This window comes from Strongylocentrotus purpuratus, unplaced genomic scaffold (genome assembly GCF_000002235.5).
Source record: "Strongylocentrotus purpuratus isolate Spur 01 unplaced genomic scaffold, Spur_5.0 spur5_contig_813, whole genome shotgun sequence".
Lineage (NCBI taxonomy): Eukaryota > Metazoa > Echinodermata > Echinoidea > Camarodonta > Strongylocentrotidae > Strongylocentrotus > Strongylocentrotus purpuratus.
In genome coordinates this window covers 319,062-390,757 of record NW_022145517.1, presented here as the reverse complement: position 1 = coordinate 390,757, position 71,696 = coordinate 319,062, and the positions used below count along the sequence as shown (strand labels likewise).

The following is a 71,696-nucleotide window of genomic DNA, read 5'->3' as shown; positions in this document are numbered from 1 at the left end:
GCGCAATGACACAAGAAAATAAACATAGGAAAAGTGGTCTCAATCTCCCATATTTTACCCCCCCCCCCACTTATTTAGGGTACGCGCATGCCTGTTCCCTCCCGTTGTAGGCACCCCCTATCTCAGGGCTGCCAACATTTCTGAACCCCCCTTCCGCGGGATTTTCCTGCGTTGGAGTTGCCCCCCCCCCCTCCCCTCTGAATGAAATAGCTATGATCCAATAAGCGGGACTTTGCGAACTTCTTGGCAAGGTGTTTTTACCTGCGATGCTGTCAGATTTATAGCCAGAGCCACTGCAAGAGAGGGTACGGAGTGCGTAGACGGAGGCCTGTTTAGCAACACCATATGTATTACCTGCAACAGTGCCGGCACAGTGGGTTCCATGTCCATTGCAATCTTGCCCCTAGAATAGAAGAATCATGGTGGCGATATGTTTATCTCAATTTATTAGATTATCTTATAAGCAATCGAGGCATAGGCGCCGGAAGCGAGGGGTGCAGGGGGGGGGGGACAACCCTCCCTCCTCAAAAAAAAACCGCGCCCCCACCCCTTCGAAAAAAATCAGGAGAAAAGGAGTAAAAAAGGTTTGTATTTTTTAACCAAAAAAAAACAACAAATAATAAAGCATGAATTGAATCACATAAAAAGTAATTCCATTCAAAGAAAAGGAGAGTAAACAGGAATTAAAACATTCCTCATGCCCCTATATTTATGAATGGAGGATTTTATGCGATACGCGCATATCGTGGATATATTGTGAGAGGATGGGAAAGCGTGTGTGTTTTTTTAATTGTAGGGGTGAGAATACATGAGCCCTTGAACACTGGCGTACTGATGGGGGGGGGGCAGTTGCCCTCCAAATAAATTTCAAACGTGGTTTAATTCTAATTCGGTATCGGTGATTTACAAATGTTACTGAAATGACATGATTTTCCGGTATTTTTTCTCAATTTCTTTTGTAAAATATTATTTGTTATGCGTTCGTTGGAAAATTACAAATTCTCAAATTTACAGTCAGGCAAAAATATGCTTTTTAAGAAGCCTTAATCATGTCAGGGCCTGCAGAACGGCGGGGCTCGGGGGCTCGAGCCCCCTCATTTTTTGAAAAAGTATGTTTAAGAGAAAAAGAAAGGAAGAGAAAAAGAATTGAGGTATCAGAAGATGCTTCTCTGACCGTTATTTAATGCTTAAAACCCTTGAGCTTACGGGGGCTCCGCCCCCTGTACACCACCAAGGACCCTAAAGCGGAACACTGGATGCTCATCTGACCGAAATCAAATCAGTACTCTTTGTGCAAAACAGCTCGAGCCCTGACTATGGCCCTGACTACATAAGACTACTACTGCCACTACGACGATGACGACGAATACTACTACTATGTCTACTCCTTCTATTCCTATACAATTAAAACAAATACTGTGAACAGCATTAGGTTAAGATTAAAAAGGAATAGATAGGCCAACAGCAAAACAGTAAAAAGAAAGAAATGAAAGAAATAACATGACCGTCGTCTACTAACATCTCCACCTATGAAGTCTGCAGCAACACTAGCACGGCTACCAAAGTCTTCATGGTCTGTATAGATACCAGAGTCGATTACGTAAACATGAGCTCCAGCACCAGTGCCTGCAAACAAGGTAAATAAAATTATATTTTTCTATCAAATTAAAATTGTCCCTGAAATAGTCAGTTATCATGATAAGATATTTTTGGGACATAAATATAAGAAAATCATGAACAAGCTAAAAACAAAACCCGATGAATGAAGCAAAATGAAAGATATCAATATACGTGAATTATACATCTTCATTACCATGCAAAATATAACAAAGATGGATAAAATAATACTTTGTATTCACATTGTTTTACATATTCATTTATGAACATGATTTTTATGCAAATAAATTGCATGTGGTGGAGGGCGGAGGAGGAAGAAGAAGTAGAAGAAGAAGAAGAAGAAGAAGAAGAAGAAGAAGAAGAAGAAGAAGAATACATATTATATTATATTTGACTAACCAGCGATGTTCATTTCCCCGTTGAGAGGGAGATCTCTCTGGTCGATGCGATCGAGACCCCATTCGACAGCGTCAGCTGTGATGATCTCATCTTCCTCTACATAGGCAACACCAGGCAGGGAACGCAACTGAAAGGTGACCATAATATTGTTCCTCAAAATCATGAACAGTCAATCCTGTCTATTAAGGCCACCCAATGGAGACAGAAATAGTGGCCAGTGTAGACTGTACTTGGTTCTGATGTTCCTATTTTCATTAAATGAATAAAACTTTATCATCATGATACAGTCAGAGGAACTAGAATATTACATTTTGGCATTTGGCAACAAAAAACATGTTAAAGTGCAATCGATGCAACATAAGCACACTTACTACTAACTTATGGAAACTAGCTAAAATATTAACGCTGTGATTATCTTAATCAAAAGAAAAGGAAGGAAAAGATGAAAAGAAGAAAAAGAGGAACAACAAACAGGAAGAAGGATAAGGAGGAGGAGGAGGGGGGAGGAGGAGGAGGAGGAGGAGGAGGGGAGGAGAAGAACAAGGAGGGGAATAAGAACGAGAAGAAAGAGAGAACCATAAAAAATAGTAGAAGAAAGGGGAATATAAGAAGAAAGTAAAAAGGAAAGAAGGGGGTAGAGGCGGAAAAGAAATAGATAAAGACATAAATAATGACGAAGATGATGAAGAAGAGAAGTAGTAAAAAAACAAAAACAAAAACCAAAGGTAATTCTTACAATATCAAGGCCTCCTTCGGGAACAACGGATACGAAGGCATTGATGAGAGATATTTTCGATTTGATAGAAGCGAAGAGACCAGATGTAGCTACACGGGTCATTAAACGCTCTAAAGTTGCGTCGATATCTACACCATCCTGTGAAATGAATGGAATTTTCATGAATAAAAAGGATAAATAAGTGTTATCCATATAAATCTTTGCACATACATTGATCAGAAATATGTCAAAACGCTAATAAATTGAGTAGAGTAACTAAATGACAATGGAAATCGATACAATCTCAGTTTCACAAAAAAACACAAACGTTTTCACCAATTACACGATAAAGAAATGCTATTTATTCAGTTGCAGCCTCATTTAATAGGGTTAGTAAAAACATTCATTTTTTCAGTGAGAGGAAGAATTATGTTATACGAAACAATATTGCCCGACGGGAGGATGGGAGGGGAAAGACAATTATTATGAGCAATAATAGCTAGCAACTGAATTTGAGCTGCCATAACATAGCAGCATTTGTGCCAACTATATGTTGGAATCCTTTGGAAACTTGTGCTGTGTCGTTTACTTTGATGTGTTCTTTGCTTATCTAGGCGTATGAAGGTAATGTTCTGCAACTGTATTTATCGGCTTTGTATTCCTATCGCTTACGCATATTTGGGCTCCCTTTTTACTTACTCTGTAATAATTGTGTTTGAGAGTTAATCTTTTAGATAAAATATGTAAATCTAAATTCAACTGACTCATTAAAAGTAGCTTCTTTTATTTTCTACTGCATCTTTTATAATTCAACACACCACAAAACCGCTTGAAAACTTGACATCAAAATTGTGAAGAATGTAGATAATATTGTTACCTGCAGAACGACGATGTAACGTCCATTTACGCCGTTTTCACCAGCGTCGTAGAACGGGGCTTGAGCAGCGTAAGCGGCCACGGCCAGGGTAAGCAGCAATAGGAATTTCATCTTGTATGGTCAGTCTATAATTAATTAAGGACAAAGAATGAACAAGCCAACGGAAGTGGCGGATCAAGGGACTGCATGGGGGCACGTGCCCCATTAAGACTAAGTCTGGCAAACCAAAAAGTCTGGTACCCCAAAAATGTGCCACCTTTCATGCAGAATCCTGGATCCGCCCCGCAAATCTGAACGGATATTTAATTTTCAAATTGTTGAATCGTTTATAATCATCATTATTGACTATATAATAATTATTACAATTTTGAGTAGAATATTTTTTTAGATGTTCTCTGTCATATTTAAAGGTTTTACACGGTGTTTTTGTATCAACAATTGATTTTTTTTCTTCGATAAATCATATTATTATTATTATTATTGTTAGCATTATCTTCTTCTTCTTTTTTTTTTTGGGGGGGGGGGGATGAGCCTTTGGTATATTATTATTCCGTCAACGTGAACCAATTTGTGATGAAGCGTTTAGAGGAATAGAGAAGAGGATTACTATTTTAAATCGAGGTTGAAACCGTTTGTGAGCATATGCATATTGCGGGCGCTCTAGGGAGAAAGGGGTTAACACGTCTCTCGCACATAATTATATCAACTTTTAGTTTCTACACAGTGATAATGCATATCATTGACATCCACTGTCGGTGGATTTTCTATCCATGTCTTTTTCATATAGATATCGTCCTTGTTCTACTAAATAAGAATCCAAAATAATATATATATTTTAAATACATGTTTTTAGCTCGTGCCAAAATGCCCCTTAAAATGGGTAGGGGTTTCGAGGCTTGAACGGCACACCCCGTCCAAACCAAAGGGGATTTAAGTAATATTTTAGTCTTAATTCTTCTTTGATAATAATAATATTCAGCTTTTATATAGCGCAAATTACAATAAATCTCTAAGCGCTTCCAAACTTGGATATTATTACCCCGGCTTTAGCTGTGCTGCCATTATAGCGCTCTAGCATTTCAAGGAATAAATTCCTACCAGGTACCCATTTACTTCACCTGGGTGGAGTGTGGCAAATGTAGATCAATATCTTGCCAAAGGACATTAGTGAAGCGGCGGGACTCGAACCGCGGACCTTGTGATCGACAGTCCGGCGACGTATCCACTCGACCACAACACCTGCAAATCGTTTATCCTATGACATTTTTTCTGACATAGGGCGTCCAAAATGAGCTCCATCCATTGTAAATGAATCAATGTACACTGAATGAGGAGGAAGCCAGGATTACGTCAATATAATTTTATTGAGAAATATTTGAGCTTGTGGTAACATGAACAAGATTGCTTATCTAATGCACAAAACAGATTTAAAAACAAATTAAAGCTAGGTTATTGTTGTCAGAAGACATGTCACAAACATAATTGGCTTTTGACACAATCATAATTATCTTCCTTCAGCCCAAACTTTGTACAAGCGGATTTTGATATAGAAGATAATTATTCTTTATCATGAAAACCCCCACTCAAGGTAACACAAGACACTCTTTCGTGAGGAGCTACCAAAGCTGAGGGTGTTTTTCTCATGATGCGCACTTTAAAGCTGCTCTAATAATTGTCTAAAGTGATCTATTTCACTGAACATTATTCAATCGAAGAATGAACAAGTAAGAAGAAAAGCGTCGTCTAGGACTTACCTTCCTTCCAAACAGCCAAGCGATGATGAGAATGATGATGGCTCTTCCTTTCATCCAATTAATAAGGGGTCCCACCAAGTTCATTTTAAATGTTGGGAACCCACCAGATGATTCAATATCGAGAAAACAAATAAGATGAATTTTAAAATAGATTTTTGATCTGATAGTAGAACTATTATGATATTAAAATTGGGATGACGCATGTCTCTTGATATCTTTTTTAGGAGGATGGGCCTGGGAGAGGTCACATCCTTCGACCAATGACTGGACTAATAAATGAATAGTTAAACCCTCACATCCATGAAGAGGAGGAGGGGGAGGAGAAGGAGGAGGAAGAGGAGGAGGAGGGGGAGGAGGGGAGGAGGGGAGGAGGGGGGGGGGCTGGGAGAAGTCACATACCTTCGACCAATGACTGAGGTGGCCTTGGAGAATTAATAATAATAATAATAATACTAATACTAATAATAATAATAATTATAGTAATATAAATAATGATTATAATACTACCACCACCACTATAATAAACCTATAATAACAATAATAATAATACTATTACTAATAATTTTGTTTACCTGGGGAGACCTCATTACATCAGTGCTGGACTAAGATCTGAAGGTGACACGACATTTGCTCCTGCGACAATTGCTCCGGGCTTTATTTCGTATAAGATGTAGGGTTAGGGTTAGGGTTTCAATAGGGTTTTATGTTAGGTTTAGGGTTAGGTTTAGGGTAGGGTATAGTGTTGAATCCAGGGTTGAAGTTAGCCATTCGATTAGTGTATGAAATTTACAGCGGAGCAATTGTCGCCGGAGCAAATGTCATGGAATCGATCTGAACCCTCAGCCCTAATAAAGGATGAGAGTCAAGTGAATGAACTAGACCGCGACACCTCCACCAATTACTGTACCAACCAATCAATGAATGATTATAGCTTTTACCTCACTGAGGAGGAGGATATGGTAGAGTCTGTTGACATCCAGAAGTTCGTTGATCCTGAGTCACAGATAATAATGGTTTTCTAGCTCTTAACAGACGATGTTGTCACGTAATCCGCGGCCTATATCGTGATAACTCAGTATCATTATCAATGTCATTTTCTTTATACATACAGTGTGTATCAACAACAAAGAGCATATCCACATTTATTTTGATAGCTCCTATGTTTACGTTTTGTTCCCGGCGGCCACGGCAATCACGTTTTCGGCCACCGTGGACAAAACGGGATGGACGTGAGACAACGCGGGGGAAGGAATGCATAGGCAAACGTGACAGGCGTGATTGCCGTGGATGCCGGGCCAGATTTTTAAACTGTAAACAAAAAGGACCACGGCAGTCACGGTGCGGATGAGAAACCTAGTAGGTCGTAGTAAAACGAAGTGAACGCAACAAAACGTGACAGTACGTAATGAAAAAACTTGGCAAGACGTAACAAAATTTGACTACATAGCAAAATGGCAAAAATCCCAAGGCGCACTATACGCTTCGTGGTCCGCTGTCGTGGCCACCGGGAACACAACGTAAACCTAGCATTATGAAATGTTGATAAACTATGTGCCCTTGAAAGTTGTTTACATGGTAAAGAGTACCTTTATTCTCTCTAATGACACCTTATTCATTACTTTGTTTCCACAGGTGTTTTAGCAACTAACTTTTCAAAAAGTCTTGAAACAATTCGTTTGTACCAATCTTGGGCTGAAAAAAAAAATGGGTGTCGAAAACCATTTTGCATGCTTTACAGACTGAAAATCAATTTAGCTTAGAGAGTTTTTTTCTTCTTTCTTTTTGTAATGTTTGTAATATTAATTTGTGCACTCAAGTATTGGAAAAGTTAATGTTAATTTCAACTCCTTATAATGTTCAATAATGGAAGAATTGAGGCTAACATTCTCCGCGTTAAAATAACATCATACATAGCTTCCTTCTATTAAATTATTGAATTTAACCCTTTTCAAAGCCTTTCCTCATATTTACTTGTGATTATTTTGTATAGCTTAAATCATCGATTTCATATGCTATTCGGGTAACGATAACTTACGCGAGAGATGGCGAAATTCACAAATTATCAAAGCAGACGAACGTCTTGCAACTGTGTCAGATAATTAAAGAAGACAAGAAGTTTGCAGCCTGGTCAGAGAAAATTCAGATTACCATATGAATTTAATATCAAGAGTTTTTTTGATACGCTTTTGTACACCATATGCAATTAAAGCTTATCTTATCGCGGCTTAATCTAGTTTCACTATCTATTTTCATATTCTTTAAACAAGCAACAACATAGATACAGGCCTCCAGCTGAAGCTTTTCACATGAACTTATTGATAAGATTGGAAAGTTCAGAGACTGCATGACAGTGCATATCTAGACCTTGGCTGGGGGAGGGGGCATCCAAGCCAACGGTGACCCAAGAAGAACATGTTTTCCCTAGCCCGAACTTTCCTGTGCGAAGACGAGTGCTTTTTAAATATATCTCTTCATAACTTGTAAATTATTACTTTTATTTACGTTCATTGTGTCATCAGTTTTGTGGAGATATGAGTGTGTGAGGGTAATGTGAATGAATATTGTAAGGGCGTGTTCACTGATCACACAACATAACTCTCTTTTTAATTTAACTACGAGGAAACAAGATTGCACTGGCAATAAAATGCATGATAAAAAGTATTCCCTTTTCGTTATTCTATTGGGTACTGACAAGGGTGTCGATTTGTATCCGTGGTTGGGGGGGGGGGGGGATGATTGGTGCCAAAATATTTTCGGCAATGGATCAAAGCAACTAAGAGGTAGAAGCGTGTGGCAGGTTGCACCCCCTCCCCAAGCGTAGCCAGGATTTCATTTTAAGGGGGCGGGGTAGAAAGCATCATTTTGCCCCCGACATTAAAACTATAATTAAAAAAATATGTTTTCCTTTTTTTCCTTCTTTTTTTTTTGGCCACCCAAGATCCGCCCCTGCTAGTGTTAGTGTTAGTGAATATGACATAATGTACATAAAATATTAACACCAGCCACAAAGGTCGGTTCAGCAGACGACAATTTTGCAAAATCGATAACACTAGCTAACCGGAAGTTGACGATATTCAGCGGTCAAAGCCGTAACACCAGCTGATTTCCATTTCGATGTTTAGGGCTGATGTTAGTGTTTATTTAACACTAACACCAGCCCTAAACAACCAACTTGAAATCACTCAATGAGTATATCTCTCAGATTAGAATAGGGGCAATTATCAAAGGTGAAGGGCGCAATTATCTGAAGTAAAAAGGAGTAACTTCTCGTACCTGAAAAGGGTCATTTTTCAGAGATAAAAAGAGGCATTTATGAGAAGGGGAAGGGACTTTTTTTCTAATGGGGGCACTTATAATTAGGAAAAGGAGCACATGTAAAAATATAAGGTGCGCTTATCTAAGATAGAGAGGGTAGTTACTAAAATGGAAAGGGGCACTTGTCAAAGTAAAATTTGAATAAGGAAATTATCAGAGGTGACGGGGCATCTTGTCGTATCTGAAATGAGGCACTAAATAGAGATTAAAAGGGTTCTTATATGAATGGAAAATGGATTCTTATTGCGAAGGAAAATGTGAGCTTGTCGAAGGAATAGGGGCATTTGTCAAAATAAAAGGGGCACTTGTCAATGTTAAATGGGCATTTTTCCTATATAAAAAAGGGGCACTATGGCGGTACTTGAAAAGGTGAGGCACTATGCCCCCTGCCCCCCCCCCCCGGGGGCGGGGGCGGCCCTGACAATGAGTATCTAGACCTTGGCGGGGGGGGGGGGGTGCAATCTGAGCCAACGCAGAAGAAAATGTCTTCCAAGCCTTAATTTTCCTGTGGGACGATGAGTGCTTCTTTAATATATCTATTCATAATGATGCTTATAAGTATCGACTTGCATGGTGATCGGATATACAGTAGGTTTACGGTTCCTCCCCTCTCACATGGTGTAACCATAAACCTACTGTATATCTCTTCATAACTTGTAAATTATCATTTTGATTTACTTTTATTTCTGTTCGTTGTGTCATCAGCAACAACACAATAAATTTGTGAGACAGATTTGATCATTGTTTTCTCGGGTGATGCTTTTTTCTTCCAACAACTTGAATTGTTTTCTTTGCAATCCATACATGCACTTCTTTGTCCCACACCTATCATTCTACTGGATTTGAATAATATGTTTTTAAGATTAATCGCCTTGATCTCATCCCCTCCCTTTCTCCCCCCCCCCCCTCTCTCTCTCTCTATCTCTCTCTCTCTCCTTCTCTCTCTCTCTCTCTTTCTCTCTCTCTCTTTCTCTCTTTCTCTCTCCATCTCTCTCTCTCTCTCTCTCTCCTTCTCTCTCTCTCTTTCTCTCTCTCTCTCTTTCTCTCTCCATCTCTCTCTCTCTATCTCTCACCCACTCACCAAGTCTTCAAAATTAATAACTTTCAAAATTTCTCTTTCACTTCAGATATTCACCACCCCCCCCCCCCTCCTTTACCACTCTGGCTATGTAACCCTTACAATGCTATCATGATGATTTTGATGTTGATAATAAACTTGCGGTTGATGTTGTTTTGTGGAGGTTGATTTTTTTTCTTCTTCATTTTATTTCGGTTTATTGAATCAAAATTTCATGTTAAAACAGCCGGAAGACTGATACAAACAAATATTACAAAGTTCAAAGATATGAAGAAAAATTACAAATACATCAATATGGAAAATAATCAAAAATAGTTCAAGGAAAAAATAACAATACTAATAATAATGGAAACTTTAATATATTGCAAATCACACATAAAATAAATCGAATTTACATACATGGATGAGTGGCGAAAAAAGAAAACAAAACAAAAGAAGAAAAACAAAAATGTAAGAGAGAATGGACAAAACATTTAATTCCTTTTCTCGTAACATTTAGATTTTGAGCATTTACATTTTAAACACAATTAACAAAAATTGATAGATAAAACGTGATGATGATAATATCGGATAAACATGTACTAAAAAAAACAGATCTACTAGCAAATATGAAGCAAGTTGGAAAGTAAGAAATAAAATGAACATCTGAAGAAGATCTAAAGAAACAAGCGTGTGTAAATGTGTAAAAATGTGTAAAAAATGACAAAATCAAATGCAGTGTCTCATTCTGGCATTATTGTACTATATATATATATATATATATATATATACAATGTGAGTCCAAAAAAAAGTTTACACCTAGAAAACTGTTAACTATTTCACAAATCATCGATGAACAGCAAATCACCATACATCCCACGAAAGAGCGTCCCATCCCGAATCACGCTTGGATGAACAGGAGGCACTGTTTGCGAGAGTATAAAAATCGACTTGCGCCAAAGTTGCTTATGTGATGATGTGGTGATGATGATGATGATGATAACGATTTTGTTGATTTTTATAAGTTGATGTTGATGCTGACGTTATGTTCAGTTGAGCCTTTCACCAGTATCCAGAAGACCTTTACTGAGATTTTTTTGTTCATACTGCCTCTGTTTTATATTCATCAAATGTATGCCATTTTGTCAGAAGGCTTTATCGCTTAGGCGAGTAGGTGATGGTGGGATAGTGTAGTAGGTCCATGGTTAAAGGTACATCCCCCTTCAATCCTAAAGGGGGAAAACAGAGAAGAAACAAAGCAAAAAGAGTAAGGGAAGGCAAGGTGTTTAGAAATGATACAACTATCTCAACACTCTTCCCCTCACCCGATGACCTTAATCTCGTACATGTCATCTACCTAGTAAGTCTGTTCCTATTCCCACTCCATGACATCAGCGCCTATAGATCTAGATCTTACTAGACACACGCTTCGCTACTGGTCTTGGAAACGGGTAAACTAGTGACGTGTTTTGACTATAAAACCCTTTTTTCCTGCGTTCCTCTCTTTCTCCTCTCTCCCTCTCCCTCCCTCCCCCTCTCTCTCTCTCTCTCTATCTCTCTCTCTCTCTCTCTCTCTCTCCCTCTCTTCGTCTCTCTTTCCATTTATGGTAACTCACAACGTAACAGTGACAGTGTTCAGTTTTTCCTTGCTATTGTGTTTTCTTTATTGATTATAGAATGCTGCAATGGTAATTGTTTTACATCATATTTCACCTTTGATATCAGAGCCATTACAGTGAACGTACTTATCCAGTGAAATAAAAATTATGCCCATTGACCGTGGATTTAATTTTTGTTAATACCATTTACCTCACCTGGGTGGAGTGTGGCAAATGAAGATTAATATCTTGCCAATGAACATTAGTGCTGCGACACGGATTTGAACCCTGTACCTTGGTTGTCGGCAGTCCGGAGACCTATCAACTGGACCACAACATCTCCACCTCTATAATCTCACGACTTTAATCGCTGATATGAAAGGGAGTGCACCAGAGTGATATAATATCATCGGTTGAAAACAACCTCTAAAACCCACGACAGTTTGATTTTGTGTTAAAGAGAGATAGAGAAGAAGAAAAAATACACATCTAGCATTTTCCTGTCAGGATTTTCCATCATCGATATGTTATGACAATTGTTCTAAGTAAGGATGAAGGATTTTCTAAACTTTCTGAACTTCAGAAGGAATCAAATTGTCTGGACCAGACCACAATGTCCACCCATTTTAATACAGCTGATTGGAGTAATAGTTATGTGATTATCCCTAAGATGCATTAAGATGTTCAAAATTAATTCCCAAATACCATAACATTGATCCTTTCTGTGTGTATGAGCTTCAATATAGCCCTACCAACTGGGATAAATGCTTAGGTTTAAATTCACTATATTCAAAATATTTGTTTGATAGGTTTTCGCTGAAAGAAGATCTCGTTTCTTGGAACTCCTTTTTAATCGAGGTAAGCCAGGAGGTTGGGTGAGCCAGTCTCAGGGTCTTCAACCTTGCCCGAGGAAGCGTTACTAATGATAGCAGCGTACACTTTCTCAGAATCACTCTCTGAAGCAGACATTACCGCAGCAATACCTGGGGAGAAGATAACAGTGTAGCATGAGGAATTTACGTTTATTGTCAGAACTATTTCACAATTTTTTTCATTAATCACCCAATTCTAAGACCTACCTGAACATAATTAGAAGAGTACGTCTGCGAAAATAGCTACATGATAGCTGGTAGTAAAATACACTATTGACTATTGACAAGGGGTTTTATTAACAGTTGATTCAATTTCGAATTTTATTTCATTGAATGAACATAATATATAATAATCTCGATTTATATAGCACTTAATATGGAATAATATATATGGTTTTATTAACAGTTGATTCAATTTCGAATTTTATTTCATTGAATGAACATAATATATAATAATCTTGATTTATATAGCACTTAATATGGAATACCATACAGACCCTTTGTACCCTCACCATCAACATAATCTCCTCTCTCCTTTATTGTTCCATGATGGTATTACTCTTACTCCCAATGTTAACAGAAGCACATGAAAACGATATTATGGGTTTTAAAGCTTGCGTTTTCCTCAGGTCAGATTCTGTCATGTCATGATCGCATGGCAAGCCGTTTAAACATTAAATCCTATTTCGTGATATAAAAAAATAAATAATGCTTGATACCAATAACTTATTTTTTGATATCGAGAATTTAATTCTCGATAACGGGTGATAATGGTGATCCAATAATATTCAAGGTTTATTAATTCAAAAATATGAATCGCAGCCAGGGGGGGGGGGGGGGGGGGCTTAATTTTCCAATAATTTTACAAAAGTATTAACATGATTTAAAAACCATATACACTGTCGCTCATAAAGGTGGAATATTTTTTTTTTTATTCCAATTAATGGAATTATTTTAAAAACAATTAAAAAATAATGGATCTAGATAATAGTATACATTCTCAGATTTTATTGAATAATAATTTGCCAATGTGTGTTTTGCGTGACTGATAAAGCATGTGTATGCTACTATGCTTATCAACTAGGGGACCTATGCCCTTAAGTCATAAATGACAGTAATGAGGATTAATGCCCACAAAAGGGCACTAATATAGCACATCGACACGGTTTTGATCCTGGGGCCTCACAGTTACGAGGCCATTGCTTTGTCACTGAACCATGACTGTACGCAGCGGGGGCTGGGGTAGGGGGCTGTTTCCATAAATTAAAAAAAACAACAGAAAATTCAATAAATTTTTAATAATTTATTGCATTTAACCCCGGTGCCTAACATTAAAAAAAATTATGTGTGCCTTTGCCTTGAGCCATGATAATGCAAAGCCGTCCAGAGGATTTTTTTATGTTGGGGACCGGGGTAAAATGCAATAAATTATTGAAAATTTATTGCATTTTCTGTTTTTTTTTTTTATTATACTATTATCTATATCTATTATTTTTAAATATTTTTTTAAATAATTCCATAAATTGGGGTAAAACTAAAATATTCCACCTTTATGAGCGACAGTGTAGAATCATAACGATACAAGTAAACAATATGCAATTGTAAATTATTCATAAGTGTAATACCAAGGAGCGCATGTGAGGCTACCATAAAGCGAGTAGTACATTTTTAGCTGTATAGGTGGAGGTTCAAAGTAGTATAGTGTAATGTAAGCGAAGACCGCAAGCTTTGCAAGCTCCATGCTTTGAAAAGACAGTTGAAAGGGAGAGAGTGAAAGAGAATGTCATATTACGCACCTAACCAGAGTCAATATCTGTATATTATATACCTCTCTTTAGAAATCTAGCCATCTGATTGGTCAAAATTTGAGTCGTGAGTTAAGCCATGCCCGCCTACCGGTCAATAGTCTTTTAAGAGATGCCCGCATGCCCCGGTTAACGTGCCGCATAAATAAATTTTGGTGAGATCCCCATTGGTTCACGTGTAAAAGTTCCTTTGTGTGAGCGCGGATACAAAGAGTGCAGTGCGGGTGCGATTCCCGAACGATTGTAACATTCAGGCAACTTTCCAGCGAAGATTTACAGACAGTGTCTCAGATTTGTTGTGATGTTTTAACAAGTCAAGTAACTCAAGTAAGAATAAGGTAAGAATTTTTTGTAGATTTTTTTTGTGAATTCGGTATATACAAGATGATGGACTGCTTTAATATTCGAAGCATATATTTATACTGGCTCTCGGGGACGTTACATCGTGATTTGACCCGAGGCGCGCCGGGGCCTATAGAAACAGCGATCATAGCAGTCAACATATCTATATCATAAAATGATGAAGCGGATCCTAATCAAATGATTGGTTGAGACCGTACACGTGACCAAGCATTTATTTTGCCTAACACGTAATTTTACCAATGACCGGTCGTTAGTAAAATCATGTTATAAAACATCATTTTATGAAACAAATAAAATATCCTCTTATAAAACAAATAATATACATCATTTTGTTCGGGCATTACTAAAATTACCCACATACACTCAGTACCTTCGAAACGGTCCAAAGGTACCTCGTGTGGGTAATTCTTACTATAATGCTCTCAAGGCAGTGTATATTTGTATACTATAATACTCTCATTGCTGTGTTTATTTTGTATACTATTTTCTAATATACCACTCTCTGCTTTTTCATCGCGGAGTAGCCTCAATGAAACAATGTTTATGAATATATTACATAATTTATCGTTACCTGCAACATGAGGGCATGACATGCTGGTTCCGCTCTTTGTGCTTGTGGAATATTTGGAGCTAATACCGCAACTTTTGATGGATGAACCAGGAGCAAAGATATCAACACATGTGCCCCAGTTCGAGAAGTAAGATCTTTTGTCAGAACTGTCAGTGGCACCCACGGTGATAGCCTACATACACACAAGTCATAATCATTATTCAAACTCATACACATGAACATGCAGAAGTAAACCTTTAAAACCAAGGTCCATATGGCACACTGTAAATACAACAGAATACAAGACATACAAAGGCGTGGAACATTATAACTGTATAAAGCACGTCAAACATTTTACACCAAATAATATAGAGAAGAAAACACGTATCCAGACACATACCCCCTGGACATCCACCCGGCCGGATAACCACCCCAGTCAACTACAACCTAGAACAACATTACTACCCCCTATAGGGCAACCACCCTCTAAGAGGACTACCCCCAGGGACACTTACCCCCGGACAACTACCCCGAGACAACTACCCCCAGGATAGTTGTCCGGGGAGTAGTTGTCCTAGAGGATGGTTGTCATAGGGGGCAGTTGTCCGGGGGGTAGTCGTCATAGAGGGTGTTTTCCCTTGGAGGTAGTTGTCCTCAGGCGCGGATCCAGGATTTCTCAGGGGAGGGGCCCAATTTTTTTTTTTTTGCTCCGGAAAATTTGAAAATCGCGCCGGCCGAAAAGTCGCTCAGTGGGGGGGGGGGGGGGGGGGGGGGGGGGGGGGGGGGGGTAGTGAGCACATTATTTTTTTTTTGGCCCTCGAAAATTTGAAAATTTGTACCCCCCCCCCCCTAAAAAAAGCTAAAAATCACGTGTCACCAAGGGAATTGGATATTCTGGTTTTCTCAGTTGGATCATTCAACTGTTTGGATTACAAACGTTTATATCAGGTATTATCAAGATAATAATGCAGATATTTATTTATTCATTTCGCATCCTTGTACAGAGTATCATATACCGCTAAACAGGAGTCTGTTTAAAAACGACATAGTATGTCCTGCCTTTTTTCCATTCTATTCTCCTATCAGCTCACTTCCGCCTCTGATATCAAACGAAAAAATATATGAGAATAATACTGAATCACAATGTACTAAATAAGAAGAGATGGAAGAGAGAGTGAGAGAGGGAGGAGGTATAATAGAACAGATCTGTTTTGTTTGAAAATAAGAGCAGATCTGATGCCCCCTACTATATAATTATAGAGAGTGGAAAAAACATGAAAACCTTGAGCACCCTCGGGATGGATATGTTGCTTATTATTAATGTCTGCATTATTATCGTTTAGGAATACAAGGGAGGCTGTGCCCCCGCCCCCATTTTAATACTCGTGGGAAAGATTTCGAGAATCCCCCATCTCCCCCTCCCCCCATTCTGAGAGAGCCTAGAAAGGGGCGACGAAATTCTCATTACTATGACCTCTTGGGAAATTCAATGTCATTATCTCACCCCCCCCCCCCCCCCCCGTTTCCCCCTCTCCCCCTGTCACACCTGAATTGGATTCCCAACCCCTGAATAATCAAGTCATTTACCTCTGGTGCAGAAGCGGGTGACTTGTCGCAAGCATCACCATCGTCATTGCCGGCTGAAACAACTACAACATAGCCGGCATTTCGACAATTCTTGACAGCTGTATTTTGTGAAGTCGACACGGAGCCACCGAGGGACATCGAAACAACACCAGGCTTTTGCCCATTATCGCGTACCCAATTAAGGGCTAAAAAAATAAGATAAATTTTATGAAAATCATCATAATTATATCAACAACAACAACCATAATGATATAGTATTAATAGTGATAATAATGATAATGATAATGATAATAACAATAATAATTATAATAGAAATGAAAATGATAATACTACTACCTAATAATAGTGATAATAATGATAATGATAATGATAATAACAATAATAATTATAATAGAAATGAAAATGATAATACTACTACCTAATAATAGTGATAATAATGATAAGAACAATGATAATAGAAATTATAATGATTATAATAGTAATAATGATAATAATTATAATAAAAATATCAATTACAGTTATAATAATAATAATAATGATAATAATAACAACCAAATTATTATTATTATTATAATTATTACAATAATAATAACAATAATAATGATATCTCGCATGAATTCAAAGGATCAAAATTGACGATACTGTCTTCAATGCTCTTTTAATACTCTTTGGGGTCCAGGAAGCTCAAGGTCTCGGCTCGGACCTCCGTTATTTATTCTGTACTATTATCCAAAAGAATTCCCTGGAACGACTATACGCAGATGACAAACGGATTTCTTTTTCTTTCAGGCCTGCATGTACTTGCTCAATATAAAATCATCTCAACCATAAAAGCAGGTGTTGATTATACTCGTGGATGGAATCTTCAAAACAGATTCCAAACTAAATAGATGGGGTATCTGTCAGAAGTCCTGTCATAAAGCCATCACTCAGTGCTAGAAATCTAGAAGTACTTTTTGACGAACGTTTGAATATGCCAACATTACAAACATAATGTAAATCAATTACATACCACATTATAATATAACCAGCGCTTTGTAACTGCAAGGAAAAGGCGCTATATCAAATATCTATGGATTGGATTGGATTCGGAAGAGTTTTGATCAGGACAGTATAAAAACAATTGTTCATGCTTGCATTATTATTTTAAGTTTTTCATTAAAAAGAGTCTGGCTCTTAGGGTAATGGGAGTCACTAAATCCCAGAAAAAGATAGGCTTATATACATTAACAATTCTTTTTACAATTTAAACTCTTGTCTGCATAAGGAGCGACCATTCATTTAAATGCAGTAAGGGAAATTATTTTAGTCTCTGTTTCCTTCCTTTTGTTCTTTTCTTCCCCCTTCCCACTGTCCTCCCCTTTCCAATTCATTTCCACCTCTTTCTTCTTCAGAATTAACGTTAACTCTCTTTCTCTCTCTATCTCTCTCTCTCTCTTTTCTGTTTGTTTGTGGGGGGGGGGGGAGGGGATTTGGAGAGGGCTTCCGCCACTCAGCGCAATGACACAAGAAAATAAACATAGGAAAAGTGGTCTCAATCTCCCATATTTTACCCCCCCCCCCCCCCCCCCCCCACTTATTTAGGGTACGCGCATGCCTGTTCCCTCCCGTTGTAGGCACCCCCTATCTCAGGGCTGCCAACATTTCTGAACCCCCCTTCCGCGGGATTTTCCTGCGTTGGAGACCCCCCCCCCCCTGAATGAAATCCAATAAGCGGGACTTTCCGAACTTTTGGCAAGGTCTTTTTACCTGAGATGCTGTCAGATTTATAGCCAGAGCCACTGCAAGAGAGGGTACGGAGTGCGTAGACGGAGGCCTTTTTAGCAACACCATATGTATTACCTACAGCAGTACCGGCACAGTGGGTTCCATGTCCATTGCAATCTTGCCCCTAGAATAGAAGAATCATGGTGGCGATATGTTTATCTCAATTTATTAGATTATCTAATAAGCAATCGAGGCATAGGCGCCGGAAGCGAGGGGCGCAAAAAAAAACCGCGCCCCCACCCCTTCGGAAAAAATCAGGAGAAAAGGAGTAAAAAATGTTTGTATTTTTTAACCAAAAAAACAAAAACAAATAATAAAGCATGAATTGAATCACATAAAAATGAATTCCATTCAAAGAAAAGGAAAGTAAACAGGTATTAAAACATTCCTCATGCCCCTATATTTATGAACGGAGGATTTTATGCGATACGCGCATATCGTGGATATATTGTGAGAGGATGGGAAAGCGTGTGTGTTTTTTTAATTATAGGGGTGAGAATACATGAGCCACTGAACACTGGCGTACTGATGGGGGGGGGGGGGTTGCCCTCCAAATAAATTTCAAACGTGTTTTAATTCTAATTCGGTATCGGTGATTTACAAATGTTACTGAAATGACATGATTTTCCGGTATGTTTTCTCAATTTCTTTTGTAAAATATTATTTTTTATGCGTTCGTTGGAAAATTACAAATTCCCAAATTTACAGTCAGGCAAAAATATGCTTTTTAAGAAGCCTTAATCATGTCAGGGCCTGCAGAACGGCGGGGCTTGGGGCTCGAGCCCCCTCATTTTTTGAAAAAGTATGTTAAAGAGAAAAAGAAAGAAAGAGAGAAAGAATTGAGGTATCAGAATATGCTTCTCTGACCGTTATTTAATGCTTAAAACCCTTGAGCTTACGGGGGCTCCGCCCCCTGTACACCACCAAGGACCCTAAAGCGGACCACTGGATGCTCATCTGACCGTAATCAAATCATTACTCTTTGTGCAAAATAGCTCGAGCCCTGACTATGGCCCTGACTACATAAGACTACTACTGCCACTACGACGATGACGACAAATACTACTACTATGTCTACTCCTTCTTTCCCTATACAATTAAAACAAATACTGTGAACAGCATTAGGTTAAGATTAAAAAGGAACAGATAGGCCCACAACAAAACAGTAAAATGAAAGAAATGAATGAAATAAAATGACCGTCGTCTACTAACATCTCCACCTATGAAGTCTGCAGCAACACTAGCACGGCCACCAAAGTCGTTATGGTCTGTATAGATACCAGAGTCGATTACGTAAACATGAGCTCCAGCACCAGTGCCTGCAAACAAGGTTAACAAATTATATTTTTTTATCAAATTAACATTGTCCCTGAAATAGTCAGTTATCATGATAAGATATTTTGGGGGCATGAATATAAGAAAATCATAAATAAGCTAAAAACAAAACCCTATGAATGAAGCAGAATGAAAGATATCAATATACGTTACCAGGGGCGTACGCAGGATTTTTTCAAGGGGGGGGGGGGGTTTGCTCCCGAAAATTTGAAAATCGCGCCGGCCGTAAAGTCGCTCAGTGGGGGGGGGGGGGGGGGGGGGCAAGCGGACACTTTTTTTTTTTTGGTCTCGAAATTTCAAAATTTGACATTTTTCTTCGTTGGGGGGGGGGGGTAAGGTCACCTTTTTTAGGTTAACCGTGGGTATAATTTTTTTTTTTTTTTTTTTTTTTTTTTTTTAATAATTAAAAAAAAAAAAAAAAAAAAAAAAAATCCAAAGGGGGGGGGGGGGGGGGGGGGGGGGGGGGGGGAGGGGGGGGGGGGTTTTAGGGGGGTTTACACACATAAAAATACCAAAGGGGGGGTTTGAACCCCCAACCCCCCCCCTGCGTACGCCCCTGTACGTTACAATGGATTATACACAATATATGAATTCATTACCATGCAGAATATAACACAGATGGATAAAATAATACTTTGTATTCACATTGTTTTACATATTCATTTATGAACATGATTTTTATGCAAATAAATTGCATTTGGTAGAGGGCGGAGGAGGAAGAAGATGAATATATATATATTATATGTATATATTTGACTAACCATCGACGTCCATTTTCCCGTCGAGAGGGAGATTTCTCTGGTCGATGCGATCAAGACCCCATTCGACAGCGTCAGCTTTGATGATCTCATCTTCCTCTACATAGGCAACACCAGGCAGGGAACGCAACTGAAAGGTGACCATAATATTGTTCCTCAAAATCATGAACAGTCAATCCTGTCTATTAAGGCCACCCAATGGAGACAGAAATAGTGGCCACTGTAGACAGGTGGTCTTACTAGACAGTTTCTACAACACACATTTCTTTCCTGAGCATGGCCATTATATAGAGAGATGTCCTTAATAGAGAGGTGGTCACCAAGACAGGTTTGACTGTACTTGGTTCTGACGTTCCTATTTTCATTAAATGAATAATAATTTATCATCATGATACAGTCAGAGGAACTAGAATATTACATTTTGGCATTTGGCAACAAAAAACATGTTAAAGTGCAATCGATGCAACATAAGCACACTTTTATGGAAACTAGCTAAAATATTAAAGCTGTGATTATCTTAATCAAAAGAAAAGGAAGGAAAAGAAGAAAAGGAGAAAAAGAGGAACAACAAACAGGAAGAAGGATAAGGAGGAGGAGGAGGAGGGGAGGAGAAGAACAAGGAGGGGAATAAGAACGAGAAGAAAGAGAGAACCATAAAAAATAGTAGAAGAAAGGGGAATATAAGAAGAAAGTAAAAAGGAAAGGAGGGGGTAGAGGCGGAAAAGAAATAGATAAAGACATAAATAATGACGAAGATGATGAAGAAAAGAAGTAGTAAAAAACAAAAACAAAAACCAAAGGTAATTCTTACAATATCAAGGCCTCCTTCGGGAACAACGGATACGAAAGCATTGATGAGAGATATTTTCGATTTGATAGAAGCGAAGAGACCAGATGTAGCTACACGGGTCATTAAACGCTCTAAAGTTGCGTCGATATCTACACCATCCTGTGAAATGAATGGAATTTTCATGAATAAAAAGGATAAATAAGTGTTATCCATATAAATCTTTGCACATACATTGATCAGAAATATGTCAAAACGCTGTCGTTAAATAAATTGAGTAGAGTAAGTAAATGACAATGGAAACCGATACAATCTGTTCACAAAACAAAAACAAAAAACGTTTTCATCATTCACAGATAAAGAAATGCTATATATTCAGTTGCAGTCTAACTTAATAGTAATAATAAAAATATTCATTTTTTCAGTAAGAGGAAGAATTACGTTACACGAAAAGCTTGCTCAAGAGTAAATGCACGATGGGAGGGGAAAGACAATTATTATCAGCAATAATAACTAGCAATTGAATATGAGCTGCCATATACATAGCAGCATTTGTGCCATCTATATGTTGGAATCCTTTGGAAACTTTTACTGTGTCGTTTACTTTGAGGTTCCTTATATAGGCGTATGACAGTAATGTTCTGCAACTGTGTCTGACGGATTTGTATTCCCATCGCTTACGCATATTTGGGCTCCCTTTTTACTTACTCTGTAATAATGTGTTTGAGAGTTAAACTTTGAGATAAGATATTTAACTCTAAATTCAACTGACTTATCAAAAGTAGCTTCTTTTATTTTCTACTGCATCTTTTAAAATTCAACACACCACAAAACCGCTTGAAAACTTGACATCAAAATTGTGAAGAATGTAGATAATATTGTTACCTGCAGAACGACGATGTAACGTCCCTTTACGCCGTTTTCACCAGCGTCGTAGAACGGGGCTTGAGCAGCGTAAGCGGCCACGGCAAGGGTAAGCAGCAATAGGAATTTCATCTTGTATGGTCAGTCTATAATTAATTAATGACAAGGAATGAACAAGCCAACGGAAGTGGCGGATCAAGGGACTGCATGGGGGGCACGTGCCCCTTTAAGACTAAGTCTGGCAAACCAAAAAATCTGGTACCCCAAAAATGTGCCACCTTTCATGCAGAATCCTGGATCCGCCCCGCAAATCTGAACGGATATTTAATTGTCAAATTGTTGAATCGTTTATAATCATCATTATTGACTATATAATAATTATTACAATTTTGAGTAGAATATTTTTTAGATGTTCTCCGTCATATTTAAAGGTTATACACGGTGTTTTTGTATCAACAATTATTAATATTATTATCATTATTATTGTTCGTATTATCTTCTTTTTTTTGGGGGGGGGGTGAGCCTTTGGTATATTATTATTCCGTCAACGTGAACCAATTTGTGATGAAGCGTTTAGAGGAATAAAGAAGAGGATTACTATTTTAAATCGAGGTTGAAACCGTTTGTAAGCATATGCATATTGCGGGCGCTCTAGGGATAAAGGGGTTAACACGTCTCTTGCACATATCAACTTTTAGTTTCTACACAGTGATAATGCATATCATTGACATCCACTGTCGGTGGATTTTCTATCCATGTCTTTTTCATATAGCTATCGTCCTTGTTCTACTAAATAAGAATCCAAACTAAAAAGAGGCCACCGCACTGCCAGTGACGTTTGTCCGAATGTTTTTTTTTTTCTCTCTGAGACACACACTCTCGCTTCCCAAGCCTTCACGCGCGTCACACAGGTTTTGAAGAGTGTATAGTTTTGAAAAAGAAATTATGGTATTTATCTGTAAAGAGACAGGGGTGTCTAGACAGAAGTGCCGAGTACCCCCCCCCCCAAAAAAAAAAAAAAAATGTTGGTGATAACAACCGTCAATTTTCGACTTTATACTCATATTGTAGACCCATCTTATAAAACAAATAATACATGTGTTTAGCTCGTGCATTAGTGATATGCACTGCATTTGGTAAAGTCACAATGAGACAGACAATGAACTCGACAAGTCTCACTCATTATCCTACTTTTATATTTAACATGCGTGCATTGCATATTTACCAATGCACTCGCAAAAACGTATTATTTGTATACTAAAGTGTAACTCGTATTCTCTCCAATGATACACGTACATAATTATTATGATAGATCCTGCAGCATGCATGGATGAACAAAAAGGTTGTAAAACTTTCAAAACAAGTTTGGTCTGATGAAACGAATGTGGCTAATATCCCTTTTAATTTTGTATCTCAGCTTTCACAGGGCCTTGATTCAAGCCCGGGGGGGGGGGGGGTGGTACTCTAATGAGTCCCATTTTTAAACAAAAATATGGGTCCGTTTCCTAAAATAAAAAATGGGTCTATATTTCGAGAAAAATCCCTAAAGTGGGTACCCTTTTCTGCCAAAATACCCCTTAAAATGGGTATGGGTGTCGAGGCTTGAGCGGCACACCCGTCCTAACCAAATCTAAGCCCCCCCCCCTCCCGGGGGGGGGGATTAAAGTAATATTTTAGTCTTAATTCTTCTTTGATAAGCCTGCAAATCGTTTATCCTATGACATTGTTCTGACATAGGGCGTCCAAAATGAGCTCCATTCATTGAAACTGAATCAATGTACACTGAATGAGGAGGAAGCCAGGATTACGTCAATATAATTTTTATTTAGAAATATTTGAGCTTGGGGTAACATGAATAAGATTGCTTATCTAATGCACAAAACAGATTTAAAAACAAATTAAAGCTAGGTTATTGTTGTCAGAAGACATGTCACAAACATAATTGGCTTTTGACACAATCATATACGCTTCCTTCAGACCAAACTTTGTACAAGTGGATTTTGATATAGAAGATAATTATTCTCTATCATGAAAAACCACACTCAAGGTAACACAAGACACTCTTTCGCGAGGAGCTACCAAAGCTGAGGGTGTTTTTCTCATGATGCGCACTTTAAAGCTGCTCTAATAATTGTCTAAAGTGATCTATTTCACTGAACATTATTCAATCGAAGAATGATCAAGTAAGAAGAAAAGCGTCGTCTAGGACTTACCTTCCTTCCAAACAGTCAAGCGATGATGAGAATGATGATGGCTCTTTCTTTCATCCAATTAATAAGGGATCTCATCAAGTTCATTTTAAATGTTGGGAACCCACCAGATGATTCAATATCGAGAAAACAAATAAGATGAATTTTAAAATAGATTTTTGATCTGATAGTAGAACTATTATGATATGAAAATTGGGATGACGCATGTCTCTTGATATCTGTTTTTGTTTCTACAGTGTCCCATACACACATAACAAAGGTTTCTCTTGTTTCTTGTTGTTTTGTCTATGAAATATACGTATAAGGGTCAGCGAACCCTTACATCCATGAGGAGGAGGGGCCTGGGAGAGGTCACATCCTTCGACCAATGACTGAACTAATCAATGAATAGTTAAACCCTCACATCCATGAGGAGGAGGAGGAGGGGAACGGGAAGGAGGAGAAGGAGGAGGAGGAGGAGGAGGGGGAGGAGGAGGGGGAGGAGGGGGGGGGGGGGCTGGAAGAAGTCACATCCTTTGATCGATGACTGAACCAATCAATGAATAGTTAAACCCTCACATCCATGAGGAGGAGGAGAAGGGGGAGGAGGGGGAGGAGGAGGAGGGACCTAGGAGAGGTCTCATCCTTCGACCAATGACTGAACTAATCAATGAATAGTCATCACATACATGAGGAGGAGGAGAAGGAGGAGGAGGGGGAGGGGCCTGGGAGAGGTCACATCCTCCGACCAATGACTGAGCTAATCAATGAATAGTTAAACCCTCACATCCATGAGGAGGAGGAGGAGGAGGAGGAGGAGGAGGAGGAGGAGGAGGAGGGGAGGGGAGGGGGGGGGGGGGCTGGGAGAGGTCACATCCTTCGACCAATGACGGAACTAATCAATAAATAGTTAAACCTTATATCCATGAGGAGGAGGAGAAGGAGGAGGAGGAGAAGAAAGAGGAGGGGGGCCTGGGAGAGGTCACATCCTCCGACCAATGACTGAACTAATCAATGAATAGTTAAACCCTCACATCCATGAGGAGGAGGGGGAGGAAGAGGAGGAGGGGGAGGAGGGGGAGGAGGGGGGGGGGGCTGGAAGAAGTCACATCCTTCGACCAATGACTGAACTAATCAATGAATATAGTTAAACCCTCACATCCATGAGGAGGAGGAGGAGGAGGAGGAGGAGGAGGAGGAGGAGGAGGGGAGGAGGGGGGGGGGGGGGGGCTGGGAGAAGTCACATCCTTCGACCAATACTGAGGTGGCCTTGGAGAATTAATAATAATAATGATAATAATACTAATTCAAGATTCAAGATTCAAGATTCAAGATTTTATTGTCCATAATATAATACAGAAATTTGTTTTCCATTGGTATAACATGTAATACATAAAACATAAGACAAAAACATGGTGTCGTGTGCTGAAAGCCAGAAGGGCGTCAAGACTATATAAGAAAAAGTCTACGAGCAAAGTCCTCTGGCTTTCAGCACAAAACATGACAAGACAGTTATATGACTTATACATAGCAAGAATTTTAAATACAATTCTGAAACACATCATGAATAAATTCAGGTATGAATATAAATGTGAATATGAAAGTAGAACAGGAGCAGCATCACAATCGAAATACGAGCAGAAAGAGAAAGGAAAAGAGAGCTCAAGCTCGAAGGACTGATAAAAGAGAGAAATATAGGGAGAGTTGGTAAGGGTCCAAAGGGAAAGGGGAGAGATAGAGAAGGAGAGATGGCATAATTTCCAATCAGATTATAATGCATGACAGAAAAATACAACAAAATCAGCAGCAGAGCTAAACAACGGATGTTTTGACCCACAAAGGTGATAAGGTGGAAAACTTTCCAACCCAATCCCTACAAGTTTATTTACTGGGTGGGTAGAGAAAAAGTTAACAAATAATCATAATCGCTATTATTTCGCTTAAAGCTGAGAATTTCGTGATACTTGTGCGTTATTGATGTGCATGGAATTTGGAATAAAAGAATTTCTGTATCTGGCTCTACGGGTAATTGGTACACGCATGCGGATTCCTGAGCGGTTAAACGTAAAACAAGAAAATAGTGGATGTGATGGGTCTTTCATAATAGAAGTTATTTTAGTCAATAAGTGATCTTCAAACAAAACTGATAGGGGTGGTAATTCAATGCCGATAATACGTTGAGCAATTTTCCTAGGACGTTCGAGTTTAGTTTTGTCTGCTTGTGTGAGATTTCCATAAAAACAAATGAGATTGAATAGAAGAACACTTTGAATGATAATAATAATAATTATAGTAATATTAATGATTATAATACGTACCACTACCACTACCTATGATAACAATAATAATAATACTAAGATTGTAAGATTGTAAGATTTTATTGACTCTATCGACCCCCTCTCGGGGTATGAGAGTACAAACATATTTACAACATAGTATCAATATAACAATAGTATAACAATGATAAACATGTGATAACATGAAAATTGATAAACATAATAAGATAGTATAAACAAAGACAAACATGTGATAATATGAACAATGATAAACATTTGATAATATGAACAATAATAAACATGTGATAATATGAACAATGATAAACATGTGATAATATGAACAAATAAACATATTTACAAATCAAGGCGAACTGGGCAATTCACCCTCCTACCGCTACGAGTGTGCCTAACAACATTGCTTATTTGTGAGCTATCATTTGCAGTATTACCATTTACCCTTGAATCTTTTGAAAAATATGACATAATGATTCTAACAAATTTTGCTAATTTCTTTAGCTGGCAAGCGTGAGCTGTATTAAAAACCTTATCCATGTGCAACGCACTTGGTCTTAAGCTACTACCACACAAGTTATTTGGTATATACATTTTTCTTTCATTTTGAAAGAATGGACATACAAAAATATACTATTACTATTACTATTGTTTACCTGGGGAGACCTCATTAGCATCAGTGCTGGACTAAGATCTGAACCCTCAACCCTAATAAAGGATGAGAGTCAAGTGAATGAACTAGACCGCGACACCTCCACCAATTACTGTACCAACCAATCAATGAATGATTATAGCTTTTACCCCACTGAGGAGAAGGATATGGCAGAGTCTGTTAACATCCAGAAGTTCGTTGATCCTGAGTCACAGATAATAATGGCTTTCTAGCTCTTAGCAGACGATGTTGTCACGTAAACCGCGGCCTATATATCCTGATAACTCAGTATCATTATCATTTTCACTTTCTTTATACATACAGTGTGTATCAACAACAAAGAGTATATGCACATTTATTTTAATAGCTCCTATAATGATAGGTTTACGTTTTGTTCCGGCGGCCACGGCAATCACGTTTCCGGCCACCGTGGACAAAACGGGATGGACGTGAGACAACGCGGGGGAAGGAATGCATAGGCAAACGTGACAGGCGTGATTGCCGTGGATGCCGGGCCAGATTTTTAAACTGTAAACAAAAAGGACCACGGCAGTCACGGTGCGGATGAGAAACCTAGTAGGTCGTAGTAAAACGAAGTGAACGCAACAAAACGTGACAGTACGTAATGAAAAAACTTGGCAAGACGTAACAAAATTTGACTACATAGAAAAATAGCAAAAATCCCAAGGCGCACTACGTTTCGGGTCGTGGTCCGGTGTCGTGGCCACCGGGAACACAACGTAAACCTAGCATTATGAAATGTTGATAAACTATGTGCCCTTGAAAATTGTTTTCATGGTAAAGAGTACCTTTATTCTCTCTAATGACACCTTATTCATTACTTTGTTTCCACAGTTGTTTTAGCAACTAACTTTTCCAAAAGTCTTGAAACAATTCGTTTGTTCCAAGCTTGGGCTAAAAAAAAAACGGGTGTCGAAAACCATTTTGCATGCTTTACAGACTGAAAATCAATTTAGCTTACAGTTTTTTCTTCTTTCTTTATGTAATGCTTGTAATATTAATTTGTGCACTCAAGTATTGGAAAAGTTAATGTTGATTTCAACTCCTTATAATGTTCAACAATGGAAGAATTGAGGCTAACATTCTCCGCGTTAAAATAACATCATACATCGATTCCTTCTATTAAATTATTGAATTTAATCCTTTTCAAAGCCTTTCCTCATAATTTACTCTTGATTATTTTGTATAGCTTAAATCATCGATTTCATATGCTATTCGGATAACGATAACTTACGCGAGAGATGGCGAAATTCACAAATTATCAAAGCAGACGAACTTCTTGCAACTGTGTCAGATAATTAAATGAGACAAGAAGTTTGCAGCCTGTTCAGAGAAAATTCAGATTACCATATGAATTTAATATCAAGAGTTTTTTTTGTACACCATATGCAATTAAAGCTTATCTTATCACGTGCGGCTTAATCTAGTTTCACTATTTATTTTCATATTCTTTAAACAAGCAACAACATAGATACAGGCCTCCAGCTGAAGCTTTTCACATGAACTTATTGATAAGATTGGAAAGTTCGGAGACTGCATGACAATGCAAATCTAGACCTTGGCTGGGGGAGGGGGCATCCAAGCCAACGGTGACCCAAGAAGAACATGTTTCCCCTAGCCCGAACTTTCCTGTGCGAAGACGAGTGCTTTTTAAATATATCTCTTTATAACTTGTAAATTATTACTTTTATTTACGTTCATTGTGTCATCAGTTTTGTGGAGATATGAGTGTGTGTGGGTAATGTGAATGAATATTGTAAAGGCGTGTTCACTGATCACACAACATAACTCTCTGTTTAATTTAACTACGAGGAAATAAGATTGCACTGGCAATAAAATACATGATAAAAAGTATTCCCTTTTCGTTATTTTATTGGGTACTGACAAGGGTGTCGATTTGTAATTGTATCCGTGGTTCGGGGGGGGGGGGGATGATTGGTGTCAAAATATTTTCGGCAATGGATCAAAGCAACCAAGAGGTAGAAGCGTGTGGCAGGTTGCACCCCCTCCCAAAGCGCGTAGCCAGGATTTCATTTTAAGGGGGGGGGGGGGGGCGGTAGTGAGCTCGCGAATAGCTTATAGAGGGCGCTCCCTAGGAGGTTGGGTGCAGGGAGGGGGCAGTTTCCCCCCTCCCCGAGAAGCGCGGAAGCTTTGACGTTTTATTAAATTATTAGAGAAAGAAGAGACGATTCGTTGGACCATTGTTTGAGTCAAGTTCCCCTTCCTCCGCGCGTAGCGCGAAAGCTCTGACGTTTCATTAGATTATTAAAGAAAGAAGACGATTCGATGTACCATTCTCGACTCTTAATCCTCGTCTGAATTCAGTCCCCCCCCCCCCCCCCCCCCGCGTGGAAGCTTTCACGTTTCATTTAATTAATAGGGAAAAAAGACGATTCGTTGTCACGAGTCCTTGTCTGAATTCAGTTTCCCCGCGCGGAAGCTTTGCATTTCAATAAATTATTACTCTTAATCCTTGTCAAAATTCAGTTTCCCCCTACCACGCGAAGCGCGAAAGCTTTGACGGTTCAATACATTATTACTCTTAATCCTTGTCTGTATTCATTTTCGCCCATCCCGCGCGAAGCTTTACCGTTTCATTAAATTATTAGAGAAGGAAGACGATTCAATGTATCGTGTCCTTGTCTGATTTCAGTTCAACCCGCTCGGGAGCTTTGACGTTTCATTTAATTATTAGGTGGTCTGTCAACGACAGATCACCTATTGTTTTCGTCAGAATTTTCTTTCTTTATTATTATTTATTTTTATTTCCTACACTTTTTTGTGCCATAGATAACTCAAGATCAGTTTAGTCAATTTCGTTCAATTTTGGCACAGTCATAGGTCATTGTCATAACACGTGACAGTAACCTTTTCAAGGTCATCAGGTTATCATGACGTCATCCAGGCGCCATTTTGTGAAATCACATTATCCATCATATCTTTATGATGCATAAACAAAGTTCATTCATATTCATATCACATATACTTCAGGTCAAGGGTCAACAAGTCATGTCATCAAAGGTCACATAAAGGTCATGACGCGCACGTACGCGCGCGTCAAAATTTTAAATTGCTCAAAATCACTTAACTATTTAACGAGAGTACGAATCAGGTCATTTTAAGCATTTCAAAAATTTCCGTCCGTACTTGTCCCCGCGCGCGGTGCGCGCGCTCACAACGCGCGGAAAAGGTCAAATTCATTTTTTTTTACATGATTTAGATTCCTCTTACCGTAAATAATAATTTACATTAATTTCAGTCACTCTTGACCTTTCATAAGGCCGTGAGCGCGCGTCAAATTTCAAATTCCGCGCGTGCTGCTATGGGCAATATAATGTAAATTTGATCAAAAACATGCTACTTTATAAATCGAAATAGCTCTACAGATAGTCCGTCGACCCCCAATTTTTATATCATGGTTGGAAAGAGCATGAGTTGGAGATATGATTTCATACCACCCTGACTCGTACAAAGTGAAACAAAATCTTCATATTTGCATCTAAACTAGAGAAAATGTATTTTGTTGATGACGTCATTTTTGTCTTTGTTTAATTGAGATTATCTCACTTATCGGTGATCGATTTTCTTCCAGATTTTGATATCTTGTAGCTGAGATAATTCTCTATCATAAATATGTCATTTATTTTTCATTTGGATGACGTCATCATAGTTAAATATTCGATTAAAGGCGACAATACAATTTTGTCATATTTGCGTGTTATGTCTATGGGAGGTCACTTTTTTCAAAACATGAATCTCCATGACAAGGTGTTTTGACCAGTATCTCGGTTGTTATTCAACAGTTTTCTCCCAAATTTTAGTATGTTGTAGCTGAGACTATTTGCTATCTAAATATTTCCTCATTTTTTTCAATCAGATGTCAGGATCATGCCCATGCTCATCATTATCATTAACATTATCGTTTTTATCATATAACATTATCATTATCATCATCATCATCACCTTTACTATCATGATCATCATCATGTTCATCATGATCATCATTGTTTACATGTCTATATAACTTCTCCCATTCTCAAATCTATCATAAGACTTAGACAGACCACCTTATTCGTCCTCGTGACGAATTAAATTCTAGTTACTCTTAATCCACGTTTGAAATCATTTTCGCCCATCCCGCGCGTAGCGCGGAATATTTCATGTTTCCTTAAATTATTAGAAAAAGAAGACAATTCGTTGTATCGTGTACTTTGACGTTTTAATTAATTATAACTCTTAAAGCTTATCTGCCGCAGTTTATAGGAGGGATTAGACTGCCCTGCAAGGTCACCGGACAGGTGGTTATCTCATCAACTCAGCTCTCAGTTAACATAAGAAAAAGAGGATCATGGGGGAGCAATGGTCACCGATTAGGCATTGTTTGTTATATAGGGCGCAAGTAGCTGCAAGTAGTGCAGTGGGCCTTGAATCCTAGCTTTGCAGTTTCACTAAATTAGAGAAAGAGGACGATCCGTTGTACTGTTCTCTATATTAATCCTTGTCTGAATTCAGTTTCCCCACTTGATGCACGTATGGAACGTTCGTTCGCAAATGTTTGCATGCACAGCCCGAGTGGTGGGTATCATGTTATCTCCCGGTAGAGCTTGTCGCAATAGCTTCTGGAAAGGAATTGTATATCACTGTTAGTGTTATCGGCCACTAATTAGGCCCATTAGCGACTATACAAAATATATGCTCTTCCTGGCTGTTTGGGAATGTGTCAGTTTGCAACAGAAATGGAGAAACGCGAATTTTGTTGAAAATCATGTGATATATTTGGGGGGCTAGCGCCCCCAAGCCCCCCCCCCCACCAGTACACCAGTGACATAGGCCTACATCAGCTTTTCAATAAAACAAAAATAAGATGTGACATTGTAATTTTTTTTTCAAAAATGAAAAATGTTTTATGAAATATCAGGAAATTGAAAAAAATAAAAATAAAGATACAATGCCGTGAATTTTAAAAAGGGTGAACGGAAACAACATAGCAACTAGTGAACTTTCTTATAAGTCATACTAAATCTTTCTCCTTGTCTCCGATCTAATCACGAATTCGTCACAGAGTTCATCTATGTTTACACTGTCCAGAATAATTGTTTGATGTAGATTGCTACTTTTGCGCTGATGTTGCAGACAAAACACTTACAAAGTGTAGTCATGCAAGTGAATAAATGATTCGGAATGAGAATCATTTAAATGAGGATCGTGGATATTGCACGGAGTTTAAATGGTCATGTAATGAATGAGAACGAACATTAATAAATTGAATGCGATGAATGAATAGAGCTTACGACAATGGTAAAAATGACGTCGAAAGTCCATGCATGAAGATGATGACGGATGAAACGAAGAAAGGGGCTCACGCGATGATTGTGCGGAGGCTTGATGATGGAAACGCGACTTTGTTGACGTGGCTGAAGAGCCGAGAAGAACGCGATGTTGATGCCGACACTCGTGATGATGATGAATGTAGCGCTCGGGCAAGAAGAGAAGATACGAAATGTGGCGCTCGACGACGAGGCAGTGAGTCGCTCGATGTCGGAGGCCCAGGTTGAAATGTAGACATCAAAGCCGGTGGTGGTGATCGTGAAGAGCAGTGAGTCGCTCGATGCTGGATCGATGAGCCGGACTTTGAAGTGAAATCATCAGAGTTGCAGTGAGACGGACTCGTTGATGGAAGTTCAGACGAGCTACAGTGAATCGAGCTCGTGTGTGAAAAGAGCTACCGGAACGAAGAAACTGGCAGCTCCCAGCGCAGAATCAGGTGCCATGTCGGGTCCTGATTTAAACGTTCCACTGCAAGACTGCCCGTCCTTTGAAGACGGCAAAGAAAGAGTTGATGTGCCATACAAGAGGTGATAGGCACGGAAGAGAATTCTCCAAATGAAATGAAGGAGGTTAGAAGTGAAAAAGGATTTGCTCCTGGTGTATGCATGAAGCAAATTGTGGTGGTAGAGGTGACATTCTCAAAAATGACGTGTTGCTTCGATGAAGAACTTTGAAAAGTGTAGTAGTGAAGAGAGTTAGAGAGAAGATGTTGTTTTCATCCTTCTTGGGAGGCAGGATAAAACAAAGAGAGTTCTATACCAAATTTTGAGAAGTTAGGGCTAGTCACTGGTGATAACTGCAGTGTCTAGGGCCATTACAAGCTGACACTTGTTGACACATATAGGGTGGCAGTGCCTGGCATAATGTCAGAGGGCAATGTCCTCCCAAATTGGGTTTGCAAAGTAACAAATGAAATTGGGAAATGAAGAAAGATGAAATGAGAAAAATACTACAGTTTCTTTGCAATCAATACATGCACTTCTCTGTCCAACACCTAGCATTCTACTTAATTTAAATAATCTGTTTGAAGTTCAATCACTTTAATTCTTATTCCCCCCCCCTTCCTTCTCTCTCTCTCTCTCTCTCTCTCTCTCTCTCTCTCTCGTTCTTACCAGGCGTTCAAAATTAATAACCTTCTCTTTCACTTCAGATATTCACCCCCCTTTCTTCACTTTGGCTCTTCAACTATTACAACACTACCATTGAAATCAATTCAGTCCTAAATTATCCAAATTTTGCAATTCCATTTGATGGTAATCATTTAGAGCAAATTCAATAAATATGCTACAAATCCATATATACAATAAATGAATTTATTATAACAATATGCAACAGTGTTTTATATGAAACTATACAATCATGTATGAACAAAATCATCCACAATGGAGGATAACCAATAGCATCTCAAATACACTGATCGAAATTGACTGCAGAGAATAAATCACATAACAGATTGTTTCTTAAATTTACCCACACACAAAAAGAAAAGGCATGTAATTTCACATGATTGCTTCCATTCTCTCCCTATATCATATCATCATGCCCCTTTGTACATCACAAAAATAGATCACCGACCGTGAAAGTTTAAATGAATTTCCAGTAAACTTTCATTAGTTTGATTTATTAGTGACCAATGAAAATTGAGGTGGACATTTTTCAAAAGCAGCATACTGCTAGAAATTGATGAAGATGATATGTGTATAAAGGTTAGGGTATTTTACCAGTCTGAGACTGAGGAGCAGGTGGAAAGACAGTGTCTTATCTCAAAGCAAACATTGGGAGGATGGCAGTACTAGGTGCGTGCCATACGTGCAGGCTTACATGGTGCATGAGCAGTTTAGAAATGAATTGCAATCCTTATCTGATGTATATTTTGCTGAACTGATGTCACACATCACATGCACAATGAATAATTGCGTAAAGTCCTGTGAACTCCTTCAGGTGATGTTAAGTTCTCAAATAAAAATGAAACTGGAAGGGGAAAAAATGCTAGCTAAAATACCAAATTTTAAACGAACATTGATAAATTCAGAGTGAGGTATATTTTCAATCAATGTGAATCTTTGTTCCTTTTTTTTTAATACTAGTCAAAGTAGTCATGCAATCTTCTTTCTACGTTACTCCAAAGAGAATGAGAGAAACTGTATGCTTGTCAAATTTCTGAAATTATGTTATTCTTTTCGAATTTACATCTCAAAATGTACACCGCTGTAACCTTTAAAAAAAAAAGGTAAATTCATAGTTTCTGTGCATCAAACTGAATGGTAAATAGAAACCCTGAATTTAACCAATAAAAATTGCTTCTAAATCAAGTTTTAACATTTTAGTGTATAGATTTAAGACACACATTGACTTTTCTGTCATCTATATTAATCAATTTTAAAATCATGATATTATGTACTTGTATAAGTCCATGCTTTAAGGCACTCCAAAATGTTACACTGGCTTCAGCTTCAGCAAGGCTGGCAATATCGGAGTTCAAAGCATTCAAATACTTTCTCCCTAACAGGTACCCAAATACTAAACCTGGGTGGAGAGCAACAAAAGTGAATAAATGTCTTACTAAGTGCCATGCCAGGGTTTATAACTCATGAACTTTGCAAATCCATTCAAGAGTATACAACACTCAACTACAATACTTCTGGAGGATGAATCACTATTATTCATTAACTCCTTCATGTCAAGTTACAATGTTTTTTCTATATTCTTGATGTTCAATACCCTAGTTTTTCATTCAGCGAGGTGCGTCCATCTCCTTTTTGATCTGGGGGGAAAGATGGGGACAAAGAAAAGAAAGCAGAGATATATGGAAATGTTCATAATCACATACATCAAACCAAAAAATTATCAATTTATTCCTTAAACACATACATATCTAAAGAATTTTATCTAGCAATAATCCCATTGTAAAACATAATAACAAATTAAAGAAGCTTTATACTTGACTGCCTAGTGATGGTCTACTACATTCACACAAATAAAAAGAAAGTCCAATTATACATTCTCAGAGGAGGTTGTTCATTTGGTGAATTGCTGTTTGGTCTACAACCAGTTCGTCTACTCCCAAATATAGTCTTTTCCCATATGGTCTACACACTCAGTCCATCTACTATTCACATGGTCTAATAATATTTTTGTCTACTTATCATGTGGTCTATTGACCATTTAGGCTAATAGTCATTTGGTCCAAATTCGATATGGTCTAACCATGTGGATAGTAGACAGCCTGGGTGTAGACCACATGGGAATAGACCAACTGGGAAGTAGACAAATCGGTTGCAGACCAAACGGCTATAAACCATTCATTTCTAATAAGCCTAAATGTTTGTGTAAAGTACCCTACTTGATGATTCTGTTTCTACAAAAGACAAATTGTTCACTGTTTGAAAATCCTTGCAGAAATGTGTCTGTGACATTCTCTTTTACATTATGATACAATTTAAGTGAAATTTTGCCATCAAATTTTTCGAGCTCCCAACACTTTAGAGGGGCTTTATTCCCTTCACCCAATTCACTCATAATAAACTTTTTGACAGATTAGTATGAAAACACTTGAATGCTGTAATAAACTTATTACTACTTTCAATTGGATGGTATTACTTCCATTTTCATCCACAAGGAAACATGTTAAGATTTGTTTGTTGAAAGTTGAATCCGAGGTAGGATGATCTTAATCTACGTACCTGTAGGAGGCTGCCAATCCGTGTAATCCTCACTCTCTTCCATCTTCTCTCCTTCATTATCCCTTAATGATGCCAGCATACCTCCTACAGACTGGTGACTTGATCCGTCTCCTTTGACCCCTGCCTTGCTTGGCCCTCGAGAGGGACCTTTTACCAGTCTCTTTCCTACAAATGGGAATGGAAATTGTTCAATCTTTATTTAACACTTTGCGTGGACTATGCGTACACAAGAATTTTAAAGACAATTCAGAAACATTAAATAAATCATAAACACATTACAAAAATGCATATATGGCTGGCTGGCCCAGATCTGACATATTTATTTCATGAACAGATAAAGCTTTACATAGGAAAACTATATGAATCAATCAAATGTAATCAATGAATTTATACTTTTTTCTAACCAAGTTCATAATTTCTGTTTTGGCAAAGTACTTTCATGTGCAGTAATATATTACAAAAAGCTTTTAAACTTTAAACATTTCCTGCTATTCATCAAATAATTCAGGGCACTAATATGCTTCTGAATGATGATTACACTTTGCAATAAATTTCCCCTTATCCATGGACATTCACTACAATTCCATGTCAAATGGAAACTGTTGAAAGCAGAGGGGGAATCCCCAACAGATCCTTTATCAATACCTGTTGTATTCTGCATACTTGGTGGGGGCATAGCCGGACCGTACATCTTCTTAGATTTCACTGGAACCACACCCCCCTCCTCCTCCTCCTCCATAGCATCTATGGACTGCTCCTTAGGCATGGCAGGGGGCATGGCTACTCCATACACTCGTTTGGGTGCGGAGGAAGATGGAGTAGGGTCAGCATCTTCCTTCTCCATGGCAATCGGTGTTGTATCCATCTCATTGGATGATGATGGAGGAGGAGGCATTGCTACTCCATACACTCTCTGGTGCTGAGGTGGTGGAGCTTCACCCTCTATCCTCTTCAATGCTTCAATCTCACGACTCCCACACTCTGCTGCATGAAGAACCTGATAAAACAAAGAGAATAGAAATTAAAGACACCAAACTTTGCAGGACAATACAAGCAAATATCTCTGCATGTGTATCAGGATAACATCTGCAGATGGTCATCACAAAGCTGCTCGGCTGGACCACCTGCATTAACTCCTCTTTGTGCAGACTGTCCTCAAGGAGGCCTCTACACCTATATGTTAAGAACCTTGAGGTAGACGGTGCTACAGAACCAACTGTCCTTGAGATGCTGAAACCGTATCTTAAAGCTTGGTCCTCTCACCATCCTGGCATCAGCCTTCACAGGAAGCCCTCGGCCCAACTGAACGGCTTTCGGTCAGGTGCGGGCCAATTTCAGACTGTTGTCAAATTCAGACTGTTGAGCATGTTCTGAATAAGTGTGCTGTAGCTGGACCTCCATGCCCCCCACCGATGAACCAACAACTGGCGTCATATTCAAATTGTCAGTTTTAAAAAGCTATGGTTGATATACAACATTATAATAGGTAAATAACAGTGAAGAGATACAAAGAATACCAGTTTAGAAACTTTGAGGTTATAATAAATATTGGCAAACTTGATTCTTGAAGAGGAAACCTACCTGTTTTTCATGTGTACTCCTGATTTCTGTATCTTTATTATCACCAGCATCTAACAAGAAACCACAAAAGGAAGAAAAAAGAGCAAAGTTTGATGAGCAGATATTTTTACATTCTATCATGTTACATCACAGAACAAGGTTTATCAAAAAGTACCTGCTAATCCGATACACTCTTGTCTATTAATGAAAAATGATGCAGGTAGGGATATATGAATATTCATATCCCCGGTAGAGATATGAATATTCAACTCCAAAACAATGAATGATTGGTAACAGTTGTAATGTTTTGAAACCATGTGTTACCTTGGAGAATCACTCTTTCCTCTAATAACACACATAAATTATCTGTTGATTTAGTTATGCAAACGTGAAAAACAGAAATGTATTATCATGCAATAGACTCTGTAATAATGAAATAGGTTGGGTTTTTTTCATTCAGAAATTGGGTATTTTGTTTTTCTTTTCTTGATGTGGTTTACCTACCATTTTACTACGTATTATGTGCTATTTACCTTCATTTTCATCCTCCTCCTCTTCTTCTTCCACCTCTTCTTCTGTTTCCTTCTTTAACTTGAAAGCGTTTATTTGAATCTTTGAGATAGAGAGATAGAGAGAGAGAGAGAGAGAGAGAAAGAGAGAGAATAACCAATATGTATAATGTTATTGAAAATCAAAATGTTGCAAAATTACAATTCATACAGACAAGGAGGGACTCTAGTTGAGAGATTAGTGAACATTCTTAATTTCAAATTAAATAAGGATACCAAATAACTAACCCCATTTTACAATAATCTGGATAAACGTCTTCACTGGGGATGTTATTGCTGGTCTTTCAACATTATTTTCTTCACTGTGGTACTCCAGAGTAGGGCACTCAATATAACTGTGCTAATTTTCTTACAGAAAAACAAAATCCATATTCTGCATGCAATTCAATAGGGATGTAGAGAAACCATATCATCAACGCAATTAAAACTTGAAAATGTACGCAAAAATATAGAGGTATTTATGAGAAAATTCAATTGATCATATTTTAATCTGGATTACTTGGCAACAGTAAATCACAGTTCAATACATCTATTTTCTCTATTCACCATAAATTCACAAACTGAATAAGATTAGCTACCTAAAAATACAACAAACAATGTATTTGACAATGTGATATATCTTAAATGATAGGGAATGAAGTTTCTGCTTGGAGATATGCAATCAGAGGATTTACATCAAAGATGGACTACCACCTGCATAGAATCCAATCTGAACCTACCTTTGGTTGGAATCTATCTTTGAAGTTTGATTTGGATTTCATGGAACCAGTCATGGGTAGAGCCTTGCCTTTAGGAAGGGATTTCAACCTGAAAATAAAAGCACAGATGAAGGGATAACAATGTGAACTGATAAAGAATCAAGTTCTAGAAGAAAAAAATATTTCTGAAGTATCTCATGCATTCAAGAGACGAACATGCAGGATTTCAAGTTATGCTTATGTAAAACAAAAGTACATCTTGAAGATTGACATTTGTAAGGTGTTCTGCATCAAAAACTGATTTCCTTGGACATCGAGTGGAGTAATAATGCTACATGATGTTATAAATGGATCCCTCAGTATAATTGAAACTTGTAAATCACAAGTATTGTTCTACATATGTTGACAAATCTCTAATTGAGGATAACAGAGGGATGATTGGGGAAAGCATTGTGCACTTTAAAAGAGACATTTTGTTTGACTATAACATGTCAGTGTGATTGTAGGTAAAGTTCTAATACTGTTAGAAAGCAACGATATGTTTTCAATTAAATAATCTTTGTGTTTGATCAGTATAATCATAGTGAAAAGCATGTATATAGTATCTACCAAGTTAGATTTTACCTTGGAAAAAAAATAGTTTACTTTCATTCAAGTCTTTATAGTGTTCCTGATGCTTGGTGATATGCAGTACTTGGTAATATTTCAAGAAAAGTGACCTCTAAACTCTAGACATACCTGGGAGGCTCTGGAATATGCGTAGGTCTGGCCACCTGGACTAGCTTCTGTAGTCTGAACTGTTCCTTCCTAAGGTCCACCACCTTGAACTTAAGTTTGGCCCTCTGAGCCCTATCGTGTGAACTGCCCCCAGCCTTCAGGCTAGCAATGAAATCATCCAGGCTGTCTGATTCTCCGGACTTTGGTTGAACTGCAGAGAAAAAAAAGGAAAATTCAGAATAATTCCACAGAATCTGGAAGTAATCAATGCCAAAGTCTAAAACTAAACAACAAATCAGATAAAATAGTGTTTCAGAACCCTGTCTTCTGATATAGACGGTAAAGCATTTCGATCTGTCAATGTTTCTTTGAGTATGGCCAAAAGTAGCAGAAGCTTTGAAAGACCCATGTTAAAAGGTCAACCTTTGGACATGAAATCTAAATAAATTTGTTAACACATTTGTTTTAACCTTCCTATGGTATTCCTGGGTTGTTTTTTTATCAATCAGATTCACAATTTTTTTTCTTCTTCAGACTAATTTCTAAAGCTCTGTGGAATCACTAAGAGATGGAATAACATGATATGCGCTATAAAAGGATCGAATATCAATATCATTTACAGCTGATGCTGTAAGAAAACAAATAAAATGTGGTATAGAGAGCAATATTGTTGATAAATTTAACAACAATACAGTGCTAGAATCTAGACACTGTGAGTATGTACAAAATGCCTTTTTTTGTTCATTGAGTCCCGAGTGGTTTCTCAACATGGATCCAATGTTACAACAAAACGTTGCAATTCCTATATCACCATATTACCTTTCTTGGCTTCTTCAAGTTTCTTTTCTGTTTCTGCAAGCTCAGCATCAACTTCTGCAAGCTTTGCAAGCTAGATGATAGAATATACAAAAATATGAAATTATTTTCATTCTTAATAATAAATATACCGTACCACAGAAGGAGTAAAATTTGATGTATGATAGTAGGTATTTAGATCTCAATGCAGGTTTGATCATAACATCAACATTTCTGTAATTAATCATTCTCTGCCTGAACTGTGAAAATGAAAGAATGCTACTTAGCCATCAATGGAAAGAGCCTACCCAGGGTCATATATTAAAATTACATAATTACAGCAAATTTATGCAAAACATAAGTTATAATTCTAGATGTTTCATAATATAATTGTTGATAAATTTTAGAAATTTTAGACACATGTCATAAATAGGATCAGGCTTTTGCACTTGCAGTTACAAAGACATTGGGTTTCACTAGTGCACAACAGTTTCCACATAAAGAGCCTTTTAAGACTTTAAAAGTTATTAAATAGATTTACAACTTCCATTTGAAAAGAAAAGAGCATCTGTAAGGTTTGTTATATCTGACATATGTATCCATCATCATGCCACCACCTACCAAAGAGTCATATGTCTGAGCCTTCTCTTGAAGGAGTCCAGCTTTCTTCATACGTTGTTTCCTCTTCTGCTCAATGGCTCCAGTTCTGTCCAGGAACGTATCATCATCGCTGTCATAGTAATCATCCTGAGCCCAGTCTTTGGCTTTCCTCTTCTTACTTTCTGTAGTTTTTCAATGCAAACAGTTCTATGCTCTCAAATTTATGAAGAAATACATTCAGGACGTTTCATCATACATACACAGTTTATACTTTGACATGTACCTATCATACAGAAACTAAAATGAAAGACAGAAAATATTTATTCACAAAGCCTAGTTTGTTGGTTCGAAAAACATATTTACTGCATGATTAACAAATCAGTATTTATTTAAGACAGTTTCACTTGAAGTGCCATCTCATTTACCATCAGCTCAGATGCCGGTAAGTTTTAATGATTAGAAATTAACAAAACAAAAATGTCTTGTAGATGTGATATCCTACCATGGGTTGCCTGTCTAAGAACCCCATGAGCATCCAGAATACGACAAGCTTCCAAGGCACAGGCTATGACTGCCTCCTTCTTCTTGCCTGAGACCGATGCTTCTGCGTAGATTGGAAGCCCTACTTGATCATCCAGAGGCAGCCTATGATCAATACGTTCAAATTTTATCAGTTGGGAATGGAATCTCAAAAAGAAATTGGGAAGCATAGAGACTTTGATGTGATTTTTGACATGAATCAAATACTAAAACAGAGTTGAGAACTACATCTTGGGAAGCGTCAAGTACAAAAAGAAAACTTTTCTTTTTAGGCAATGCTCGAAACACAGACAACCGAGAAGGTAACATGTTCAACATTTATCAGTTGGAGTGATCATTTCAAAATCAATTTGGAAGCACATAGAGACAATTATGAACTTTGATATGCGCTACATAAAAATGGAATGACATTATTGTTAATATTTGGATATGTAGGTAGAGCTCTTTCATTGAATCATTCACTAATGGGTCAAGATAAATTGCAACTTTTCACAAGGTTCTTGAACCGCGATAGAGGGTTGATTGATTACATTTGAAACAAACTGCAAGGAATTTAGAGGTTAGACATTATCTATAAGTCACAACCAGACGTCAAAAATAAGAAGAGACAATGAACTGTAATATCAGGTGACTTACTGTACTCTGCAAACGTACTGATGGTCGAAACCACTCCCTTTCTCATCCACTTCATATTCTAACTCAACATCTATACAGACAAAAAGGAAAACAAAAGAAGAAATTAAAAATGGTTGGTATAAATGGTTCTTTCAAACATTGACAGGTAAAATGGAAATACATGTAGCTGAAATTTGAATTATTAAACAACGGACAGATTACATCTTTGATAATATTCTTTTAATCTATCTAATTCTGTAAAACAAGCACAAAAATAATTACAGAGATTTCGACCACGATACTTTTCGCTCATTAACCCTGTTTGTCTGATTCTTCTATTTTCCCTACTATCTCTATTATCTCTACTATCTGTTTTTTTCTTTAAATTGTATAATTTGTATTTTTGTAATTTGCATTTATTCTATGTAAATAAATTGTAATTACTATTGCTGATATTTTTGGGGAATGTTGTCTTCTTTTGTATACAAACTTGCTGAAAAACGAGCTTGTGGCTAAAAGCAGGATTATTAATCACCATGTTGAATTAAAACAAGCAAACAAACCTTCTCTCTCAAAGAATCCTCTGAGTGTTTTCTTGGGATCCTTGATGTAAGCAGCCTCTCTGTCTTCCTGGGTTTCCATCGAAGCAAAGGGATTCTCTTCATCAGACTCTTCCTCCTCTTCATCACCACCCATACCTAGTATTAACAATCAAAATGTGTGGATAGAAAGGGTGGTTGAAAACTATCAAATCAATACAAGTGCCCTTCACTACATCTCCAACTTGCTTCTTACGTACGGCTTCATGTGAATCTAAGTTGCAATGATACGGGTCTTTCAAGATAAAAACCAATAAGATTATACATTATAACCATACTTATACTTTTGTCACAGTCAAAACTCAAAGGAGCATTTGTAGATGAAAATACCTACATAGAATAGTATTGAAAAATTAAACATGTCAAGTCATGATTCGTTGCTCATATGCAGCTCTAGTCAAATGCTAGAAAATCTTCATTCAAAACAAGCAATGTAGTATGAATTGTTGAGTCTGTGTACCTCATTTATATTCAATAGCTGAATAGCATCAATTTATCTAGTATACATCCTTGTAAAATCACTTATTTCAAACTTGTTCTGCTGTCTGCAACTCTGCATGGCTTTATGTTTGTTTATAAATCTCACCCCAATCGATGCCTTCTGATTTCTTTTCTTGAGCTTTCATAGCTGCCATCTCTTTCTCTGCTTTTCTCTTCTTCTTCTCTTCCATCTGCATCATCTGTTTTTGTCTGAGTTCCTTCAGCTCTGTAATGGTCATGTCAGATTCTTCCTCTTGTTCACCTGATGGTCCCTGCCATTACATTTGAATAAACATCATAAGAGGTGATGATTAAATCACACAAAAATAACAAGACTAGAATCCATTACTTCTAAGCCCTAGCCTGCAAGTCCAGATTCTATGAAACAACATTTAAATACATTTCCCTAAATCTGGGGTATAATAATTTTGGGGTTTAGATTACACTACATGGTATTCCGCTTATATATTTTAAAACAGTACATTCGATAGAAAAAAAGTTGTATGCTGTACAAGGCACATCGCATAAAATTACCCATTTAAAGTAAATCTCCACTTGGCCAGCTTGGGAATAGTCTACAGCAATATTTTACTTTTGAGGCCAAGTCAATACAACAAAACTTTGAGGTCAGTTTTACTTGTAGATGAAGATATTTGAGAGTGATTTATCAAACTACAAATGAACATTTACTCAGAAGGTACATAACCCCCTTCCCCTAAAAAATATAAATAACAATAAATAATAATCACAAATAACAACAATTATGAATAAATACAAATAAATAAATAAACAAAATTAAATGAAAAGAGCTTGGCTTCTACTGCACGAGATGAGATGATTTTCAATCTACCTGTAGGATAAAGAGTCTTGTACTTCCTCCAAGTTTGAACATATGTCCCACATTCATTCTGTAAAAGGCTTTAGCCTTTAACTGCTGTTTGTTGAGGAAAGACCCATGGGTGCTTCCAAGATCAAAGACATAAAAGCCTGGATCATGCTCGCCATCTCCTGTAGGTCTATACTGAAGGACCATGTGGTAACGTGATAAGGAAGGGTGGTCCATCTGAAAATCACAAGATGCTAATCGTCCAAATACATGGTAGGGTTTGTCATTCAATGCAACTTTGGAGAGAATGGATCCATTCTTCAGTACTTCAAGGTGATACTCTTGGCTAGGAACACCACTCCATGATGGTTCTTTATATGGAAGAGGAGGCGCGTTAGCAGCTGCCTTTTCGTTTTCTTCTGATTTCTTATCAAGCCTCTTTGAAACATCAGAACTTTTATCTTTCTCTTCCTGTTTCGACCGAGCTCCTTCACTTCCTTGGAAAGAACCGTGTTTTGATTTTGGAAGAGTCTTGGGCAAGGCAAATGCAATTGTACCCTTTTTAGGTCTTTCAACTGATGATGGAACTGCAAAACCTGAGCTTGTTGATGCAGTTTCATGATTGCTGGAACTTTTTTGTCCTTGTTTTGTGGAACTCAAGTTTATACCTGGCAATTTAAACCTTGGTTCGTTTTTTGTCATTGCTTGATCACAAGAACTTGATGAATCTGCTCCTTGTCCACCTTTCCTTTTACTTGCATCATCTTTCTCACTCTTTGTGGAATCTTCACTGTGGTAGCGGTCGCAGGTTTCAGCAGGTATGGGGGCATCCGTGCTGGACACGCAACCCGCTCCTTTCGGCACAAAGTTCTGGGAAGATTCGGTGGCTGCAGTGCTTGATCTTTCTGCAGTACTTGATGCTAAAACTTCAATCGATGTGTCATCAGCCATTCTGGAAAGCCCACCAGTATCGCTTGATGATACTTCACCTGCATTTAGACATCGATTTGTTTCCACATCATCGCTACTCGACGACACCACTTCGTTTTGGTCTATCGTCGACTTTTCCATGGAGCTCGAGGCGGCCATATTGACAATTAGTGTTGTCTTACAATTCAGCCTCATTACACCTTTATTGAACATGTATGAAAGTATCATATAAATATAATCAAGTAGTTTATATTTAAAATTGTAGAAACAATCTAGTTCGTGATATTCAATTATCTCCATGAAACAAAACTAGAAAATATTGTGTAGACTATTATTTGGCTATGTCAGGAAGAACTCGTAAATATTTGACAGGCATGACAAAAGGCTAAGTATACATTTTCACTTTGTGATATGCATAGGGGTTAGGGGAAGAAGCCATGAGCAAAAAAAAGATGAAAAGAAAGAAAATCAAACAGAGAAAAGGTTGTGCATATTTTCAATTCAAATGTTATTGGAATCAGTGTACAACTGATATGTAGGCCTTTCAGTAGTTATGTTTTTGGGTCGTTTTTAGATTGTCATCTCTATTACTTTAGTATATTCCTAAAACCTCACAATCTATAGCTCACTCTCTTCTCGATCAATTCATTTTCCAATACCACATGTCCTTAAACTTATTTCTCCTTGCAAGTAGATGAATTGACTATATCTCTTTGTTCAATAATTATTTTTACAAATACAATATACCCCCCTTCCACATAGACACAAATACACATTCACACACCCTGACACACCCATCATCCTATTCAATCGAGTCAATCACTGTAAAAGATTCAACTCAGTATAGATGGGTTACATAGGCCCATACATTGTGTCTCACTGTATAATAATAGGATCGTTGCCTACTTGCCTTTACGTTCCAATTCTCCAATAATTCAATTTCTGCTCATTCATATTTTTTAAAATCATACATTGTAAATTTCTATAAAGTATTTGTACTTGATGTGTTTTAATTGTATTCTTGAATAAATCTGAAGGTTTAGAAGTACCATCTTAAAAGCATTTTTGTAGGAATTTGGATTATTCTTTCATATATTCCCTTTTTATGAAAAGGGAGACTTTTTGCACAAGTTTATTCCATTATTCTTTCCTTTTTGGGGAGTATAAAGATGACAGTTTTCCCATAGAAATTTACATTAAAAATGTATAGAAAAAGACTTACCTATCATTACAAATGAAACAAAAGTAAAAAGAAAAATTACAAAATATAATGATTTATTTTTAGTAATAGCATGATTTATTTGACAATTTTACATAGCACTATAAACATTGTCTGGTCTACCCCTTTGTTTTATCAAGTTGAATACACTTGGCTTTGAATTCAAACTTGGCCAGTTATAATCCACAAAATAGTTGTATCCTGGTCTAAATGTTAAAGCTTTTCAGGGAAATCAAAGCTTAGAGTGAAAAAGGTATTGCAAGTCAAATAAGTTTAAAGAATCATATCAAACTGAACATGAACAATTATTTATTTAAACATAAATATCCCATGGATAGCAATACATTTCATAATGTACAAATAATAATATCTGTTCATTTAATACACATTTCAAGTATGTCTGTATAATAGAAATTGTACAATGTACAGGGGTAACTATGAGTTGCATCCAAGATTATGCCAAACTTTTAATGACATTTATTGATATGGTACTCTTCTGTTAATCAAGTTCAGCTTTCAATCATCAAAATACAACATTTTAAAATTTTTAAACTCTCATTCTTAAAATATATTGATTTACTACCGGTATTACTTATAATGCTATACAGTGCTCCAGTGATCGCTTTCAGAATGCAATCCTGTTTGGATAAATGATAATGCAGTTACAGTTTAAGGCCCCACTGATCATGGCATGTCAAATTGGCAACTATAGTATGCCATATGTGGCAACTTGTCATTTTATAGGCAATAGAAAAGGAAAAATAGCTTTAAAGACATAAGAATTGAGCAGCCAACATTATTGAATTAACATGATTATGCAAAAATTGTTATTCCAAGATTTGTTTTAATTTTATAAGTACAATTTCAGGTTTATTGTACAGAAATTCTCTTATGACCATGCAATGGTGCTTATTCTGGAAATCCATCAGTGATTGAGATCTTTAGAAATTCAGATCTTTCTCACAAAATATATGTTTTGTTTGTAAACCCCAAGTGATCTACATCTGAATTGAACTGATACCACTTGCCCACTTTCAGAAAGTTACAAGACGAGTAGAGAACAAGCACCAAAACTCTGACCTGCTTTGAGATGGAGTAGGTTTTTAATTGCTTTCTAGTGATGTGAAGTTTTGTGAAATGGGGCCCTGACCAACAATAGACCCAACAGAAAATTACATTACCCTTACGGTACAAATCCCTTGTTTTCAAGAAGTTTTGGAGTCAATTTGGTGTACACGTGGACATCAGTAATAGTGAGACCAGTATAATAATAATAATAATGATAGTCACATTTGTACAGCACTTAATACTATGTTTTTAAGCACTTAAGCTTGTAATTATTATTACACCCGTCATTGGATTCAATTGGTAATCCGCACATACATGTAATAGCGCGTATGGTATGCTCTGCTCCCTTAGGAGTATAAATTACAATATTAACAGTCTTGGACTTCAACCATATCTAATGTACTGTGATGTAAACATACGTATGGTATCAAATAGTTCTGGACATCAAGTTGACATCATTAAAATACAAGGAAGACCATGTACAGTTTATCTATGCATTATTCCTCATCATTTCTTCTTCTTCTTTTGATTGCGATTCGGTGCTGACAGCTTGACCTTTCCTGGTATATTCCTTGATAGATCTGCATCCTGAAAAGAGAAAGAGAAAAACAAAAACATAAAACCAAATTAAAAATATAGCAAATTGAAGTTATACAAATTGATTACAGCTTGATTACAATGTAAGATCTACAAATGATATGCACATATTATGGCCTGTAATAGACTGGGATATCTAGTAGACAATTTTTTTATTAAAACAAAAAATATTTTGAAAAAATTAATTACTGTAGACTATATTTCTTTCCAAATTTTCATCCAATGTATAAAGACAACCATGATATGATGAATACATTTTAACATTCTTTAACTCGATTACGGTAGTGAACATGGGATGAGCACCGTCAGTATTAGGAATACAAACCTTGACTCCTTTGAAAAGGTCTTTCTCCCTTGGAGTTGTTTCCTTGGAGTGTTGAAACATATTGAGGGTAGTCTTAGCAGCTGTTGAGGAGTATAAGAAACGGTCACATATTAAAGTATGACAAACACTACCTGATACATGCAGCTGAATAGTAAATAAATTGCTCATCCTTGAATGACGACTCTGCCATATAAACTGGAATATAGAAATGCTTTTATCATGATTTTCATAGAGAATGTGATTGTACATAAACCTTTGCCCAAGTGTTTTTATCCCCTCCCTACCAAACAAATAATTTCAGGATCTTCCATTGTGTTTATGAAATGTTTTACCATTAAATATCAATCTTAAATAGCACTGATTCATTTCTGTACTATAACCATAACAATATAACACAGGTTTTTACATCAATATAGTAAAGTTTAAGGATTAATTTCATAATTTAAGTACCTTTTCCTTTCTTGCCTGTTCCAGGAGTAAGCTTCACTTTGAATCTGTGTGAAATGGATCACAAAACACAAACATCATTATATCTCTACAAGAGCTAAAATCTTTCACATTTCAATTTCAAAAATTGCAGCAAACACATGTCATATTTATTCTTTAGAAACAGTGAAATATACAGGGAAATACCAATCCCAAATGACTTTCTCTGAAACGATTTATTCCAATTGCGCATATAAAAAGTAGATTCAGGGTTTGAAGCAGATGAGAAGGAAAAAAAACTTATCCTAATTTCAGCTAATTTCACTAAATACACAAATGTTCTGCTTGAAAAGCTGTGAACACAGAGGCACTTAGATACTGGGATTATGTAGTAGAAAATGTTCATTCACTTACTTGTAGCTGTTCATCACATTGTAAGGGGCACACACTGGTATTGCAAACATTAGGAGATCCTCAGGATCAGGACAGCCAGTCAAAGTGTCCAAAACAGATACACTCTCCTAAAAAATATAAGTAATATGTGTACATTAAACATTATCAATAATACAACTTTATCAATTAAACCTCTATATTTTCTACTACGTCATCATTTCTATTTTAATGTACTGTTATAAGCCCATCCCCTCTTCCATGTGTGTTATCTTTTTTTCTTCATCATTTGTACTCTGAATATAACAGTCAACTTTTCCAAAGGTACTTACCATAAGACTATTTGAGATGTATATCTTATTAATGTCACAATCAACTTTTGCTCAGGGCTTCAATTCCTTAAAGATATAAGGTTAGACCTAGCATTGATATTGGGCTAGGAATAGGGCAAGGCAAAGTCAGGAATTTTCCTAGACTGTAAGATAAAAACTTTTAGTAAGGGAAATACAAACAAAAATCAACAAATAATGGATTGTAAATCTAACCTCCATCAATTTTGAATTGGCTTCAGCTGCATCTACCTCATCATCAGACTCCCCCTATAAAACAAAAATTATTAAAAAAATAATTAGTTTGGGGGCTGGATAATGAGGAAACCAATAAAACAGAGTCAATGTCAATACTGTATCAATCTTTATAATAGGATGATAATATAAGCAGATCCAGTCAAATCAAAGAAGATCACCTTGATTTACACAAGTTATATAAGTAAAGCATTAGTTAAGTTTTGAGTTGTGTTTTCTTGGCAAAACTTTACATCATCCTGACTCTAAAATTTGTATCATTATGCTCTCTGGCTGTCTGTCTGTATCTATCTCTCTTTCTATCTATCTATCTATCTATCTATCTATCTATCTCTCTCTCTCTCTCTCTCTCTCTTTGCCTATGTCTTCCTCTCTGCATTTTTCTTACGTTCTATCTAATGACTGTTTACAATACTTTCATTGTCATTTGGGGACTTAAATATGACCAAGATCTGGTAGTGTTTCTAATATTTTGGTCAAAAATATGTCAAACTTGGTTCAGAAATTGCAAATATAATTGTCATATTAAAATGTTTGTATCAAGATGAATAATGAAGAAAAGCAATATGATTGAAAATTTGTTTCATGAAATTCATTATTTGATACCTGTGTGTACATTTAATGGTACTGTAGGGGTTGGATGAATGAAGGACATAAAAAGAAAAAGACAAAGATGAAGAAGAAGAAGAAGAAGAAGAAGAAGAAGAAGAAGAAGAAGAAGAAGAAGAAGAAGAAAAAGAAAAAGAAAAAGAAAGAGAAGAAGAAGAAGAAGAAGCAGAAGAAAGAAAAAGAAGAGAGAAGAAGAAGACAAAGAAAGAAGAAGAAGAAGTAGAAGGAGGAGGAATAGGAGGAGAAGAACAAGGAGAAGGAGGAGAAAAGAAAGAAAAACAATACCTGGTTTTGTTCATCTGTGGTTCCTTTCTTTTTCTTAGCTTGCCACGTGTGTGTCTTTACTACAGGCTTGATAGATGATTCTTCTGTTTCAGAAAATAAAAATAGCAAGCATACGTTATAACACAGACTTACTCGATTGAGATTCCTTATCTCAAACACATTGCGCTGTTGACGTTTCATTCAGGTTATGAAAATTTTTAAATTCTGATAGGGACTGGTAGCCAGTTTTCCTTCCTATAATCTGGAAAATTATGTGTGGCAGTAAACAATGCTGCAATGATGCATTTTCAGCGAATTTGTAGTGTTAAGCTGACAACAAACCAATTAGCTGTATTTCCCCCTTTTCTGTTCACTGAAGTTGTATACCCATAAACTATTTTGTAATCTCAATATCTGGAACTTAAAGGGAGCCATGCGTCAGTTTACATGTGCAGAAGGCCATAATTCGCTGACACCAGACTTGGTAAGAAAACCATTAATGGGAGTACAAATCTGCACACAGCAAACCCATTGGCCTGTCAAGAATTACCCCCTTATCTCTCGGAGAGTCTAGTTTCGGATCCCGCTTCGGATCGGGTGAGGGAAAAGCAAAGCATACATAAGGTCGATTGGTCATAAAACTCAAGGCTAACCCTAGTGATTGACAACACCTGTTATTGGGTAAACACACCGAACGACACACACATTTCATTGATTCTCTTTCAAAATGTCACAAAAATATTCATTAACATTGACGGAAGATGATAATTTGCTCATCAACCAGCTTTGCACTTTTGTTGATTACTTCATTTTTCACAATGACATCATACTTTCAACCCACAGCTGTCTCTTACCTGACTGTTCTGCATTCTCCTCTTGTTCATCTCCTCCCACGACCTCCTCTGCTTCTACCCCAGTACCATCTCCTTCAACCTCTTCTGTGACCTCTAACCTCTGACCCTGCTCTTGACCTTCTGTTCTTCCTTGTGATAAAACTGACATGCCTTGTCGCTTTTTTTGTGGATTCTGCTGGCCGTCTTTATTGCTTTGTTGCTTTGGTTGTTCATTTTGTTTTGAGTTCTTATTTTGTGCTTGTAGATGTTTTTGATGCGCTTGTTGGAGTTGTTCCTCTTGTCGCTTGGCCTTCCTACCTTTCTTCCCCTTGATCTCTTTAGAATTACCTGCAGACTGAGAGAGTGAGAGAGGGTGAGAGAGTGGTAGAGAAAAATAAGAGAGACAGAAACATAGAAAGAGACAGAGATGTGGAAAGAGACAGAGAGATATAGAAAAAAAGAGATATATAGACAGAGCAGAGGTGGAAAGTGGTGAAGACAGGGGTGGAGAGGAAGGGCGGGTAATAGAGAGAAAGAGAGAGAGAGAGAGAGGTGGGGGGGGGGTGAAAGGAGAAGAGGGGGAGGGTAGGAAACAGAAAGAGAGACATAGAGATAGAGGGGAGATGTATTTATTCAAACAAATTAAGAGAAATAAGAAGACGGAGATATACACACAGACAGAGTAATAACCCTTCGTCTTCTTAGATGTTCTGTAGTCTAACACTTTACATTAGATACACCATCTTCAATCTACAATGATAAGCACAGGATAACATTCAGGTCCATTCATAGCAACCATTAGAAAGTGTATGATTGACTGTACTTACTGCCAAGATTTCCATCTTTAGCCTCCTCTCCTCCTCGTCCTGATCTTTATACTTCTGTTTGATCTTCTTCTGTTTGTGCTGAAATTAAAACAGAGAGATTATAACATGCAGATTTCTAATCAAGTATTCCTCAGTTCTAGTTAGGCTGCTGTTAAGGATAAAAAAAAAAAAAATCCAAATAAAAGAAAAAAACTTGTACCGAATGTTCGAGGCTATAATCTTCCAAACAAGTTCGTTAGGAAGTGTATGACAGACAAGAAGTGAGAAAAAGGAAATTAAGATAGCAGACTGACAATGTACATAACAAACTGTTTCTATTAGTGCAAATAGGAGTTATCAGTGTGTAGGCACGAGTCAGAGTGAGGGAGAAAGGGGTTATGACAGACTGTGTGAGAGAGAGTAAAGAGAGAGGGACTGGAGAAAGGAAGGACGTAAATTGAAGGATACTGGACAACATATATACTACGAGGACCATTGTGACTAGACATATTTCAACACAACCATAAAAACTTCCGCTACAATTAGGTAACTGAATTGAATCCATTACCTTTTGTCCTCTTTTGGCCGGTGGTAGGTTTGTATTCTGTATTTTACAAAGGAGACAAAGAGCAATTATGTTTATTAAAAGATAATCTCATGGTACAAACTTTCCTATCAATATGAGACACAAAATCAGGATAAAACATGTCTAACATCAATTAATGTAACACAATCACGGTAGTTGTATTCTAAAGCGCAAAGTAAAGTAGATAATTATAATTTATATGTGAAATATTACGAAAGAGACAGCCAAACCTATATCACATGCTGAAGCATTGATTCTATTTATTTATTTAGGTCCCATCTGACAATCCACATTTAGTGTTTTAATGCTAGGTAATTCAGCAATACATGAATTCAAATAGAATATTTTTCATATACATATATGATCAATTCATTACCCCCTCTCACCCCGTCCCCCAAACATATGAATGGAGGTCACAGCCCCAAAGTTAAGAGCCAGTAAAAAGGAAAATGTGCTCATTTAGCACCATATCTGATCAGTCTTTACAAGAGAAGCAGGCCTAACTAACACGTTGCAATTTTTTAAAAACTCTTCTTTCTCTAATTACCAGAAACAATACCCCTAGACTGCTACATTATTTCCAGTATTACCTCCTATAGATTTTGTATGTGCGACAACAAACTTACCAAATCAGTCTGTTGGATGTTACGAGAACTGACCGGAGAAAAATGATTTTGTTTGGAGGGGGGAAAGGTCAATACTTACACTACTGGATTGTGAGACACTTCTTGAGACAGAAGGTGCTCCTGAATTCTGTTCTTCTGTCTTTTCCTCTTCCTCTTCATCATCCTCCACTTCTGCTACCCTCTCATTCTTCTCCTCTCCTTCCTCCTGGCTATTCTCTTCCTCATCTCTCCTACCAGTGTCAGGTGTGCTTTCATCTGGTCCGTCGGGGGCAGGCCCCTCTTCTCTTTTCTTCTGTTTCTTGAGGTCTCTTTAAATATTTAAGGACAGAAATAAAAGGGATCACATAGTATCTTATATGCCATGTGCTTGTAATGATTTCAAGCTGCAATGTTTCCAATTTGCACCATTTTACAACAAATAGTACTTTTAATTATCACCACATACTACTTACTTGCCATTTATCAACACCTCAGGCTGCCACATCGTTTGAAGTACACACATATGTATACATATTTGTTTATTTGTTAAATTAGGGCAATGTTATGACAAAGCAGTTATTCTTTCTTTTCTCTTCCCTCATGTCTATTATCCCTTCTTTTCATTTTTCTGAGCGCGTAGGGACTTAAATTTATTTTTGTGATATGCACTATAGATGAATGGTCTATTATTATTATTATGGTAAATATACACTGTATGCATAACAAAAATTGACTAAGCAGTCAAGAGTTAAACATACACGTATAAAGTTGCTGGTTTTTATTCAAGTGTTACAAAACAAAAAAACTGATTACAATATAAAATGTTAAATATAGTCATATACAAATAGTGAACAGGTGAATATAAAGAATGGAAAAGAGTGGTAGTCCAAGTAAGAAAGTACATACCTCTTTTGCTTGGCAGTCAATTTGGGATTTGCTTTATGCTGTAAATATAGAAAGTAAGAAACACATTTATAATTATTTTATTAGAAATTATCATCATCATCATATCATCTTGATAAAAGGTTTTGCATTTGAAAAATTATCAATTATTTTAATTTTTTTCACAACTCTCATCATTCATTTGAAGAAAAAGTGTATAGTTATCAAAAATATTCTTCTATTACGGTGAATATGTTTTACTAAAAGAGTATTTCATTTAGTCTCATATAAAATTCACAATTATACCTTTTCTAAGGCCAAAGAAGCCTAGAAATTTTTTTTTTTTCCTCAGCCAGGCTCAATACTGTTGTAAAAATGTGGGTAAATACTTATTTAATTAAAATATTTGTAATGATGTCTAATTACTTTTCGTGTTGCTTTTGTCAAATAGAGTGCGAAAGAGAGACGGAGAGAGACAGACAGACATACAGAGGGAAGAGAGAATGAGAGAGAGAGAGAGAGAGTATACTTGATATACCTGAGGCTTAATCTTTGGTCCTCCAAGAACAATAGGTACATCATCCCCTAGATAGATGATAGCTTTTCCGTCTTCATCTATATCCCCATCACCAGACTGGTAACTACCAGCACTCATCACACTAGATCCACGGTTACGCTGGCTCTCATATCTGAAAATAGTGATACCATTCATCCATTCAAACTGATCTGTTTACTAGTGCTCAAATGTCAATAAATTGAAAGATTAATGATGTAGTTTTACTCCTGCTCTTACTTTGTTCAGAAGGCAATGATTACTTTATTGTACCATTATGCTTTTAATAATAACCATAATTCATTAAACTTGCCCATCACTACTAAATGCTTCTGCAAAAAAGAATGTAGAGAGGATTTATTACAATGTTCCATTTCAACAATTAAAAATGATCATACACAAAGTATTTTCCTACAAAAATGTCCAGATCAATATTTGAGGAAGAAGCTTCACTGAAAAGTAAAGCTTAGTGACAGTTTGACGAGGGCGATACTGAAAATAACAATTTTTGTTTGATTCCATTGTTCTTACCTATACACAATATAACCTTACCTTTCACCCTGCACATGATGCAGCTGTATAGTGGTATCTGGGTAGAAGTTCTCCTTGTCATCGTCTACCTCCTGCTTCACCTCTGATGACTGCTCCTCAACCTCCTCCTCCTCCTCCTTATTCGCAACCTCTTCATCGTCATCTTCTTGTTCCTCTTTGATTTCTGTTTCATCTAAAATGCATTCAGAATTAAGGGGGGAAATTTGTGTGATCTCTAAGATTTAAAGTTAAATAAACAAATGTATCATGCACTTTAAGAGTGGGATGGAGGGTTGGAGGGAGGGACATAGAGAGAGAGAGACAGAGACAGAGAGAGAGAGAGAGAGAGAGAGAGAGATAATGTCAACCATGAGTTATAAAATAAGTGTTACAAGCTTTTCATGTGTTTTATCCATCAACAAATGCTATATATATATATATATATATATATATATTTATACATAAAACATTTTTTGACACAACTTTTTACGTCTATCCACAAAACCACAAAATCTCAAGATATTTCATGTAACAAGGCCTGCATATCTCATTATTATCCATCAACATTATAATCTTCTCTTTTAGGTTAAAGCAATTTTGGAAACATGTTGTGTTGTTGATGATGATGTTGTTGTTTCAAGATTCATTAGAGCATCATGAACACACCTGTTTCAGCATCCTCTTGTATGTCTGCCTCAGTGCTTCCATCCTCATCATCATCCTCCTCAATGTCCTCAACAATTATATCAGTCTGGGATACAAAGATTAGAAGTAAAATAAAAACAAATGACACAAAGAAAAATATCCAGAACTGACATTGTAGAAACATTCAGGAAATTCTATACATTCCATTCATTGAAGAATTTATTAACACTTCAAAAGAATTCCTTTAAATGCGAACATATTAAAGCTCTTCATCTTGAACTCATTTTGAGTATCAGCAATTTTTTCGATATCGGGTTTATGCTCATTTTACTCAGATGGTAGCTAGACAAAAGGCTTTGTTGTGTGATAGATACGAAACAATTAAATTCAAAATATAGAAATTACAGAAATACTTAGACAATTGTCAAAGTGAATCTACAGATATCCCTCACGACTGGTTTAACTAGTGAAACTCGTTATAATTGAGGACTATTGTACCTTACCTCTACTGTGTCAGCTACAGAAGTAAGATCCTCTTCATCTGTACCTCGTATTCTCCTCTCATCTTTGTGTCTCCATGCACAGCTTTCATCAATCTAAAGTTTGAAAATAGGAGATAAAACATGAACATGAAATAAGCATTATTGAAATGTGCCATGACAGACAAAAGGATATGCATAGCAAATGGCTTACAAGAAATGACAGAAAGAGCAATATCTGAATACACTCACTAACAATATCAATACTGAATATATTTGCTATAAAGAGAAGATTTTAAAGAGACTATTAACATTTTGTTTGTTTTTGGAATAGACATGTTATTTGTTCATGTGTGGAATGAAACTCCTGCCTATGATAAACAAATGTATGGTGGCCTAGAGCAGTGCGGCCTTGTAATAAGGATGTCCAATTTGCACAATCCAAACAGTGAGTCCTTAGCAAGGCACTAAATCCTCAAGTACCATGACCCCTGGATAGGACTTACAGAATTGATTTCCCATTTTGTTTATCTGCAAGCAAATACATGCTTTCCTAGCAGTCAAGTAATCATTCAAATCAATATTAAACAAGCCATCACTGTTTGGAAACTAACTGAGCATCTGGACATACCTTCATTAAGAATCCAAAACCCATCACAAGTTGAGTAGGTGGAAGGAAGTTCTTTTTACCTGCAATTGAGAAGGGGAAAATATGAAGCAGTCTTCAAAAAACAATTGATTGCAGTAAAAATACACATATAAAACATGGTAAAGCTTTAAATCACAATTTCCTAAACAATCTAGTAATTCAATCATTATGGCATGTGGCTTTGATATATTATTCACTGCTGCTGAGAGCATGGCCACCCGCAAATTACGATGTGGGTTTATACAGTAGGCTTGCGGGTGCACCATGTGGGTTTAATGAACAAATGAGCGTTCCCTAAATCAATGCAGTGAGCTTCTTCTTTATCTGTTGTACATGAGTGGCAATGTTCAGTTATGCAAAAGAAGGCAAACCTCATCATCTTACCTCTGACCATGAAGCTTCCAGTGGTAAGGAACTCGCCAGTGGGTGCAGTCTTAGAGACCTGGTCATGACGTACCCACCAGGCACTAGTAATGACCTTAGCATCCCAAGCAACGCTGTAACAAACGGCCATGGTACCTGCTTCTTGCAGAGTCTTAGGAGGGACAGGACCTCCTAGTAACATCAAAATAAGTTTGAATAATGAAATATCATTGAAGGTATTGAGACAAAATAAACACTAGATGAAATAGCTTTTCTTAGAGGCTTTCTGTACTGTGTAATTTTTGTGAAAAGAATTATGAAGTTGAAATACAGTAAGCATATGACATTTGGCTGCCACTGGGCTGGCAATTCTTGCACGTACATACATCGCACACTTAAGTACTTCTAAGTTAATAATTGTACACACAGCTGTTTACTTATTAAAATATATCAATTTCTGTCTCTAAAAAAAAATCATATGAAATATAGATAGACCTCTTTTTTACCTCAACAAAATTAGAGATGAACTATTTTGTATCAATATAATATCTTTTCATTGTCCTACATTTAGTAAGGTTCTTCATACTAGATACGGCCAGTAATAAATTGAATTGGTATACACTCTCACCTTTAGGATTTTTGATGATCACACTACTAGCTCCATGAATGTCAGCATGGACATATATGTCACCTGCACACAGAGAGAAAGAGAGAGAGAGATAGAGAGATGGAAAGAGAGAGAGAGAGATGGGATAAAAGAGAGAGAGAGAAAGAGACAAATATACACAGAGTTCCAGAGAACCACAGACAGAGATGCATTACAACTTGTCATTCCATTCATTTATCTTCATTCTTACAAATTCCCTTCATATTTCAAGGGACCTTCACCTGTCTTGTTGGTAAGAAATTCAAGTGTATCAAAAGTATATATACATAAATAAACTATTAAGGCAAAATATGAGGTTAAGTTATTTGTAGATAAAGCAGTTGTTTACCTGGAGAGAGATATTTCTTGACAACTATCTCATTCTGCTGTTGATCTCGTCCAGCAATGATGATGTAATTCTCTGAGCTGATACACCAGTAGTACTTCTCAAACCTGCTCAGGAAACAAAGAATGGAAATCACAAGTGAATGAATTTACCTTTTATTTATCACAACAAATATAGTACCTCAAAGACTAAATGGCAGACAGTTAAAACAAAAACATTTCATTTGCAATACTTATTACACACAATTTATGACGTGACTGCTTGAAATAAATGACAAAATCATCAAATTTCATTGGATTGAAAACAATTATCAATGATAATGATTTATACATGAAATAAGCAAACATACAGACAGGACGATGTATAAAAAATAACACACTGGAATTCATACCACGGAATCATATGAGTATAACAAAAATTAGGGTAATCTAACATTTTCATCTCATTGACTAATCATTTCAATCTACATACAGTATTGATCTCTTTTAGCATTCTTTTTAAAGATAAGCACAGCATGGACAAAATACTACACATCCCTAAATCAGCGTCAAATGATATCTTACCAATATGTCTTCCTAGATTTGTTGATACTTGCTACTGTAGCTACATCCTTCAAAGCTTGCATTGTCTTTTTCTCTGCAGACTTGATAGCCTGTCAAGAGAAAATATAAACAAAGTTCTCAGAGATATATAGTTTATTATCATATATAAAGTTTATTCTCAATATTTACATATGCTTACAACATGGTACTCACATATGGTGAGCTTTGGAGTAGAATGTACTTCTAACAGTGGAAAAATGGGCATCCCTTCTGGTTTCATGTACCTATCAAAGCTGCATATTACTTTGAAAATATAATACATGTTTTATTTAATACATATCCAATTTCCCAAAAAAAATATTATTGCAATTTCGTCTGTAAGATCAAATTACAAAATACGATTGATATTATAAAAACCATCAACAAAATTCATTCAGCAATTTAAAGTTTATTTGTCATAGTTTAAACTGATGACCATTTTGGGGGCTTTTGGATAGAGCTTTGAAAGAAGACCAAAAAAGTCCAGAACTGGTTCCCTTCCATGAGAGAATAACCAAAAGTTCTTCTGAAGACTACCCCCACATGGATTCAGTGCAAACGAATCATCTTAGGAGAGAAATGTTTGCACCTTAGATGATGATTCCATTGTCTTCTGTTCTTTCTTCTGAGATGTCTTCTTCTGAACAAAGTACCTAGATACAATGAAACAATAAAGATCATCATCAACAACATGTCATCCATGTCTCTACATTGACCTTGAATCCTCATAGGATGCCAAACACAAGATTTAGGAATTGTATACAACAAGGCACTGGTTGCATTTCTTTTTACATTTTGAATTTCCAGAGTAAAATTTGTGGCCAAATCGAATTAGTGTCGAGACCTAGGCTATTCCTTAATGAGTGCAATCTGATCAATGCAGTGAATACCTACAGCTTTACTACAAAAGAAGAACCTGAAATTCAAAACTATTATTCATGTAGTTTGGTATGATTGTAACTACCAGATAAATGATGACTATAATAATTTGTTTACAAAGTGCCATTGAACAACCCATTGACTATTAAATTTTCTGATTTCCCAGAGCTTAATACAGGATCCATCAGGTTCCAACATGAAATGCGTTAGTGTTCCAAACCTTACTAAGCCCACCACTCAATAATTTTAAAATAATCTAAATGTTCCTACTAATATTCAGTAAGGCAGGCTGTCCGTAAGTGTCACTTCCGAACTGCTAGCCTTTATTCATACTTGTATGAATAAGGACTGAGTTATGCTTATACAAGAAATCAATTTTCTTCATAAGATAGTGACTACATCCTTCACAGAAGTTGATTCACACAATATTTTGTTCACAAAAATGTATTTCAGTGAAAGAGTTATTAGTGCCTGTTTACATATCCCAGAACATTTACCCCGGCCCCCACCCCCCACTCAGTGTTATTTAGGGTATGCATATGCATGTTCCCTCCTTTTGAAAACACCCCTCTAGGTCCGGTGTGTAAAGTCAATACGGGCCGGATTTTTGTGTACTACGAGCCGAACTTTGGTGCTAAAAAAGTACCCCTTTACCGGACATTTTGGGAACATGCATGGTATCCCTCCATTTACGAAGTGGGGGGCCGGGACATTTACTCTTTTATTACCTTTAGGGTTATATATTGGGTAAATACAAATCATACTGAATCCCTGACACAGTTTGAGAAGGGTGAACTCACTTCAGAGGATCACATATCAACTTACTTTCTAGCATTGGCATATGCTGACTGGGCGATATCAATGTCTACTAACATTGGTCGAGCTACATCCTCCTCCCCTTCATCAGCATCATCATACTGTTTGTAAGGATCCCTGTTTATATCAAACATTCAAAATAAACTGCATTCATACATACATCACATATGTGTTGGCATATGATGATATCAGAGGTGAAAATTAATTAAATACATTGATAGTCATCACAACCTTTGAGCAACTATTGCAAGAAGAAATTAAACAAGTTTGGAGTTTAAATCTCCAGTGGTTCTTGAGATATCATGATAACAATCTCAATGTATGGAATTTCATAAGTTGACCTCTGTGACCCTTGACCTTTGACCTACGTGCTCCAAAATCTAATCAGATTGTCTTCCTATGGTGATACACACTATCATTAAGTTTGAAGTTTAAATCTCCAGTGGTTCTTGAGATATTATGATATGGTGATACATACTATCATTAAGTTTGAAGTGAAAATTCTCCAGTGGTTCTTGAGATATCGCGATAACGATCTCAATGTATGGAATTTCATAAGTTGACCTCTGTGACCCTTGACCTTTGACCTACGTGCTCCAAAATCTAATCAGATTGTCTTCCTATGGTGATACACACTATCATTAAGTTTGAAGTTTAAATCTCCAGTGGTTCTTGAGATATTATGATAACAATCTCAATGTATGGAATTTCATAAGTTGACCTCTGTGACCCTTGACCTTTGACCTACGTGCTCCAAAATCTAATCAGATCGTCTTCCTATGGTGATACATACTATCCTTAAATTTGAAGTTTTTACATCTCCAGTGGTTCTTGAGATATCATGATAACAATCTCAATGTATGGAATTTCATAAGTTGACCTCTATGACCCTTGACCTTTGACCTACGTGCTCCAAAATGTAATCAGATTGTTTTCCTATAGTGATACACACTATCACTAAGTTTGAAGTTTAAATCTCCAGTGGTTCTTGAGATATCATGATAACAATCTCAATGTATGGAATTTCATAAGTTGACCTCTGTGACCCTTGACCTTTGACATACGTGCTCCAAAATCTAATCAGATCGTCTTCCTATGGTGATACATACTATCCTTAAGTTTGAAGTTTAAATCTCAAATGGTTCTTGAGATATCGCGCTAACAAACTCAATACAAGGAATTTCATAAGTTGACCTCTGTGACCTGTGACCTTTGACCTACGTACTCCAAAATCTAATCAGATCGTCTTCCTATGGTGATAAATACATTTCCCGAGTCTTAAGTTTAAATCTTAAATGGTTCTTGAGATATTGTGATAACGGTCAAACGGGACGGACAACCCGAAAACATGATGCCTCCGGCACCACCGTCGGTGGCGGAGGCATAATAAAAAGTTAACGACGATAAAGGTTTCTTGTATAGTGCCGGTGTAAGCCTCTGATGGACACTCACGGTGCTTGCTCTACAATGTGTCACAAAATTCAACGTTCTTGGTCAGTGTTTCAAATTCCTATTATTACACATAGGTATTACACATTCTTGTTGATGTCACTTTTCACAATTTTAAATTCCGTATTTGCCATGATTTATGAGTAATTATTCCTTCTTCTTGATATTCTAAGTCTGGGAACTAGAGGACATATTTTCTTCAAAATTTACATCTCTGAAGGTGTGTCTGTGGGTTCTACAACACATGCTGCAGTGACAATCTTACACGGTCATTTACCACTATTATCTAAATACCAAACGTAAATAATCTAAAACCGCAAGTTCCAACTCTAACTCTATGATCAATCAAAGACCAGAGCAAACGCTGCATGACTGGTTGAGTGACTGACCTGAGAAGCATCTGGAAATGGTTAGTGTCCAGTCTCAAGCTTTTGATGGCTAACGCTACAGGGTCACCCTGTGTTTGAGCCTCCTTGATGATACTATCAATCTCCTTCCAGTCTATCTGGTTGGCTACAGCACTACGAACCACTCGAAGAGCCTGCTCTACCTATTCATACATAGACAGACAAAAACTTGCTTTAATAACTCTCCAACAAAATATCACCCATATTTCACAATTCTGTACAAATGAAGCGATCAATAAAGAGAATGTACTAATGTACCAAGTGATCTGACCGAGAGACCTACAAGATATCCTACGCTCCTGTATACATGATGATGATGAAAGGCTTAGAGAAAGACTCCAAGAAATAATTTACTAATGATTACATTTTAATCAGTCTAAACAAATTATTTTAAAAAATTCAGGGAGTTTTTAGAAAAATCAAACATTATATTACAAAAAAGTGTTTATTGATTCTATGGAACTGAAGTCACAGAACAATGTAGCTGATCATTCCTGATCCACGCTAATTAACAGTAAAGGTAAAGGAATATGGATACAATAATGCAATCTTAAATTTGTCTCAAAGGTATTATATAAATTCACTGTCCATTAACTGGAAAATCATTTGTGTTTATTAGTGTACAAAACAATTTGCTAACAAACCATATTTTGAGGCTATATTTTAAGGCAATAGTTACCCAAGAGCTGTATCAAAATCTGTATATTCTTGTAAAAGTATACCGTACTCAACAGAATTGTTATCACAAGCAAATAATTGTTTTCACTATACTTACCAGTGGGAGATTGATTTCAATCAGAGCCCCTTTCTTTTCATTTAGTTCCTGTCAAAGACATAACAAATAATCATTTTTAGTTTCTAGAGATTAAACATTTTATTATATCATATCCCCCCCCCCCCACTTACAGTATGATTTTCTCGTTCCAATTCATATTTTATTGACTAAAACCCTGAAAACAACAATATACAATAACTATCAAAGATTTGAAACCAAAAAAGCAAAACAGTCAAGGGAGACCAAAATTTTTAATTTACTACAGATGAGACTGCCACCATCATCCGATCAAAGACTTTCATTTTACAGCATCCATTTTACAATATTTTGTTTAGGGTATAATCCATAATATTTGGGGAATCTTTTAATCTATGAGATCACTTACTTTGTAAGAAATCTCATATAAACAATTCATATTTTCATGATCATATAAATTGTACAAATAAGTTTACATTATACGCCCATGTATAGTTAAGATTTGTTTTCCACTAAGAAACATAAGAATAATGCAAGAAAATGCAAGATGGTCTCAGCATATAATATTGATAAATACGTCTTAAGGAGAAATTAAAAATTGTCACACTTACGACTGTTCATGCAGTTTTAAATATTTCAAATCCAAAACATATATAAATACAAATCTTTACCTGATTTTGTTGAAGTGAACTTATCCTCTTTTCATGATCCTTCTTCACATTGTCCAGCTTCTTTAGTGCACCTCTTTCCTTTAACAAGGAGAAAAAAAGAAAACAATTCTTGTTTATCAGGAATTGCAGAAAGCAACAATAATACATCAGCATGTTTTCACTATTTTCAATGTTTTTCAAAGACAGGTAGATGGTCTCTTTCTTTCACACATGGGAGCAAAAGAATCAAGCAATTTGATCTTGTTGTTGTAGCCAACTAGCCACACGTTTACTTGATTGTTGATGAGGGCAAGGTCTAGCATGTCCACTGGGATGAAGTGCGGCACATTCATTCATTATGCAATCTCTAGGGTGCCCCCTTTACACATACCAGTACATAAAGATGTAAACATATCAAAAGTTCTTTGAAAGCGCATGGGGACGTTATATGAGCTATACAAGAACGGTATATTATTATTAATACAGGCTGCTGACATGCACATGCCACAGGAGAGCTTGCTGGCAATGGTACAGAGACTCAATAACAAACTTATTTCATCAATATAAACTACCCATACCCCCCAAAATAAAGGTTCATAGGGTCAAAAACAGAAGTATGCACATTCATAAAACTATGTTAACTGTCATATTTACCTGTTGAATAACCTTCATGTCCAACTTCTGACTTTCCATTTTTGAGAAGAATTCATCCGCAGCCTAGAACAGAGGTTTCCAAATAAACATCATTTAAACTTCTTCAGTAATATTGTTATCCAAGCTGCACTTTTTGAAAGTGTATGCTGCCGTTGCTGTTGATATACATGTATATGCATATACAGTCTTGGAACAATAGTGAACCAGGGCCCTGTTTTCATAAAACTTCTTATGAATCAAACCTGCCACAATAAAACATATTGAATTGACATCTGGTTTTATGAAAGAGGGCCCTGATATTAATGAATGGCAAACCTCATGAACGTGATGGTCAATCTAACCAAAGGAATGATTTAGTGAAAGAAGAGTAATTTAATGCATGTTACTGTGTTTGATCAAACAATTTTTATTTTACACATGATGGTGCAACGGTGCAACTCACCAAATGATGAGGAAATGACTAAGCTGACCTGGATAAATTCTGTGTTGTCCACCTCAACCTTTTCCACTGGTTCATTTTTAAAAATACATGGCAAATACCAAAGGATTGGCAACTTGCCAACCTAACAACTTCCTCTCTTATTTCCTACTTTACTGGCACAATAACAAGGGTGCTCTAAATCTGATTAAAAAAAACCCTGCCAAAACATTCAAGGTCTAACTCCCTTTAAATACACTATCTAGCTCTTTTATTCTGGAGGAAGGGGGGGGGGGGTGAAACAAAATCAAATTCATTGTTATGGGAAACATCATCGTCAGAATAGACACTGTCGTACAAACACATTTTTATTGGTAACTGAGATAATTTACATCTACAAGCTCACCAAATAGACAGTAAGCTAACCGGCATAATCATTTTTTTTTGTATAAACATTACAGCTACTTGTATATAACCCCCCTACTGAGAAGTCAAGAGCGCATATAATATCTATTACTTCAGTTTTCAGCATTCTACACAAAGTCATAATAGCTATTGCTTTGTAAAACCATTAGGAATATGGCCTTCAACAAAACAGTCACTGTCTTACCTGATCAAAAGTGTCAAATTCTAGGTATGGTTGGGACTCATGTTGTTTGAAGAGAAATGGGTGAAACTCAGTGTACCTGAAAGAATAATAATATATTCATATCTCAATATGGATTTTTAGCTTAAACTGTTCATTTTCTACTAATTGGTTACTTTATACTAGATGAGAATACATGCTGTTAGATATATGAATATTGGTATGAGAGTTACATTGATATGCAAAATGTTGGGAAGTATGGGAAAAAATACCCTATCTTACAATTTGAAAATCTTAAGAAGTTAAAAGTGATCCCAGATTTGTTCTATGCTTAATTTTGTCACAGATAATTTAGTCTATGACATTTGTGTACAAAATAAATTCACTACATTCATGTCTTTGATTGTTGATTGTTTTACTTAAGAGCAGATCACTTTGTTTGTTTCTGTGATGAATGGAACACTTACGTCAATAGCTCTGCATCTTCACCATCTTGCGATGCTGCTGGCTTCTTTTCTCTCTTCTGAACGATATAACCCTGGGGATATTAAGTTAGAAATAGACATAATCACAAAGGTTAATATTCTATACAGAGATATGAAGGCTGTATTTAAGCCAAGAGTGAGAGAGAGAGAGAGAGAGAGAGAGAGAGAGAAAGAGGGGGAGGGGAGAGAGAAAGAGGGGGAGGGGAGAGAGGGGGAGAGGAAGAGAAAGGACACTCTCTAAATGCCAATTAAACATCATTTTAATAAGTATAAAACAACCTTATTCATGAGAATTTCAATTATGAAGTAAATAACTTTCGGGGCAACACTAAGGTTTATTTTAATATATGAAGGCCAATGGTAAATATATTGGTCTTAAATTTTCCCCTTTCCAGATTGAAGAAACCCTGACAAAACCAGTAGATAATATGTAAGAGTGTGGTTGTACAATATTTAGGCAAAATTTTAGAGCTGACAGAAAAACTACCTAACCTCTATGAACGTTTTCTTTTTTTAAATGTAGGCATAAGAGACTTTAAATACAACTATATCACATAAATCTGCTTTCCTGCAGTATACTAAATATTTGGATTCTACCATATGGCCACAGAATCATTTAAAAGCCATAATCAAACATAAATTGAACACAATACAGAAAGTTATCTTGCCTTGCATTCTGATCCTGATTTCTCCACATACTGCTCTCCTTCTGACAACGATGTCATCACTCGGGACATATCTGCATTAGTAACAAGAATAACATCTTTTTAAAATAAGAATTTTATTTGAGGGTTAAAATACATTGCAATCATTGGATCTCAATACCAACATAAACTGTGAACTGCAAAATAAAATAAAAGAAGTTCATCACTGGTCCTAGTTAATTTACATGCGTTAGATATTGATATTTGTTGCTACCATTCTGGCATCAAATTGTTTTGTTTGTTGATCTTCTTCATTTCTTTTTTCTTTTATACTTTTTTTCTTTTGTTTACTTTGGGGGAATGTCTCTGTCCTTTTGGACAAGCATTAATTTTGGGAGTTTAACATTTTAAATATCCTTGGTGTGAACAAGAGTTAAAATAAGATGTATTTAATTTACCTTGTTGAATGTCGAATCCATTGTTTCCTTTTGCATTTGAAGGGAATCCTTGGTTCAGAAGGCAATGCTCAATTAAGGCAGGTCCATAGACTGTAGAAATGAGAAAAAATGAATTAATGGCACATACTTACAACAAACAATAACATTTTTTTTAAAGTGGATCCGATGCCTTACAAATGTCTTATATGATTGTTATTATTATTATTAATATTATCATTATTATTTATCAGCCAATCTACTGGATTGAAAGCTTCCTTAATCATGAAGGTTATCATGCATAATTTATTACAGTTCCTTCATTATGTACAATTTAAAAAACAAAACCCATAAAATGAATGTTTTGGGGTGGCTGTACTACTATGTTTTGTTAACAATCTGCTCAAGAATATTGCTCGTAAGTTTAGAATCTGTCATAATTTATTTCGATATTCCCTTATTTTTTACTATGGCTGATATCACAACATCAAAAGTCAACATTTTCAAGTTAGATATTACTGAATCTTAGCCAAACTAAAAAATTATTGTTACTTCATATTGAATGGAATGTCTTAAAAAGTGCAGGACATATAAAGACTTACTAAAATGAGGGTTGAGTAGTTTTCTGATGTTATCTCCTGGTTTCCCTGCAGCCAAGATCTCTTGTATCCTGAGGTAGAATACAAAATGAGAAATAAAGGAAATAGAGAGAGAAGGGAGGAAAGAAAAAGGAATAGAATGAAGAATGAAATACATAGCAAACACATTAAATAGAAAGTACTGTAAAAGGTCTTCTACAAAAATGTAGAACAATTTTTTTTTTGTCAGTTGCTTGTTGAGGAGAGAAGTAAATGGAGCTAGCTTTTTTCATTAATTCAACAATTGCCTTTCTCTAATTCTAAACAATGGCAAAATCAATTTATACTAACAACAGCTACCTTGCACCCTCCTCCTCCTACTCCTCCTCATCATCATCATTAGTGTCTGTATGTTCATGTCCTAAATAAACAAATTCTCTTCCACATTCACCAACCTCTCAACTGTGATCCATGTGAGCCTGTCACAAACGAATGTATCCCACTACGATCCTCTGTTGGACAACCTTGTACCTGTTCTAGTTCTCTTACCTCTCTAATGATGGAATAGCGTCTGGATGTCTGGCTGTGTCTACGGGATATCTCTCTCTGACTGCAAACCTGACATCCTCACTGTCTTTACGTGTCCTCAGAAGAGTCAAGATAGTGTACTCATGATCTGTCAATGCAACGTTTCCCTGTATGAGTAGAAGTAAAATGACATCAACTCCTTCTCCAGAAAAAAAATCTTTTTATCTATTCATTATAGCACAGCGTCAGCATGTACATGTAGACTTGCATGGCTTTCACTTTTACCTCACCCTACTCAAATCTCCTCTCCATGTTGTATGTACTTGTAACATTTCATAAGCCTTCATTCTTGTCACTGCACATTTTATGGATCATTGGATCTTGCTTTTCAATAGCTGCAATCTTCACTATTTTTATCAAATACATTTGCAAATACTCATAACCCTTTTTCAGGAATGTCTTGTTTACCACTGATTAGAAGAATTGGAAAGCATCAGCCATTACATAATCTATAGACTGTAATACTGGTATTACAGATTGAAGAAACCTACAGGAACATGTTTAGAAAAAAAATCTTACAGAAATATTATCTCCGGTATGATAAATAAGACCAAAAAATGTATGGCTTATAAATTATAATGTCCTCAACTCAAGACAGAATGTAGCTTTAGCATACCCTGTCATAGAGCTCAACAATAACATGATAAGCAGCCTCATCAGAGCCAAACTGCAAGTCTACAACTCTGTCAACACCTAGCTGCTTGATCTCCGTTAAACGTCTAGACTTCAAGTGTTTCCTCAACTTCATGGAAAAGTTTGATGGCATCTGACTCTTGGGCCAATCAAACGAAGTGGTGTGCATGCGAGTTCCAGACTCGAAGAGCAGGACAACTTTCTGGTCAGTCCTGGAAAAATCCATAACATACTAAATTAATACAAAGAGGAAGAAACTAATTGTAATAATATTCAATTCAACAGAATTTCAAATTGGAACATGTTGGCTGGTCTGCCAAAAATTGTATATATTTGATTGTTTTATAGTATCTACAATTTAGTTGACGCACTTACCCTCCAAGTCGAATCAAGTAGGTTTTGTTGTTGACATCATAGACATTAAGTACACGAAGTCCAAGCAATCTGAATGATGAAAAAGAAATGGAAGAGTGCAACCAATTCAATAATTTTGCATACATGTGAGCCTAAATTCTCACTGTCCTAGTCCTAGAGCAACAGATAAGATATAAAATAGGGGCAGAATCTGACCTGACAAGGGCAAGAGAGGGTTCAAATTTAAAGGTAGCATTGCATCGTAGAACACTTTGTAGAACCTCTTAAACGAGTCTCCATCTCAAAACTGAACATGATGAATCATGAATGTTGATGTCAAAAATTGTGACTCATGTCATGACACGTAGAACTAGTTATCTACCGTAATGTCTCAGATCCTCAGTACAGTAGATAACTTCACACAGGCTCGCGCCCGCCCGCAACCCATCATCGGTATGCACTTGTATTGTGCAGCGGTTTGCAGTGAAACTTGTGAAAAGTGTATACTAATTATCAATGTTCTTCCGAAAAATACTCCAAAAATAACAAGAAAATTGACGCGAAACAAACAGGTAATAAATATATCAGATTTTAACTCATGATCTTTATTTGGACATTTAATGAATATTTACTTCATTTTGGGTATGTTTTAGTAGGGTATCTCCACGCCGGAGTTACGGGTCAAAATTACGGGTCAAATTGTTGATACGTTTCTGAACAAGCGCCATCATGTAAGTTAGATCTAGCTAGTGGCAGTGCAGTGTTTGCATGCATGAATTTTCAATTTTTGTTTGTTTGCATTGACATTATTTGTGAAAATGTTATTAGTCTATAATGAAACTTGTGGATAATACAACTTCGACTGGAAAAATAACAATAACAATAACAACAACAACAAATAATAATATCACACAAATAATAGCATACGGGACCACAATTTTTGGGAGCTCAGCTCCACCTCGTCCTCGGCGGCGGGCGGCCGGGAGGGCCGAGGGCGAACCTGAACCCGAAGCCACGCGTGGCAAGCGCAATACCGCGACTGTTAAATTGTTAGACTAGATACACGAAAAGCCAGATCCACTTTTCAAAATAATATCAGAAGGGTCTGTTTGATATTTACTTGGATCCAATCTCGTAAAGTATTGCCCGGAGGTCAATCGTCGTAAATCTGGACTTCATTTTGAAAGGTTGTGTGGATTTTCAGTGAAGATGTTGTTGTTGTTGTGTTTTGGTTTAATAGCGATTAGTCACGTGTTATATCTCTCATTTTTGTATTTTTGAAAAATATATTTATTTCGTTTTATATTTATCTATCTTTTAAGATAGTATCGAAAAATAATATCGTAAGCAAAACATTCATGGGCTTTGTTAGTGTTTCTTAACAGTACGTGCAGATTATTTGTTATATCACATACACACCATACATAAATATGTATAAGATATTACCTACATAAGCCTTTTAGTAGACTATATTCAATAATCTTATCATACCATTTATCATTGTTGTTACTTTTTCTTATTTTATTTTCTTATTACATTATGTTAATATATTTTTAATGTAGTAGTGTAATTTAGCATATTTATAGTATTGTATTAGGGCCTATGTTTTACTGTTCATCAAGGGAATTACTTCTTGATAGGGAACCGTTTCGTTCTGTGAACGAACCGTTCTACAGCTTTTTGTATACTGGATTCACTCTTTTTTAAGTATTCCATAATTTTTTCCGGTTGGGATTCGTTTATTTCTGTTAAAAACATAGCCCTTTCTACTCTCTTAAAAAAAGAGAGTGAATTTTCACTCTATTTTCACTTTCTTGGGAGTGACGTCCGTGATCACTTGTTTAGGAGTGAAAATCGATTGATTTTAGAGTGCTCTCTAAGAAGAAAAGACTAAAAATGTTGACTCTATTTTCACTACATTTTCACTCTCCAGAGGAGTGACGTCCGTGATTCTGAAAATTCACTCTTTTTTTTAAAGAGAGTATAATATAGTTAGGGCAATGTACTAAAAAATGTTTTACAGTCTCTATTTCACTGGGGCATCTATTACAGAAACCAGAATTCTCAATTTAAGGAGATCTTGGTTAAAGGTAAAGACCAGTATTGGAAATAACGCCCCATGATTTCAAAAAATGAAATGGAAGCTCTCATTACCGATCATGTGAAAGAATTTGTTTTGACTAATACATGATGATAAAAAATTTGCCGGGAAACCGCCTACTAATTCATATATTTGGTAAATTTGTTTCTGTCATGGTTTGTGAGAGATAACG

The 71,696-nt window shown here is 36.7% G+C and overlaps 5 protein-coding genes and 1 long non-coding RNA gene across 7 annotated transcripts in view; 1 reads left to right on the top strand and 5 right to left on the bottom strand.

Annotated features, from left to right (window-relative positions):
* The window catches only part of LOC115921288 (aqualysin-1-like), an 11,203-nt gene extending 5,774 nt beyond the window's left edge, over nt 1-5,429 (bottom strand). The window contains exons 1-6 of the mRNA XM_030978628.1: nt 5,363-5,429; nt 3,609-3,733; nt 2,753-2,890; nt 2,017-2,143; nt 1,520-1,626; nt 262-403 (exon numbers count right to left, since the gene is read on the bottom strand). Of these exons, the coding sequence (XP_030834488.1) occupies nt 262-403; nt 1,520-1,626; nt 2,017-2,143; nt 2,753-2,890; nt 3,609-3,719 (625 nt within the window). The 5' untranslated portion in view covers nt 3,720-3,733; nt 5,363-5,429. The remainder of the gene's footprint in view (nt 1-261; nt 404-1,519; nt 1,627-2,016; nt 2,144-2,752; nt 2,891-3,608; nt 3,734-5,362) is intronic.
* LOC115921300 overlaps nt 1-12,279 on the top strand; it is a 17,351-nt gene extending 5,072 nt beyond the window's left edge. Inside the window, exon 2 of the long non-coding RNA XR_004062863.1 lies at nt 12,203-12,279. This is a non-coding gene — a long non-coding RNA (uncharacterized LOC115921300). The remainder of the gene's footprint in view (nt 1-12,202) is intronic.
* Nucleotides 11,888-24,290, bottom strand: LOC115921294 (aqualysin-1-like). Its single transcript, XM_030978637.1, has 9 exons — nt 24,234-24,290; nt 22,042-22,166; nt 21,181-21,318; nt 20,373-20,499; nt 19,489-19,595; nt 18,259-18,400; nt 16,510-16,694; nt 14,944-15,115; nt 11,888-12,315 (listed from the first exon to the last, which is right to left on the bottom strand). Exons 2-9 carry the CDS (start codon nt 22,150-22,152, stop codon nt 12,182-12,184), a joined length of 1,116 nt encoding a protein of 371 aa, XP_030834497.1. The 5' UTR covers nt 22,153-22,166; nt 24,234-24,290; the 3' UTR covers nt 11,888-12,181.
* Nucleotides 24,291-33,797: 9,507 nt separating this feature from the next.
* On the bottom strand, nt 33,798-38,248 carry LOC115921235 (proton channel OtopLc-like). The gene is made up of 5 exons (XM_030978509.1): nt 38,242-38,248; nt 37,763-37,812; nt 36,827-37,178; nt 36,182-36,346; nt 33,798-35,262 (listed from the first exon to the last, which is right to left on the bottom strand). The coding sequence occupies exons 1-5, from the start codon at nt 38,246-38,248 to the stop codon at nt 35,213-35,215; spliced, it is 624 nt and encodes a 207-aa protein (XP_030834369.1). The 3' UTR covers nt 33,798-35,212.
* A 3-nt stretch (nt 38,249-38,251) lies between these two features.
* On the bottom strand, nt 38,252-45,250 carry LOC115921284 (kanadaptin-like). The gene is made up of 10 exons (XM_030978620.1): nt 44,205-45,250; nt 43,461-43,626; nt 42,839-42,973; nt 42,297-42,366; nt 41,623-41,765; nt 41,142-41,302; nt 40,545-40,614; nt 39,747-39,936; nt 39,030-39,117; nt 38,252-38,353 (listed from the first exon to the last, which is right to left on the bottom strand). The coding sequence occupies exons 1-10, from the start codon at nt 45,129-45,131 to the stop codon at nt 38,267-38,269; spliced, it is 2,037 nt and encodes a 678-aa protein (XP_030834480.1). The 5' UTR covers nt 45,132-45,250; the 3' UTR covers nt 38,252-38,266.
* Nucleotides 45,251-46,384: 1,134 nt separating this feature from the next.
* On the bottom strand, nt 46,385-70,658 carry LOC100890122 (nuclear export mediator factor Nemf). 2 transcript variants are annotated; one of them, XM_030978608.1, is made up of 35 exons: nt 70,544-70,658; nt 69,445-69,513; nt 69,053-69,281; nt 68,398-68,543; nt 67,873-67,940; nt 67,295-67,384; nt 66,861-66,931; nt 66,175-66,245; nt 65,732-65,807; nt 64,704-64,766; nt 64,071-64,148; nt 63,424-63,471; nt 62,631-62,791; nt 60,802-60,909; nt 59,687-59,750; nt 59,080-59,168; nt 58,520-58,623; nt 58,153-58,215; nt 57,546-57,716; nt 57,144-57,202; nt 56,537-56,629; nt 56,055-56,139; nt 55,410-55,581; nt 54,843-54,993; nt 54,329-54,366; nt 53,523-53,751; nt 52,800-52,835; nt 52,253-52,330; nt 51,447-51,780; nt 50,614-50,696; nt 49,681-49,734; nt 49,160-49,266; nt 48,770-48,813; nt 48,320-48,399; nt 46,385-47,985 (listed from the first exon to the last, which is right to left on the bottom strand). In XM_030978608.1, the coding sequence occupies exons 1-35, from the start codon at nt 70,600-70,602 to the stop codon at nt 47,905-47,907; spliced, it is 3,552 nt and encodes a 1,183-aa protein (XP_030834468.1). In that variant the 5' UTR covers nt 70,603-70,658; the 3' UTR covers nt 46,385-47,904. The 2 variants fall into 2 exon arrangements, with proteins under 2 accessions (XP_030834468.1, XP_030834472.1); XM_030978612.1 differs by having other exon boundaries at nt 50,614-50,693.
* Between the last annotated feature and the right edge of the window lie 1,038 nt (nt 70,659-71,696).

What these genes read in the sequence shown, in the direction of transcription:
- LOC115921284 (XM_030978620.1), bottom strand. Translation starts at nt 45,131, where the DNA reads ATGGCTGATGACACATCGATTGAAGTTTTAGCATCAAGTACTGCAGAA. An exon ending in ACTTGAAGAAGCCAAGAAAG is followed by an intron (nt 39,937 to 40,544) that starts GTAATATGGTGA and finishes TTTTCTCTGCAG; the next exon opens with TTCAACCAAAGTCCGGAGAA. An exon ending in CATATTCCAGAGCCTCCCAG is followed by an intron (nt 39,118 to 39,746) that starts GTATGTCTAGAG and finishes TTTTATTTTCAG; the next exon opens with GTTGAAATCCCTTCCTAAAG.
- LOC115921235 (XM_030978509.1), bottom strand. An exon ending in AAGTATGCAGAATACAACAG is followed by an intron (nt 36,347 to 36,826) that starts GTATTGATAAAG and finishes TCCCATTTGTAG; the next exon opens with GAAAGAGACTGGTAAAAGGT. An exon ending in GGATTGGCAGCCTCCTACAG is followed by an intron (nt 35,263 to 36,181) that starts GTACGTAGATTA and finishes CTTTCCCCCCAG; the next exon opens with ATCAAAAAGGAGATGGACGC.
- LOC100890122 (XM_030978608.1), bottom strand. Translation starts at nt 70,602, where the DNA reads ATGAAGTCCAGATTTACGACGATTGACCTCCGGGCAATACTTTACGAG. An exon ending in TTGTTGAGCTCTATGACAGG is followed by an intron (nt 68,544 to 69,052) that starts GTATGCTAAAGC and finishes CTACTCATACAG; the next exon opens with GGAAACGTTGCATTGACAGA. An exon ending in TTGAAATCAATCTCCCACTG is followed by an intron (nt 62,792 to 63,423) that starts GTAAGTATAGTG and finishes ATGTATGAATAG; the next exon opens with GTAGAGCAGGCTCTTCGAGT.
- LOC115921294 (XM_030978637.1), bottom strand. Translation starts at nt 22,152, where the DNA reads ATGAAATTCCTATTGCTGCTTACCCTTGCCGTGGCCGCTTACGCTGCT. An exon ending in GTTACATCGTCGTTCTGCAG is followed by an intron (nt 21,319 to 22,041) that starts GTAACAATATTA and finishes TTCATTTCACAG; the next exon opens with GATGGTGTAGATATCGACGC. An exon ending in TAAATCTGACAGCATCTCAG is followed by an intron (nt 16,695 to 18,258) that starts GTAAAAAGACCT and finishes TTATTTTTTTAG; the next exon opens with CCCTTAATTGGGTACGCGAT.